The sequence below is a fragment of the Sylvia atricapilla genome, chromosome Z (assembly GCF_009819655.1).
Source record: "Sylvia atricapilla isolate bSylAtr1 chromosome Z, bSylAtr1.pri, whole genome shotgun sequence".
Classification (NCBI taxonomy): Eukaryota; Metazoa; Chordata; class Aves; order Passeriformes; family Sylviidae; genus Sylvia; species Sylvia atricapilla.
This window is the reverse complement of record NC_089174.1, coordinates 83,946,055-84,017,688: the sequence shown is the minus strand read 5'-3', so window position 1 is coordinate 84,017,688 and position 71,634 is coordinate 83,946,055. Positions and strand designations below refer to the sequence as shown.

The 71,634-nt window shown below is 42.8% G+C and overlaps 3 protein-coding genes across 3 annotated transcripts in view; all 3 read left to right on the top strand.

Moving 5' to 3' along the window:
* Window positions 1–6,921, top strand: part of FCHO2 (FCH and mu domain containing endocytic adaptor 2) — an 81,657-nt gene extending 74,736 nt beyond the window's left edge. Inside the window, exons 25-27 of the mRNA XM_066338563.1 lie at window positions 2,068–2,132; window positions 3,982–4,146; window positions 4,355–6,921. Coding sequence (XP_066194660.1) covers window positions 2,068–2,132; window positions 3,982–4,146; window positions 4,355–4,377 — 253 coding nt within the window. The 3' untranslated portion in view covers window positions 4,378–6,921. The remainder of the gene's footprint in view (window positions 1–2,067; window positions 2,133–3,981; window positions 4,147–4,354) is intronic.
* Window positions 6,922–35,593: 28,672 nt separating this feature from the next.
* TMEM171 (transmembrane protein 171) lies at window positions 35,594–44,408 on the top strand. The gene is made up of 4 exons (XM_066338715.1): window positions 35,594–35,719; window positions 36,192–36,884; window positions 37,883–38,024; window positions 44,083–44,408. Exons 2-4 carry the CDS (start codon window positions 36,254–36,256, stop codon window positions 44,309–44,311), a joined length of 1,002 nt encoding a protein of 333 aa, XP_066194812.1. The 5' UTR covers window positions 35,594–35,719; window positions 36,192–36,253; the 3' UTR covers window positions 44,312–44,408.
* Window positions 44,409–50,183: 5,775 nt separating this feature from the next.
* TMEM174 (transmembrane protein 174) lies at window positions 50,184–53,933 on the top strand. The gene is made up of 2 exons (XM_066339880.1): window positions 50,184–51,518; window positions 52,944–53,933. The coding sequence occupies exons 1-2, from the start codon at window positions 50,887–50,889 to the stop codon at window positions 53,044–53,046; spliced, it is 735 nt and encodes a 244-aa protein (XP_066195977.1). The 5' UTR covers window positions 50,184–50,886; the 3' UTR covers window positions 53,047–53,933.
* Window positions 53,934–71,634: the final 17,701 nt, after the last annotated feature.

Here is a 71,634-nt window from a genome sequence, read left to right as displayed (position 1 = left end):
TTTTTTCAGATTCATTTCATGTGTTCTTTTGTGTCATAGCCTGAAAAATTTCACAGGAAGAAGTAGAAAAATGTGTAATATCAGATGTCTAGATATTTTGTGGTCTAAAACAGATCATGTGCAGCCAATTCACATAAACTGAAAGAGTCAGTAAGTACCCTTCCCAACTTGTAATAATACAAGCCTTTATGAATTTTCCAATGTTGGCTTTCTTTTGTCCAATAGACTAGACAATTTTAATACAGTAATTTGAAATGATTAAAAAAAATTCTATGTGTGTGTAACAATGTATTCTTATAAGGAGATTATATAGGAAAAATAGCAGAAAGGCGATTTTAAAAAAGATTTCCTGATTGTTCTAACTTAAAAGTTAGCTCCTAATGGAAATAGTTTTAAAACAAACTCTGCAGCTGGGTAACTGAGGAGCTCTCCCTAAGCCAGATAGCACTATCTCTCAATTCAAGCATCATGCACATTATATTGGACTAGCAGCTACCTGCCACCACCTTCTGAGCCTGCATTTCCAGTAGCACTTCCAAATGTGACATAGACAGCAGGAAAATATGTTACAAGTTTGTGGAAACAAGCAGAGGGTAGTAGGACTAGACAGAGTAGTACAGCCCTGGAGCTAAAGGTGAGCAGAATTCGATTACTGTGTCTGTGCAGCACATACATACTTTCCCAGCTGCAACATAAATCCTGGACTGTTTATCCCAAAAATGGTCTTTTTAATGTGAAGAGTACAAAGAACACCAAGTTGAAGGGAGATAGGCTTTGTTAACCTTTTCGTGTAGATCAGTTTACCTTTCAAAGGAGGGTTTAAAAGAAAACATAATGCCTTTATTAGGCAGATTCTGATGTTTCTGGAGGCAATACAGTTACAGGTGTTTACTGGACAATGTAGTAATAATTAGTTGAAAAAAAAAATTCTTACAGGACTGAGTCCATCTTGACTTGTTATTTCAAGGAAACAGTACTTTTAACCAAATCTTAAGCTTATTCTGAACAAGAACATGTTCAGTATCCTGTCTGAACAACACAACTGCTCTGTCGTGAAGCCAGTCTCCCTGCCTGGGCTTCTTCCACAAACCCTCTGTAATAAAGCTGGAGTGAAAGCAGGAACACCCACCCAAAACACTCCATGTTAGCAGGGAAGGCTTAGGGAGAGTTGCATTCATTAATCCACCTAGGCAACTTCCAAGACCCAGAGTTTTTAGCCTGGCAAGCTGAGGAAAGGGGAAAAAAAATTCAATTATGTCCCAGGCAGGTACAGTATTTGTGATGTACTATCTGTTCCATCTAGTGGATTGGGTGGTGGGGTTTTGGTCTTTTTTTTAAGAAAAAAAATGCGTTACAGTGTGACTTCCTGTGAGTAAATGCTACCATATGTGCTACTTATGTGAGGATTTTACTCCTGCTACATCAATGCCAAGAGCAATTTCAAACCTATCAGGACTTTATGCTGCCTCATAGCTGTAAGTTGTTGACTTTCCTTTGATACAACTGCTATGAAGTCCTCCAGGAGGTAAAACGCCCTGTCAGCTTAGCCACCCTTGGTACATTTTTCTGCCCCTTTATAGTGTCTGAAGTTAGCTTGAACTGTGTCACAGATACCAATTAGTTTTATTAGAATGGAAATGGAATGAGATTTGTGCTGTCAGGACTGTCACTTGGGAGAGAACAATCAGTGTTGCTCCCCGTTCTACCATCATCATGAAGCATCAAGGTACAGCTTCCAGACTGCTTCCAGAGTAACTTACCCTTTAAGACTGCAGAGGGGTCTGAATTTTGGAGCCATAGGCGATGACACAGGAGTGTGTTAAATGTGTAAAAAATTATTGTATAGAATGTGTAACAGAGTGTGTTCTTCTTAGCTCACTGCTCTGGAATGATGCAGACACACCCTTCTCTTTTCATCTTTTCCCCTGTAGTTTTCCACAGACTTACCTTAAAATGTGCAAATATTTTTATATACTTCCATTTAGAGATGTCTGTAATATACCAGTCTAAATCCAGGTTCTAAAGTTCTAAAACCAGTGCTTGTGCTAACCTACCATTTTCTTACAGGAATGCAGACCAGATGAAAGCATGTTGGAAGATATCTAGCATTTCAGAGAAGTCTGAGAATGGAGGCAAGTGGAACCTTTTTGTTTTGCTTTCTTGTACAGAAATTTTTACCAGTAAACAGGTGATCATTTTAGCCTCTATTCCCTATTATTTCTTTTTACATGTTTTCTCATGCTGTATCCTGTTTACTAGTTCACCTTCTTCTCAATCCATTGCCTCCTGAGAGATTCCATTATGAGTTAGATGTCAAAATGTAAACTTAATTTGTTAGCTATACAAGGGAAAAAAATATTAACTATCCTGAAAACAGTTAGGAATTCTAAAACAGAGTTTGGATGAGATAGGAAATTATTGCATTCATGCTATTTGGAAGTGAGCAGCTACTCAGATGAAAATAGGTTTAGTATCTGTGTCTTTCCACACATGGATAATTTAAATACATTAGAAGGAGGTAAGTGAAAGAACTAGGATTCAAAAAAATTATTCTTGACCAACATTTGATCCTTGGTTTTGACCATAATGATTCCAGGAAAAAAATCTATGCATATCTGCTCAGAATAGTAATTTATACAATATAGCATGAGGTACCAGTAGTTGTCCTCTGCTTGGTGCCTTTCTCTGAGCTGTAGTTGATGTTACAACTCCTGCAGTCTCTGCAGGTCCAATATTTTTCTGAAAATATTGCAGCAGCCAGAGTATCTCATCCTCAAAGCCTCTGTGCAGCAATGAAGTGCTAATGTAAAGGAAAGGCCTTTAGTCTAATTAAGAATTTAGTGAAGGGGATTGGAAAATCACAGATTTGCCTGTAAGTATGACTGATTTCATACAGAAACCACAAGCATGAAAAGAGAAGACAACTTTTATTCCTGCAAAGTTGTGGTTATCACTCAAACAAAATCAGAGAGAATTTTATTGAACACAGGGCATTACAAAGTCTGGCATACTTTGTCCTTCACTAACCTCACGGTCCTTTGCTATTTGTCTTCCAACTGCAATTTTAGTTCCTGCTTTCACTTCAGCAGCATTTCAGTTACTATCCTTCCTTGTCATTTAGCAGTTATTGATAGGAATAGCAAGTTGTTTTAAAGTAAAATTATTCCATTAATTTTAATTTAAATCTCATTTTCCCAGCACACTTTGCAAGAACAAGAAAAGACCTGTTTTCAAACTAGAAATTAGTAGCAATGTGGGGATTTTGAAAATGCATTTCACTGCCTACAGAAATGTACTTAAAGTAATTTTGAACTACTATTGCTTTATAATAGTATCAAAGTAATGCCACTTCACCACTGTCTCTAAAAAAATCAGCTGAAATTCGTGAGAGGTATTTAATCAGACTTTGTCTTTATTGGAAACGTAATTTCTTTCCTCTGGATACATTACTGTAGAACTGCATTTCTTCCAGTGTTTTTGTTCACACGTTTTCATCCAAACAGATGGTGACAACTCTTAAATGTTCTGATGCAATTTCAAATTTGCTAGTGAAAAGCAGGTATCTTCTCCTATCTATCAATCAGGTACCATCTACCACAAGAGAGATAGTAGTAAGTACCTGGAAACCAGCAAGCATAAATTATTAAAAAGGTCAATCAGATAAGTAGTAAGTGATTAAAGGGACCAATCAGGTAATCAGTAAGTAGTAAGTGTGTGTAGCAGGCTGATACCCACATTTTGGATAATCTTGCAGGAATTTATATTGCTTCTTTTTAAATTAGTGAATACTAGTCATTGTCCTAAGCAGACTATTGGACAAAACAGACTGGGACTCTTACCTCTTCTGAAAGTGTATGTAGGGCTGCCACTGGGAATAGACCTCAAAGGTCACCGTATTAGTTTCACTTCTTACTACTAAAAATGTGGAGATCATTTTGTTCCTGCAAAACAATCAGCTTCTCAGTTTTGTTGTTTTTATAGGTTCTGGATCCCTCAGAGCCAAATTTGAGCTTTCAGGAGGACCCAGTAAACCAGCAACACTTGCAGTGCAATTCATCAGTGAAGGAAGCACCCTTTCAGGAGCAGATGTGGAACTTGTAGGCACTGGCTATCGGCTTTCCCTTCTGAAGAAGAGATTTGCCACTGGTAAGACACTGACACACATATTCAAAATAATTTATATATTCTCTAGTATTAAAATTATAAAATATGAAACTGTTAAATGGCTGATGTGTCTTTATTGAAACCGTTCTGATAAATCAGTTTGGTTTTCCATAGTTATTCAGACTGCTCCAAGGAAAATATTGACAAAATCTGGTATATCTACTGACTGCAAAAAACTTTTGTTTTTCAGGACGGTATATGGCAGACTGTTGATGTACCTGTGGAAGTCATTGGATCAGGAGTGCAAGAAACACACTCTGCCCTCTCTACTTTTCAAACACTATTTTAACATGCATTAATTTTTCCAAAATATTGACCTACTTTGAGGCTAAACTACAGAAAGTAAATGCACTTTTCAGAGTCATTTTGAAAACTTTTTATTACTTTACAATAGCACTGAAGTTAACTTCAACACTGTCTGTAAATAATCAACTACAATACTAGGGAAAACTTGTTGAAAAATTTTTAGTAACTTTATATAGAAGTCAAAATAGGAATCCACAGTTGTAATGGAAGTATGAGACTTTTATGTTGTACTGTAAACATTAAACCTAAAATGTAGGAGAACTAATAAGAAATATTTGAGCTTTTCATAAGTAATACTCATTTTTCAGATTCTTTAATTGCCAGCCTTTAATTGACAGTTTCTATAAAGATAGCAGAGGCTAAGTCTCATGTAGTTCTTCTTTCCATTCATACCACAAGATCAGTCGAGTTAGAGCTGTATAAAAGTAACGTGATGCCCATGGATCATTATTAAAATAAGTTTATATTGAGGCTTTTTTTTTTTACTAAGTGCAATGTCTTAAAAATTACAAAACACAGCAGAGATTTACTTCTGCAGTTAGAAAAAATTTTTGGGCCTTGTAATTGAATTAATGCAGTAGATTTAATTTATTTTTATATTAATTGCGTAACATTTGTGCCTTTCAAAAAAGCCTGTGCCTATCCAATTTGATACTCACGTGCCTCACTTCCTTTTTCAAAGTTTGGCTCTTTATCAAGAAAGCATGGTATTTGTATTATATACACAACTTCATGAAAATTCTTTTAACTACAATTTATTTAGAAGACAGGTTTGCGAAAACAGTTTGCTTTAAAAGAAATTTAAAACACCGAATTACTTCAAGGAATAATTGCAATTAAATGTGGCTTTAATAAAGGGAGCTGCATCATGCAGGACTTATTAACTTTTTCATTAAGTAATTTTTGTGTCACCAAAGAGGAGAATCTGAAAAATCAGTGAAGATAGGAAAAACAAACTTCTAAAAGCAAACAGCATTACTCTTTGCTTTGGCTATAAGTCTTCAGACTTCGAGTGCTTTTGGGGATGTGTGATGTGAATGTACACAAAGTACTTCAGGATATTTAATGGCTGCAGGATGACAAATCCTGTCTTTTTTTTTTTTTTTTTTTTTTATAACTACCAATGTTAATATTTGTATTGTAATCTAATCTGCTTGCTACAGCCTAAGCATGGGGATGTGAACTTCAGTAACAATTTTTTAAGCTAGTCACTAATTTAGAAAATTTTCTATATATTTGTATTACCAAGTTGGTTTTTTGTAATGTTGAAATCATAAGCATTGGGGCAAAGTAATTCAATAACCTGCATGTGGAAATTTCAAATGAACATTTAGCATACCAGCATCTATTTCAAATTCTCTTTTAAAACAGTAAAATATGCTTGAGTTAATTCATGCAAAGCCAGTAATGAATTTGGCTGCTGAAGCTTTAGAAGAAATTATGCCTTTGTAGAAGCTGCGTAAATTGTTGTGTACACTAGACACTTTTGCCAGTGAGAGTTTCATTGTTAGTACTAAGAACATAGTGTACTGTAGAATTGATTGGAAGAGTATATTTGGCCCCTGTATTTTGCTGACTTATTGATGATAAATTTACAACTCATAAAATGGTAGTCTTTTGATTGGAATTTTAATTGTAACCTGCCTTACAATCAAACTGATTGACACAACAATATTTTATTAATGGAAACCCAAACCTATTATTGCTATTTTTGATCAACTATTACATTAATTTCTAAGTTAAATGAAGTAATTAATGTTTCAGCACTTTTAAACTAGCTTTCATTCAGATGTTTTTCATACATTTGCATTGGGTGCAGGTTACAATTTTGAAGCCATACAAATTTATATAGACATTTTGTAAAGACTCAAAAACAATGTAAAAAGTATGTGTAGCTATCTGATTTAAAATAAAAAAGTATGTAGCAAGCTGGTTCTTGCTTGTGTATACAGCAATATCCTTTTTAGCTGCCTCCTAAGAAAATTAATTTGTAAACACAACTCTAAAGGATCTGAATTTTTATGAATTGTTACTACGTTAGACTGTAAATTAGAGCATACAAGTTTATCTTTCAAAAATTGTAAATACTCTGAATTTTCATAAAATGTAAATTTAAAAAATTTGCACCCATAATAAACATGTAATATATAATTTAAATACTGATTTATATTTATATTGCCTGTACTTTTGAGTTAAGTTCCACAGATCTCCGAAGCAATAAGGTAATAGAGCAAATCATGCCTGTATTGAACATTTGAAAAGGTTGATTTTTAAGTGATAAAGGGTAGACATCATTATGAACTCTTTTTTATACCTAAAATCATCAGAGAGAAGCTGGATGGAAATACGACTTCTCCAAAACATTTCAACTTTACTGAACTGGAATGTCTGAGATGTCTGTAGTACCCTATGTCTTTACTAAATTGATTCACTTCACGAATGAATTACATTAGCAAAACTGTGGATATGTTTATGAGAAAAATCTTGACTTGTGGACACAAGCTGCTGTCTGTAAACAGTGCTATCAAATGCTGCACATTATCTCTTCATTAATAAGCCTATATCTTGTGGCATGTGCAAGAGAAGAATTAGTGACAAGATTAAAGCAGTTCTTTCTGATTTCTAATGTTCCACCAGTGAAAGAGAATGGACAATTTAGTACTTCAGCAGTCTGTATGGTTTAGTCCTTCTAAGCTTTGAGCACAGAACAGTTGAAACTGAACAAATGTTTTTGAATCTGTTAGTTTCCTACTAACCCCAAGGCCTGTAGAAGCTTAGTAAGTAATGACTTATTAAATTCACTTTCTCAGCTGGTTGGATACCAGTGCAGTAGAGGTACCATTCTTGTCATGCAGGAAAGCAACAGTTCAAGGGCTTGATTCTCATCTTCTGCTGGCAGGCAGGAATGAAGGACACAAGTGCTTAGTGGTCAGACCGAACCGTCCATCTAACACAGTAGTCTGGTCTTTAACACTGGCCAAAACAGGCTAGAGCCTTGGAGAGCTAGTGTGTCATTTGCTTTCTGCTCACCCAGCACCTCTTTTATTGGTTGGGGATGTAAAAAGGTGCTATTAACTTCTACTATTCGTTGAACCTGAAGTGTAACAGATCTGACAGAGGCTGCTCTGGCACGTCTTTTAACACTTGACTTGTACCCACATACTGCTCATAACTGCTGCAAACTGGATCACTACTGTCCAAGCAGGTTTGTGATTATCTAAGTACACAATCAGGTAATTTTTCAGGGAAACCTATCTCTACCACTGCCAGTAACATTTATGCCAGGTGTTTGAAAGAGCTAAGGTATTTGATTATGAACTGGAACAGCATGTGAGTTGTAACTCTGGCGAGTTTTGCTATCTAAATAAAAAGCAAGGTCTTGCATCATGGCAACTGGGATTACATTTCAAGTCTTGTATGTATGCAAAGCTTAAGATACACAGAGGTTAAGATGCCTATCTTTAGTTTTTGCAATTGCTAGGTAATTAGTTTCCATTTCACTTGTTATGAGAGGGAAATAATACTTAAGAGCATGCAAGAAAAAAAGTCAGGAATTCCTCCACGCATAGCGAAAGCTAAAAACAGTTCAAAGTACTAAAGCATCAGATAGCATATCTACTGTTGAGGTACCCTTGATTGGACTGATTAGAAAGTCTCCCAACTGAAAACCTAATTTTTGTCTTTAATTCTATGTATTATTACACCAATAAGTATTTATCCTCGGCTCACTTTGACCTCCTTGTTTACTAACATGTTGATTTTTGCGTTCTCTGTTAGTTCATTCAATAACCAATATAATGCATAAAGTCTTAAAAGAATAAAGTAATCTTGAAGCATGAGAGGCCTCTTCTGGATTACTTATCTAATTCTACATTTTCTGTAACTGCTTTCTCTTCCTTTGGAATCAATTGTTTTTGTTTTTACATCTGGGATGACTATTTTAATTACTGTAACCTAAAATATTGGTTCTGTTTGCCATTGTCCCAGCTGAGTTTATTTTTAAAAATCTTGTTATGCAACTTCGTTATTACTCTGGAGGTTTTTTTAAAGTTAATAGTAAGCTATAAATCATGCCAATTTCATAGTCTGATTATTTAACTTTTCCTTTTATCATGTCCCAACCTGTCTTCTACAAGTTCTCAGTTCTCAAGTCATGTTTTCTTCTCCAGAAAGTTACCAGTGGTCATGTGTTCAGCAGTGATTCCAATCTTTCTCCATCTGGTAAAGAAAGCAGCCCATTTTTATAATAGTTTCTGATTCTCCCCTCCAGATATCCCCTCCTGCTTTGCAATTTGATAGGTTCCTGATATAATACCACAGCCTTCCGTTCTGTTTCCCTGTCACTGGTAGGTTTAAGAGCAGTCATCAGTAATACATTTCACAGTCCCTGTGTCCCCGGCTCGGCCAGCCACGGCACCGCGATGGCACTGGGGGTTCTTGGCTCACCAAGAGCAGGGACACGGCCAAGGCAAGACAGAAAAGGCAGGACTCTTCGGAGACACGGCTACAGAGTTTATTGGATCAGGGGGATCCTCACCCCAGGGCTCTGTGTCAGAAGAGACCCCGAGAATGTGAGGGGAGCAACTTATAAAGGGGGGTGGGCTCAGGGATGGGGTACAGCGACAAGCCAGTAACAGAAAAGTGAGGAGTGACTCTGAACAGGACATACGGGTGCAACATCAAATCATAACCAAATGGGAGGGGACCCTCTTGATTCTGCCCCATCACTCGACGCCTCTCTTGGAATTTTCTGGATGCAGGGAGGAGGCCCCAGAGTGACTGACAGGACCAGAGGGTTATGTAACTAATGATTGACACTGAACAAATATCTGACAAACAACTTGAGGATGAGCCAAGGGAAAGGAACAGGAGGGGGGTACAAAGAACAAACCATTTTACATTGAACTTTCTGGAAGTAACTCACAGAAGCAGCAAAGTAAATTCCAAAACATGCACCACCACATCTCCCCCTTTTGTTTTTAATAGCTGATGATTTCAAATAAAGTAAATTGCATTTGGAGAGCCAAATACTCCAAATTAGGGGATAGATCCCCAAAACCACTGCTGATTTGTAGGCCATTCTTCCAATGGCAACTGCCCTTCTTCATCCCAAACCAGGATATATTCTTCAGCCTCTTCATCCTCCAGAGAGATGATTTCTGGCAACTCAGTCTCTTCCAGGGCAGAAGGAACAACAGCGTTGTTGACACTTGGGGAGACGGTGGAGCTAATGGTAAGTCTATAAAGAAATCTTTTGATAAGTCCAAAATCAATAGATACTATAATAATAAACAAAATCAGGAGTCCAGTCTTGACCACAGATCCTGCCCAGCCCGACAGTCCCCAGTCTCCAAACAACTGGTCAAACCAATCTTTGGTTTCCCTTTTTATGGTTCCAACCATGTCCCAGATCTTGGTGATGGCATGGCAAACGTCTGTAGCCCGTGATCTTTGGGCTTAGAGACGATCCAAGGACTGGTCGTGTGTTGGAGACAAAGGAGTGTTGCTGCTTGCAGTAGGAATGCTGCAGCAGGGACAAGCATTTTGAGCTGGATGAGGGTCAGAGATCTGCAAAAACCTCTAAAAACAAAAAATCAGGAAAGAACCACGAGAGAAGGGAAACAGAAGCGAGTTCTCCTCATTAGGACCTGGGCTGGTCTCCTTTCTCCTCCAAGATGCCACTGCCACTTAAGGTGTTTTGCCTGCAGAGGCCTTGGGGATGTAGGGTCTTACCCATTTGGACGGGATCCACCACAAATCAGTGGGAGTGGACACACTGGTGTACCCATGCCCCCAGGTGATTAAATTGTGAGGTTCCTCCGTCCTCCAGGATTCTGGATCTTTGATGAGGACCTGCAGCTTCTCATGCAGAGCTAATTGCTTGCCCCAAAATGCTTAATTATAGGGGGGTTGAGGGATTCAAACAAACAATTTAGAAAATCTAGGGTGAACAGGGCCCTGGCAAGCCTCACTGAAGGGGGTTCAGTCTTGAGAACTTGTTGCTGCTGGCAGAGGACCCTTTTTAGATTTTGGTGGGTCCTTTCCACCATCACCTGACCCGGTGGAGAGTGGGGGATGCCTTTTTTATGTTCCACTCCCCATTGCTGCAGGAAGCTGCAGAACTCCTAGGAGCAGTACGTAGGGCCATTATCAGTCTCGATAAACCTTGGGATGCCCATAGAAGAGAAAGCCCGGAGCAGGTGTTTTATGGCATCTCCAGACTTCTCCCCTAAGTGGGCTGCACCTGAAAAGGTGTCCACTGAGACGTGCACATACATGAGTCCCCCGAATTGGGGGACACACGTGACATCTGCCAGCCACACCTCACAGCTGTTGAGGCCTCTGGGGTTCACTCCTGTGTGCATGGTGGGAAGGGCATGCTTCTGGCAACTGGGACAGGTGTCCACAACCGCCTTGGCTTGCTCCCAGGTGATATGAAACCAACAGACCAGACCTGGCGTTTTTGATGAAAAAGTTCATGGCTAATTTTGGCCTGTTCAAAGATGTTTGGCAGTGGGGCCATCTCCGCAGGGGCAGCAAGAGCATCAGCTCTCCTGTTCCCCTCCACGATGAACCCCGGCAGATCCGTGTGCGATCTTGTGTGCATCACATCAAAGGGCTGCACTCGGTGGGAGATCAGTTTCACTAATTTTGAGAGCAGCTCGAACAAGGCTGTGTTGGACACCTCTTGTAAGATGGAACGTTCTGCCCTAGACACTACTCCAGTAACATAGGCCCAATCTCTAGGTAGGCTGAATGGTTCAGAGAACCTCTGGAATGCTCTGACGACTGCAGCCAACTCAGCAACTTGAGGTGATCTTTCTACCTCAGCAATATCTGACTCCCACTGCTGAGTCTGAGGGTCTTTCCAAGTCATTACTGACTTGTGAGATCCTCCAGATGCGTCTGTGAAAGTGCTCAAAGCATCAAGAAGCCTTTTGCTCTGAGCACTTTCCAATGCCAATTTAAACTGAGCATCCAAATTGAAAATTTTGTGGGCAGGCCGATGAATTGAAATTTGGCCTGAGTAGCTATCCAGAGCAAATTGCAATGCTTCATTCTCCTGAAGCAGGTGTTCCAGCATTGCCTTAGTAATTTGGCACAAATTGAGTCTAATTGGCATGTAGATGCACTCGAAATCACAGCCAGCCAGCTCTCTAATCTGGACTCAGGCCCTCCAGATCAGAGCCGCCATCAACTCTTGTGGCCGTGTCATTCTTTCGGACCTTTGATGGCTAAGAATGATCAAGAAGAGGATCTCTCCCACCGCGGTCCTTCCTGGGGATGGTGACAACTCCCTTGTCCCATTGGAAGATTATCCCATGAAGGTGTGGCAGATTCCCCAAGATGATAAATCTGAAAGGCAAGTCAGGGTCACATCGACTCGTCTGCCTTGTGGACATGATTTGAACCCTCTCTAATGCCTTCTGTGCCTCTGGGGCAAGTGACCTAGGGGAACTCAGCCCCTCTCCCCCTTTCAATAAATTGAAAAGGGGGGCCAGCTCTTCTGTGGTCAGACCCAGCCAAGGCCTCATCCAATTCAAAGCCCCAGACAGCTGATGGACATCTGCAAGAGTCTCAATTTTGATTTTAATTGCCAAATTTTGCGGAACAATGGTCCGCTCACTGATTTCCAGCCCTAGGTACTTCCAAGGCGGCATCCTTTGAATTTTGGACTCCTGCAGCTCGAACCCTGCAGCAACCAGTGCAGTCACTGTCAGGTCAAGTGCGTGGGCCAACAGGTCGTAGTTTGGGGCACACACTAGTACACCATCCATATAATGATGGATGATGGCCTGGTATGTGGCTGCATGGACTGCAGACAGCAAGGAAGAGACATACCACTGGCAGGTCACAGGGCTGTTTTTAATGCCCTGGGGAAGGACCTTCCAGTGATACCTCTTCCTAGGGGCTTCTCGGTTGATGGTGGGAACTGAGAAAGCAAAGCGAGGGACATTGCCAGGGTGTAGGGGAATTTGGAAAAAAACATCTTTTATATCAATGACTGCCAAATCCCAATCTTTGGGTAGTATGGTTGGGGAAGGCATCCCTGGCTGAAGAGACCACGTATCTTCAACTACATCATTGATTTATCTGACGTCATGAAGGAGCTGCCACCTACGTGGTCCTACCGGATTTCTGAATGACAAACACCAGGGAATTCCACAGGGAAGTGGCTTCCTTGATGGTGCCTTTTTGAGCTGCTCCTCAACGAGCTTGTTGAGTACCTTCAATTTTTGCTTTGAAAGCAGCCACTGTTCCACCCAGACTGTGTATTTGCATGCCTATTCAGTTTTTGGATGGGGCACTTCTCAGTGGTCACTGCCCAGAAAGTTTTGGGAGGGTCTGGCATGTAAATTGCGACCCCCCCCCCCACTGGGCCATCCCATTCCCCACAGAGGGTCTCATAATCTAAAATGAAAGGACGAGGAGTCACTAACTGTTCTTTCAGCCACTCAGTTTGTACCACGCTTTTTGACTGACGTGCCAATTGTAAACCCCCCACCCCTCTGACATGTCCCGCTACACTTTGCAGAGCCCAATGTGATGGCCATAACTTTTCAGGTGTAATACTGATGTCCACCCCCGTGTCCAGGAGACCCTCAATGACTTGGGTCTCCCCACCCACCATGATTTTACATGTTCCCTTGTGTTTCTCCTCCCCAATGACCCTGACTGCATTTGCACTTGGGGTTTCAAAATCAGCTGCATCTGGGGCAGGGATCACTCCAGTGATAATTCGCCCCTCAGGGAGAAAAACTGGTGGGCTAATGCAGTGCAGCCATAAAACAGATCTCTCAGGGTTGGATGTTAATTTCCCTGAAGCAATCTCAATTTCTTTTGGGGTGTATTTAGAAGCCCCAACGACAACACATTTGCCCTCGATGCAGCGCCAGGTACCTCTGTCTTCGGCAATGATCACCCTGTGCCAATCGCAATCCCTCAGGAGCACCGGCTCAACTAAGCTCAAGCAGAATGGCTCGTTAACAACAGGTCATCATCAAAGACACTTCTGGGGAGACAGAACAAGATTAGGTGTCATATCAAGTGGTGGATTCTCCAAAGGAGGATCCAGCGTCACATCCAGTGAAGATTCATTACATGGAGTATTCTGAGGGGAATCCTGTTTCAGCATTGGAAGAGAAGTAAAAGTCACTGGAGAAGTGATATTAGACCTCTCCCTAATAACATTCCCTTTTCCTTTCCCTCCCCCCTTGGCTTGGGCCCCCTGATTTGTGTCTTTGCGCAGGGTAGTCTCCCACTCGCCTTTCAGTTTTTAGAAAGTTCCTTTTGTGGGTTTTTCCCACCATTGCCCTCTCTCCCACTACCCCCCTCCTTCCTGTTCCTAAACCAGTCAAATTCTCGCTTGAGGGGACACTGCTGGCACCGGTGTCCTTTCTTCCCACACAACGCACAAGGCCTGTCAGCAGACCCCCAAAAGGACCATCTCATTTGGCCTGGTGTGTGTGGAGTGGGTGGCACTTTGGCTACGGCAGCTATCCCATGGTCAGCCTTTCTCCCTTGGCGTGGTGGGATCATCATCGGGACCATGTCTCCCACCACCTGCACCATATCCTGGAGTGTGGGATGAGGCTTCCTTGGCAGTGTCATTATTGCTGCTCAGCATCTCTCATTCGCATGAGAGAATGCCATGTGTTCAAGGACTTCCTTTTCAGCATGAGCTTTCTTCACTTGCTGCTCTATAGCTGCGGTGAGTCTTTCAATGAATTGCAGGTAGGGTTCTGCCGGGCCCTGAAAGATATCTAAATCGTTTTGAAGGGGACCAAGGGGCCGCATTTCCAGAAATGCCTCCTCTGCCTTGGAGGTGACCAGTTCTAGAACAGGCTTGGGGATGCCCACTGCCTCGTCTGAGGCTGCCGCCCATTCACCCTCACCCGTAAGGTCTTCAAGGGTGATTTCATTTCCATTGGCGTCCTCAGCTGTGTCAGGATCTTTTAAAAGGCTCGGGAGGGCGTCCTTCAGGAGATCTCTCCAGGTAGCCTCCCAGAGCTTGTACTCTGTTTTATTATTAAGGCACCTGAAAAGACGTTTTAAATCAAAAGGGACAGCCGCTACCCCAGCAAGCTGTGCATTTAACAATCCCTGGAAGTACAGACTATCTCTTCCGTACTCCTTCAGAGCTTTCACTAGATCCTCTATCACATACTGGGACATCCAGGTAATGTCAGTCGAATTCCCTCCTTTTGTCCTCCTGTAAGGGACAGGGGCAAGGCATGGGGTCTGGGTGGGGACTGGGCTTCTAATTTTCAGATCCTCCCCACCCCAGTCCCCACCGTGGGAACCGGAATGGGGAGCGTGGGAACCAGAAGAGAGGCGGGGCTTGGGGCATCCTGGGGGCGTGGTCTGGGAACCAGATGATGTCACACGGGGGGGCGTGTCTCAGGGCATAGTGTGAGGGAGGAGTTTGGGGAAGGGGCGGAGACCAGATGCCTCGGGAAAGGGGAGGAGTAGAGGGAGGGGTTTGGGAAAGGGGAGGGTTGGTCAGGGAACGAGAAGGATCACGGGAAGGAGAAGGAGAAAGGGCGGGAAAAGCAGACAAAGGAGACGACTGAGCCATGCGGCAGCCGCCATTATCTAAACCACGGCTGGAGGGACTATTTTGTGGCAGCTCCTCTCCAGCCCGACTAAAGCGGACTCGGGGTTTGGAACCGGGAAAAGAACAGGGAAGGGAAAAATCCCGAGCAGCCTGGCCAGGGCTACTGCGGAAGCCCGAGCAGTCTGGCCGAGACTGCTCGGGCGGGGGGACTTCGGCATCCTAAGGGAGCCAGGGCTGGCAGACACAGCTTTTCCTGCTGTGTCCTTAAGGATGCCTGCCTGAGGACGAGGGGACTGGTAACAAGGTGAAGGGGAATCAACACACGAACTGGGGAAGGCAAGCTGTTCTCCATAAGGCTGCTTTTTCTCCACACCCTTTACTGTCAGAAGTGCAGATCGAATCTGCAGTGGCCAAAACAAGAATCTTGCAGCTTTTGCATCCCCTGATTTAGCCAAATCAGAAAATTCTGACATCACTGTGTCCCAAAAATGGATTTCAGTGATTGAATCAGGGGTAGTTTAGGGGAAGTGGAGGAAAAGCTTTCTAACCTTTTCAGATCTCCCATGGAGAACTTAACTTCAGAAATCGTTAATAAACCATTAACATTATAAAATACATCCTTTTGGACAGTTGAAAGCCTAGCACCCATTGTGCCTCGATGTTAAAACACTGTCCTTACAGCACAACCGTAAACTTAAATTCGAAATAAAAAGCGAGGCGAACGGCAGCACTCTTAAAAAGCCGAAGTCAGGTAACAAAACCCACGCCCTCGGGGTGCTCCACACAGACAGAACAAGGATCAGCAATTCAATTCACAGCCTGACCATGTGCCAGGGGAGAGCCGACCCGCCAAACCGAAATACAAATCAGAAAAAAACCGAAAAAAAATCAGAAAATCAGGCAGGGAGCGAGAACTACCCGGGCAGGTAAAGGAACTCCCTCAGGGACCGTGCGGTCTGAACTCCTCAGATCGGTGTCACTGAGCGAGCTCCTTTGTTGAGGCTTTTAGAGCCTCAAGGCTGTTATCACAGCCTCCTGAAAACAACAGGAGAAAGTGTCCGCCCTTACGGAAGCCTCCACACTTATTCCAGATGCCGATGCCCCGATGCTGGCAGAAAAGGGATGGCTGTGCTGGATCTCCTGCTGAAGAGGCTCCGGGTGCTGGAGTTGTCCTCTTCACCCCTCAGGAGCGCACCCTCACCAGGGCTGCTGCGACTGGAGGTGTGCGGCGTGCAGATGGTTCTGCGGCTCCGAGGAATAAATCCAGTGGGAGGCAGGAACTTCGTCGCGGGGTCCAGCAGGCAAGGACCAAGCCGGCCGGCCAGTTGTTGCTTTTTGGCCACCCCACGTTTGGGCGCCACTCTTTCGCAGTCCCTGTGTCCCCGGCTCGGCCAGCCCCGGCACCGTGATGGCACTGGGGGTTCTTGGCTCACCAAGAGCAGGGACACGGCCAAGGCAAGAGAGAAAAGGCAGGACTCTTCGGAGACACGGCTACAGAGTTTATTGGATCAGGGGGATCCTCACCCCAGGGCTCTGTGTCAGAAGAGACCCCGAGAATGTGAGGGGGGGCAACTTATAAAGGGGGGTGGGCTCAGGGATGGGGTACAGCGACAAGCCAGTAACAGAAAAGTGAGGAGTGACTCTGAACATGACATACGGGTGCAACATCAAATCATAACCAAATGGGAGGGGACCCTCTTGATTCTGCCCCATCACTCAACGCCTCTCTTGGAATTTTCTGGACGCAGGGAGAGGCCCCAGAGTGACTGACAGGACCAGAGGGTTATGTAACTAATGATTGACACTGAACGAATATCTGACAAACAACTTGGGGATGAGCCAAGGGAAAGGAACAGGAGGGGGGTACAAGGAACAAACCATTTTACATTAAGTTTTCTGGAAATAACTCATAGAACAGCACAAACAAAGTAAAATCCAAAACATGCACCACCACAAATACAGAAATGTTAAGGCCTCCCCAGTGTTAGTACTGATGACATTGCATTCAGTAAGATGCACCAATGCTACTTGGCTCCGAAGAAAACCAAAACCCAACAGCAAAAGCTCAAAAGCTGTTGTTTACCCTCCACCTGTGTTGAACTCTCTCCTCTCATACAGGATCATGGATTTAGACAGAGAACGGACAGAACTTTCAGCCCCTAAGCACCTGACCTCATTCTTCAATGCAAGGTTCTCCTTCACAGGTGAGAATGCCTTGGCCTGTGTCCCTTCTCACTTCTGGGCAGTTCCTAGGTTGACAGCACACTCTAAGTGCTCGAGTACGTGAGTACAGGAGAAGTCTTGTAGTCTGTGATCTGCCCTCTCTGCAGCTGACACCCCTGTGAAGTCCCACCAACCCATTCCTGTGGGTGCCCATTCCAAGTGCTGCCACACCTCTTCCCCTGCTGAAATCACAGTTCCATGCTCTGAGTCCTTTGACAAGGAACAGCGGACTGGATGTCTGCTTCTGGTGAGATTACAGAATAAATTAAGTTTTATTTCAGGGCTGAAATGCAGAAGATGTCACAATGTAAAAACTGCATCTTGTACATCTAGCACAAGAAACTCAGTCCTCAGATGACTGCTGTTAGTCTGGAATAATTTCTTAAGACAGCATAGAGGTAGCATAACACTACACTCACCGGAAAAAGAATAAGGAAATTACAGGGAAAATTAATGTGGGCTCAAGTGTTCCCTACAGTTTAAGAGGAAGAATATGTACATGAATACAACTTTTCCATAGAGGAGTTGAAAATTTAAAAAAAAAATCAGGATGATGGGCTATTAGACCTACTTTCTTGACATTTTGCAAGATACTTTAAAAGACCATCAAACTTCTCAAAATAGTAGTTGTACCTTTTATATGATGGGAGAACATGTAGGTTGTCTTCTCTGTCCACCTACCTATGAGCTAGAACTTATCACCACTGCACTCACCTAAGTACCAGCCTTGGCTTACGGGAAACAATGAGTTTCCCACTGAGAGCAACATGGAACCTGCACCCCCATTTTCCTCAGCTGTGACCTTTCCAAGGGATGCCATGAAAACGTGCATTAGAATTCAAGAGGTTTTTGGCAAACAGCATTTTTTAATTATTTCTCCAAGTGATTCTCCGGCTCAAAACAGTCCTACAGTAACATGGTTTTGATAAAGAAGTGTGAAACTGTAATCTGTGTTTCAGGAAGGAGTTTATCCCTGGTATAGGCAACAACAGTGCAGTCTTTGGCTTTTCATGCTACTGAGGGTTAGGAAAAACCAGCTGTTGCCACAAGCTGTAAAAGAAGCTTTCAAAAAAGTGTTACACTGTTCTTGAAGTGCTAACTGTTACCTCAACATCAGTTTACAAGCTAAAAATGTTCGGAGTTTTAGCTGTTAAAAGTCCTTCTGGGCCCAGGAACATAGACTCACCTATAACAGCTGTCCCTCAGGTCATCAGTAAAGGTGTTTGCACCAACACATAGCAGTGGTATCCAGAAGATATGTTCACTATTTCAACTACTGAAAACAGTCTGCTGTTAACATTATTTTAGTTTTTGGAGCAAAAAGACCTTATTTGTATGAGAAGCAGCACCAGTGTCCTGCTATGTACTCTTCACAGAAGCTGTATTCACAGTGTATGGTGCCATACACAACAGTGTCTGAACAGAAGACAGGTTTGTGCATCAAATTCTACATTTTACCTGTAAAAGCTAAGTAGTAACTTGAAATCTCCTGCTACTCCATTCAGGGATGTTTTCCGTTGTTTTTTTCTGGAATTGTAAAAACAATAGAATATTGTTAAGACCTTGGCTGGTGTTCGTAAGGAACAGTATCTTACTCATCTGTTCAGTCAAAGATTGGTTATACAGTTGTTTTAAAATTCTTGTTAAGTCTCTTTAGGATGCTTGCCTTTAGTTAAAGGATCCTCTATTCTCTTCAACATTTAAAAGTGTTCCATACTTGTAAACTTGTTCCATCTCCATTAGAATTTAGGAAGCCCTTCTTTTTCTCTCTCCCAGCAAGGTAGGTGTTTTAATGGTTATTGCTGCCACCACCTATATTTAAAGACATGTGAATTGTATGTTTACAACAGATACACAATCAGATCTAACCAGACATTTGCAAGTAGTGATTCAAATGAGTATTAGATCACATCAGGTATGTCTTTCATTGTTCTCCATAGATGTTATTGGCTCTACAGAGAATACTGTTGGCACATACTCCACTGCCACCTCTTTAACCCAACTATGGTAGTAGTAGCAATCAGGTCAAGGTGAGGAACCTGTTAAAAATAGTGTGGGATTATATCTATAGTGAAGAAACTGAACTTTGAAACATCTAAAAGATCTTGACGGACTGGTCAACAACAGAGTAAAAAAGAAGGAAAATTATTTATGATGAACAAAACAAGCATAAGGCTGAGATTTTACCCAAGATACAACTCTAATTAGTTAAATAATATCATGATAGTCATACTCTCTCTTAATCCTAGTATTCAAGAAGGGAAAGATATGGATCTGAAGGGTGCCTAATCCATGCAACACAATAAGGGTTTGCCTAACCCTGATACAGTACCAACCAGAGAGAGCTGTGAACTGAACTATCTGCTAATACACTCATCACAGCTGCTCCTCAATGTTCCAGCTGTGAAAAAACCCAAACATCAACTAAAACCAAACAAACCAACCAAAACAGCCAACTCATTTTCGCTTTATAAGCAGCCAGCAAACAGGCCAGCATGTGTAGGACCCTGCAGTCCTGCTGCTGACAACCCTGGCAGCATGAACCTTGCTTCAGAGGCCCATTTCCTCCACATCAGCAACATCCCCAATTCAACCAGCCCCTGCATCCACATAATTTCAACTGCTTTCCTCCTTGCTTCATTAAGGATGATTTTCCACCTCACCATCCCTTTGAAAGGCCTCCTTATCCTCCTTTTTTTGCTTAGGGGGACTTTCCCCAAGATAAAGTATGTACCGGGCCAGGTTTTCTTAAGCTGTAATGCTGATTGCCATTACAAAATTATCTGATGATTTGGCATGACAGTTTATCCTTGGTGCACTGTTGTCATTTTCCTAATAAATGTTTCATTTGGGAGTCTGGGAAGCTACTGCTAAGAACTCAGTAGGAAACACATGCAGAGTTGGATGCTTCCTTGCTATTTAAGTCTTCTCTAATGGATAAGAAATTGTGGTCCAAATTCAAGTCAGCATCTCTACAGGCACCTCTTTTGCTTTAAAAGTAGTACGTTAAAGGTGAGAATCAGCATTTTCTTGTAAATTTTACCACCTGCACATCGGCCTGTGGATGAGGTCTAATGAGAGCTGTGAATATGGAGGAAGTTAAGAGGAAGGCCCTAAAAGGATTTGTTCCTGTGCATGCACTCATTCATTCTTTCTTTTTATTTTGACTGCCAAGCTCTTTAATGTTCTGCCTTTAATGTTAAAAAACCAAAAATGTTTAACTTCACTGTGTTACAGGATCTGTACTAGCTGTAAATGCCAGAATTGGTAAAAACAAAAAGAGTGAGAAAGAAAAGTTTTCAGTAAATATTTTGCCACATCTCTTAAAGGCTGTCTAGATCATGTAGTCACATGGTGAAAATACCTTGCAATCCAAGAGTATCTAAACAGAGATATTAATATATCATCTACTAAAGCTAAATATTTTTAAACCAGCATATCAGATAAACAACTTCCAAGAATTTAGGAAGCTCAATAAGTTATACTATGGATCATTAATTTTTATTTCAGTGATTCTCAAACACTGGAAAGGATTAGAAGATTAAAAGAAAGATAACATTACAGGAAAAAAAAAAAAGAAAAAGAAAAAAAAAAGGTGTCAATCTAAATAACTGTAATATAGAACTTAGTGAGAAAGTTAAACATTTAAGATAATTAGTGTCAATCATAGATGTACCAAATAAAGGTCTTAAACTAATTTGGGATTAGGTTGAAAATCTGGATCATAAGAATAATAGGGTCAAAGGAAAAAAGGATTTATGTAATATGCCTGATTTAGAAATACACAACATTGGGTTTATAACTAGAGCAATGCAAGAACATAATTAAAAAATTAGTCTTGAGATGTAACTGAAGAGGGAATCAACTTTAAACACCATTCTCGTGGTCTCCTGCAGACTTCATAATATCTAATATTTTTCCAATTACTGATGTTAAAAAACCTGAAGCTTTGCAGATGACAAAAGGCTAGGGGACAAAAAATAAGCTAGTTTTTTAACCACTTCACAAAACTGCACTTACCTGCAGTTTTTAACCACTTCACTATCATCCAAAATGGCAGGAGGATGCTATAGTATCAAATAAGCAGGGACAAAATAACATCCCTTTGGGACAACCAAGGATTTTCTTAAACTATTCTTAAAAGGTCATCCAGCACTAGATCTTGTGAAAAGTCTGCAGATCTCCATGGGATCACAGAGGATCTGAGGCTAGAGGAAACTCTGAGCATCATCTAGCCAGTTCCCAATCTCAAAGCAGGGGCAAAGACCTGAAGTTTCACCAAACTTCCTGCAACCTCCACCCATGTTTTCCTACATCCATGATAGATCATATGAGACCCTTAAACATAATTAAGATGTGTGATATGATTCAGGCACATATTATGGACCAAGCCAAGTGTTCTTATCCCTTCAATAAGACCTCTACCAGACAGCTGAACTCTATATACTACAATATAGTAATGTACTGTGGAGAGAAGACACAAACCTTGGTGGAGCAGTCTCCTAGGCACCTTCCTCTTATGTTTCTCAAATTTTTCCTCGAATAATCCAAGATGTATCAGTGATTCCCTGTTTGGAGTATAGTATAGAAAGGAAAATGGACTATTTGTCAGAAAAAAGGTATGATCAATATTCAGAGATTCTTCATGGCACATAGACCAATCCTTTCCCTTTCTCTCTGTCTCGAGGCATTCAGAAATTACTTCTGGCTACATGTTTCCTGAATAAGTAAGAGAAATCTGAGTTTGAGAGAATTCAACAATCTGTAGCACCACACAGACATTCAATGTCTTTTAATGTTGGGAAGCAAGTAGTTTAGATGTATGGTAGTAGCATCCCATAGGTACTGTTCGTTAAAGAAAGGCTTTCAGCTCCAGTGCCTGGAGAAAACAAGCTTTGAGAAATTAATTATCATCCTCCATAACAGTAAAATAAATAAAGTAAAATACCACCACAAAAATCAGCTTAGACAAAATGCTCCTACAAAAACAAACAAACAAAACCCCCACAAACAAACAAACAAAACCCACCGAAACAACCCAACCAAAATAGCTTATACTTATAGATTATACATTTATAATCATGTGTGAAAGTACTGGTCATGTATAAGATAAAAATTCTTGTTTCTTTTTTCAGTTTTTAAACAAGATGCACTAACATGTTAAATGCAGAGCTAGACAGGTTAATATTATTCGTTTACCTTCCTTTAAAATCAATATGGAGGCTACTAAAAAAAAAAAAAAAAATCTGTGAGACTTTCAAAACAAATGGAATAGAGCACCAGTGATTTGAGTCTATTTTTACTGTCAAAGGAGTTACTAATGAGTTACTTCGTCTCAGCTGTTATGAACCTAGGTAGAAAAATAGTATTCCATGTATTCTGACTATTTCAGACTATTGTCAGAAAATGAAGTTTTCAGAAGCTTTCCCCATGTCCTGTAGAACCAATGCCAGCCAGCTCTGAGATGGACCTGCTACTGGACAAAGCCAAGACCATCAGTAACTCCGGCAGAACCTCTAGGGTAACATACTTAAGAAGAAAAAGAATGGTTTTGTACAGATACAGTTGCAGGCATAGAGGAATGGAGGATCTTGAGGTCTATAGTCCTGGAAGGACTTGTGACGCTGTGAAGAACCCACACTGGAGAAGCCTGTCCTTGAAGAACTGTGGAAGAGGGGCCCGTGTTGCACCAGTCCCAGAGAGTTGTTGCCTGTGGGACGGACTCACACTGGATAAATTCATGGAAAACTGTCTTCTGTGGGAGGGACCCCATGCTGGAGCAGGAGAAGGACTCCTCTGCCTGAGGAGCAGGAATAGAGTGACTGTAATCTTCCCCAAGATTTCCCCAAGTGTGTTTTGCCCATGACAATAATTAATCAATGATCTCTCCCTGCCCACATCTCAATCCATGAGACTGTTATATCCTCTCTTTCCTGTCCATTTGAGGAGAGGAATTACAGAGCAGTTTGGTGGGTGCATGGCTTCCGGCCAGGAAGTGAACAGAGTATTTATCAAGCCAATAATGTTTGGCATACCACCTCGTAAAGTTATGCTCTATACTTTGATAGAGATATTATTTTCTCTTCAGTGTGTCAGTCCACAGCATCCTTAGTTCTGATATAACACACTGATGGTAGAGGGTGACTATGTCCCCAGTATAAACATTGATCCTTTCACTAAGATAAATGTAAACAAGCACATTTTGGCCACTCAATCATTTACAGTAGTGCAAAGATCAAAATTACAGATCTCATTGTATACTTCCAAACAAATCTTCACCTCCCAGATGGGACATGTTCTTCGTCTGAGAATTCAAGGTCTCACTTTTATTTAAACTGTGCTTTAATTTGGGCTAACACAAAAACAGCATCTACAGCTCTGTCAAACAGATTTGGGTGGGAGCACAAAAACATCTGGATGCAAATCTCTAGCAAAGCAAAATACAAATTTCCCAGGACACGCAAACTAAGCAGTCTACCTTGTAGCCTAGAAATGAACAATCAGGCCCTGGTGCCACAGAATCAGAGAATTGTTTATTGGAAAAGACTGAAGGTCGAGTCCAACCATTAACCCAGCACTGGCCACCATTAATCCGTGTTTCAAATGCCATGTCTGTGTATCTTTAAATCTCCTTCAGGGATGGTTTCTCCACCATTTCCCTGAGCAGAAAATTCCAATGCTTGGCAACCATTTCGCTGAAGAAATATTTCTTGATATCTAATCTAAATTTCCCCTGTAACAATTCAAGGCTTTTTCCTCTTGTTCTATTGCTTATCACTTGAGAGAAGAGACCAACCCCCATCTCCTCACTTCTTTTAGGCAGCTGTAGAGAGTCATAAGGTCTCCTCTGGCCCTCCTAAGCTCCAGGCTAAAAAACCCCAGCTCCCTCAGCTGCTTCTCATAGGACTTATGCTCCAGACCCTTAATCAGATTTGTTGTCCTTCTTTGCACATGCTCCAGCACCTCAATGTCTTTTTTATACTTTCTCCTGAGCTGTTGCCACTTCCTCATTTACATTGAAAAGCTAAGGGGACTCAATGTCACACAATCAGTGTGCATTCTTTTCCTGGTTAAGTGTATATCCAACCTACTGGTCTTGTATTCCTTTTAAATAAGGGAACCTATGATAAAATCTTGAACAGAAAATTACATGTGGTTTAGGATCTCAAAAATGCCCTTCTAACAAGTGGAAAGATTTCCTCAAGTCCGGCCTGGGTCTCTACATGCACTGGATGAGAAGTAATAGAAGACTTTTGCATTCCTCTTTGCTTCCCTCCTCTGCATGACCAAGATGCCCTTCTGCAGGATTCAATTCCTGACTGTGAGAAGCAGCACAGGTGAGGTTGTCTACCACAGACTCCTGTTCTGATGGGTGCAGCATGTTGTCTTAGGCTCACTTCCTCATCCCAGTGTCATCACAGCACAGTGCAAGAGCTTATGGGTTTTCAGTGCCACCAATGGAAATAGCTGTCATGCTTTTCTCTTCAAAATCAAATGCAAGCAGAATAAGCAAATGCAACAAATTAAGATACAGATCTGAGATAGGGATCTACCTCTCCTGGCCAAAACAAAGCTATTTGATTTTTATGAGAGTTAATGCATAACCTCTTTGAAATTCATTAATTTTTAATCACTTGTCTCTCCCTTCCTTTCAATACTTACAGGGGGCTTATAAGAAAAATTGGTATAGATCTTTCAGCAGGGCCTGTTGCAATAGGATGAAGGGTAATGGTTTTAAACTGAAGGGTAGATGTAGAGTGGGTATAAGAAAGAGATATTTTATGGTGATGCAGCGCTGGAACAGGTTGCCCAGAGCAGTGGCAGCTGCCCCATACCTGGAACTATTCCCAGTCAGATGTGACAGGGCTCTCTGAACCTGATTTAGTTGAAGACACCCCTGCCCATCTAGGGAGGCTTGGATAGATGACCTTCACAGGTCCCTTCCAACCCAAACCATTCTGATTCTGTGATTTTATGATTTACTAACAGAAATACCAAATTACTCTGTTGCATTTACAGGTGCAACCTCTAACCCTTTAGATGGGTGGAGCAGAAAGGCTGGGAAAGATGATTTATCAAGAGGAGATGGTGACTGTCAGCCAGGTCTAGGAGACACTCCTGGCATGCCCAGGCTCTGAAGAGAGCAGTCAGCTTGGTCTTCTCGTTGTGTCCTTCTGTGTTGCTCCTGAGAAGGGACCACCACAAATCACTAGGATGCACTGCATGAGTGTACAAATGCCACAGACTCAGGCGGCTGCTGCTTTGTGGGGAGGGTGTCAGTCCCCCATTTATCCTCCCTAACAGTACAGCCAGCAACACACTCTTTCCTGTGGTTCTTTTGTAGCTATCTGCTGAACAACACAGAATTTCAGGATTAATTAAGTTTGGTTCCAAAGCTGACTGAACATTGGCAGCAATGCTTTTGTCATTTCTAAGCCTATAAATTTACAATTTTAATAAACTTAACATTTTATAGACTTGTATTTCTCAGTATAGAGCTTCTGAGTCTACCAGAACCTAAATAAACCAACACACAGAGTTCTTCACTCTTCAGTCTATCTTTGCACTTTCTGTGCACACCAACTTCTCAATGTGACCTGGCTGAACAGAACTTGGTGGGAGAGCTGGGTGACACCTGACTTCTGCATCATCATCTCCTTTGTACCATATCATCACAGCAAGTAGCAATTAAAATGTGAATTTACCATGCATTTCCTCCATGCACTCTTCAGCAGCTCCTGCTTCAAAGCATACTAACAAAAGGCCAGCTGTCATTGAAGCAAAGAGAGTAGCATCAGTCTTGATCTAAGGATTTTCTACAAAGCTTCAAGGTGTGCTGTGAGTTATAAACACTGCAAATTTCTATGATGGTCACATTTTCACCAGCACAGTTTAGGACAGTCTGGATTCCCACTAGGTTTTCAAACATCTGAAAACGTTCTGCAGACCACACTTAATGTTTTGAGCTGAGGCAACGTCTCAGCACATCCAGTATTTCATGTCTAATTGCAACAGCTGTGGTTTTATTGACCCATCTTATGTTGCACACAACATATTAACATCTCTTCCACACTGTAGAATTTTAATCCAGGAGTGACCAGCATTTAGTATTACTTACTGCATTTGTGCCCTTGTTTCTAGAGACCATTATCTTTAGGCAACCCATTCAAACCAACTGTCCTTGATGTTTATAAAAATGTGTGCTAGATTTAAAAAAAAATAAAAGGAATGCAAAGTTAGTAGTTTTCATTTATATTTCATCAGATTATTGCTATAAGTAGTGGCTTCCATCAGCCTCAACTAATTCCCAATCAATAAATCATGAGCAATTGTATTTCTCTGCTCACCATCCCAAATGGTAATCTTCTTGTCAGTGTCTTCATGAGTGCTACTGACAGTAACACAGGACATAATTTCAAAAGCAGTGATTTTCTGGTAGCTCTGGGATCCCTGTCGTACTCCAGCTGTGAATGCACTGCATTTTTTTATAGCTCTAGCATTGCTTTCCATGACAATCAAAAATACTTTATTTTCCCTGCTAGCACTAGAAACTACTGTCATATAACTATGTCCTGTCTTAAATTAAAAGCTCTCTCAGTATCTTCCTGTATATTAAAAACCAATATGGCTCCATTTTTGCCAAATACTCCCACTTACAGTGTGGACTTAAAATATGCATTACTAGTAGTTCAATAGTTACTGTTTTAAAAGTTCTAAAAAAATACAGTTAAAAATAATCCTTATCTTAAATCACATGGCTCAAGATTACAGTTTTATGACTGCAGTGCCATGGCAGGAATCAACAGCCACTTAATGCATTGAAAATTCACACTAGGCTGAGTCAGAATCTCAAGAATTGCATAATTATATTCTTTCAATCCTTTCTTTCATCATGGAGGTCAAGCCCTTAAGCCCAAAACTGCAAGAAACCCAAGTGGTGGATGGAGGGGGAAAAGCTGATGACAGGCTTTGTAGACAGAAATCATTTTTAGGTAGATGCTAGCCAACAAGCTCATGAACTGTTATGACTGACTTTGTTTTTTTTTTAAGTGAAATTCTTGGCATGTTGGGTTTGGTAGAAGAAGTGTTTACATAAAATAAAAAACTATTTATGTAACAGGAAAAGAGAGCATATATCACAGCAGTGGTCCAATAATTAACTAGTATCAGAGAACCGAAGAAAGCTTAGCCTGACAGTGTACCTCATGCAGAAATGTGCACTACAGAAGTGTTTTTATTAATTATTTAAGCTCTACATTGAAAAAAAACACAATGAAACCAGAATCAGGCATTAGAAATCTGACATATAAACATTATTAAATCTCCTTGTTGTCTGTCACTGTCATCAGACTTTGTAAAATAGTCTGATTTTACCTTTATTACTTTCTTACCCTTGGCAAGGACAAATTAATCTTCAGCTCATGGTTTTAAACAAGCATAGCTCACGTTCTTTTATTGTCTTCAGACTTTTTAAAAATTCCTCACTGGAATATTTCCCTCATCATAGAATATAGGAGGTGTTAACTTCCCAGTCTCCTTATCATGAGACCCTTTGCAGCAGTATTGTGAGTGTTATACAACCTGGAGCCCTTCCAGGCAATGGTAGCTGAGTTGGGACTTAAAAGAGTTGAGACAGCAAAGGGTCATAAACACTCAGGAACCCACAGTTCTGGAAACCTTGTAGCCTTCTACCCCATGAGAAGCTCCTTCCTACACTTCCTACATATATTTTCATACACTCTTTGCTTATCAATTCAGTTCCAAATTTCCCTTGCTCTCTACCCAAATGCAGATTGCCTATGAAAAGCTACACAGAATTTTCACCCACTTGTACTGTCTAACCAAAGTATCTCTTGTCAAGCAAGACTTTAATCATTCTCTTTTCCTCCTGCCATCTGTTTTTGAAGCATCACTCCATCCCTGTTCCGGCTCATCTTGCTTTCACTCACATAAACCCAAATGGATTCTCCCACACCTCACTGGCTAGCGGGGTGCTGCTAACCAGATGGGCAAACTTCAGTCACATTGTCTTGGTCTTGCCACTGCTACAGCACATACAAATGGCCCAGCTTGCTCTTCCTTCTCTGCTCCTTGTCTGCTCACACAGCAGCTTCTAGCATATCTCAGCTCTCTCCCCTCAGCCACCAAAGCCAGCTAGCTTCTTCTGCTTTCAGTGCCTGTGCCTGCAAGAAGGCATCTTCCATTTCAGCTAAAGTGGCTCTCCACTGCAGGAGATCTGTCACATCTAGGCTCAGCCTGTCTTTGGGTTGCCTAACAAGTTCCCAAGCGTGTGCAGTCAGGCAAGTGTTGTTAACACGAAGGGCTCCTGAAATAGAGCCTGGTTCTAGTAATGCCAATGATGTGGGTTCAACTCGTGTATGGCAGAGGCGCACCCGATGGTTGTTACGGGTTCCTTTCAATTCAGAACATTCTGAAACTCTGTGAAACAGGAGAATGCGGCACCGTCACCATGAGGGGAGGCCGCCCGCCCGCCTCACCTCGAAACCCGCGGGTATTTCAGGGCCACATACACCCGACCGCAGAGCTGCGTGCCACAGCCGCGCCCTGCCAGGAGCACCGGCACCGGGCCGGGAGACCGCCGAGCCAGCAGCGATCCCCCCGGGCAGCGATCCCCCCGGGCAGAGATCCCCCCGGGCAGAGATCCTCCCGGGGCAGTGATCCCCGGGCAGTGATCCCCGGGCAGTGATCCCCTCGGGCAGCGATCCCCGGGCAGCGATCCCCCCGGGCAGAGATCCTCCCGGGGCAGTGATCCCCGGGCAGTGATCCCCCCGGGCAGAGATCCTCCCGGGGCAGTGATCCCCGGGCAGTGATCCTCTCGGGCAGCGATCCCCTCGGGCAGTGATCCCAGGACAGAGATCCCCCCGGGCAGTGATCCCCTCGGGCAGCGATCCCAGGACAGAGATCCCCCCGGCAGCGATCCCAGGACAGAGATCCCCTCGGGCAGTGATCCCCTCGGGCAGTGATCCCCTCGGGCAGTGATCCCCGGGCAGTGATCCCTGGGCAGTGATCCCTGGGCAGTGATCCCTGGGCAGTGATCCCCGGGCAGTGATCCCCTCGGGCAGCGATCCCCCCGGGCAGCGATCCCCCCGGGCAGCGATCCCCTCGGGCAGTGATCCCCTCGGGCAGTGATCCCAGGACAGAGATCCCCCCGGGCAGTGATCCCCTCGGGCAGCGATCCCAGGACAGAGATTCCCCCGGACAGAGATCCCCTCGGGCAGCGATCCCAGGACAGAGATCCCCCCGGGCAGAGATCCCCCCGGCAGCGATCCCCGAGCAGCGATCCCCGGGCAGCGATCCCCTCGGGCAGCGATCCCCGGGCAGCGATCCCCGGGCAGTGATCCCCCCCGGCAGCGATCCCCGGGCAGTGATCCCCTCGGGCAGCGATCCCAGGACAGATATCTCCCCGGGCAGTGATCCCCTCGGGCAGCGATCCCCGGGCAGTGATCCCCCCCGGCAGCGATCCCCGGGCAGCGACCCCCGAGCAGCGATCCCCGGGCAGTGATCCCCCCCGGCAGCGATCCCCGGGCAGCGATCCCCGAGCAGCGATCCCGGGCAGAGATCCCCCCCGGGCAGTGATCCCCGGGCAGCGATCCCGGGCCGGCGGCAGCCGCGGGCAGTGATCCCCTCGGGCAGCGATCCCCGGGCAGCGATCCCCGGGCAGCGATCCCCGGGCAGCGATCCCGGGCCGGCGGCAGCCGCGGGCAGTGATCCCCTCGGGCAGCGATCCCCGGGCAGCGATCCCCGGGCAGCGATCCCCGGGCAGCGATCCCGGGCCGGCGGCAGCCGCGGGCAGGCCGGGCCGTGCGGGGCCTGGGCCGGGCGGGGCGCCGGGCTCCTGAGGGCGGTGCCCGCGCTCCCCGGGGCGGCTCGGCTGGGCCTGGCCCGGCCCTGGCCCTCGCCGCCCGCCGCCGGTGCTTAAATAGCGGCGCCTGCCGAGCTGCTCCGTCCTTCGGCCGCTGCCAGGTAAGGGCGGGCGCCCCTCGCCCGCCGCGCGTTCTCGCCCGGGCGGCCGCGGGGCCCTGCGGCTGTGGGGCCGCGGCGGGCGGGCGGGAGGCTGAGGGAGCGAGAGCGAGCCGCGGCCGGGCCCGTGGGGGTCGGGGGCGGCCCGGGAGTGAGGGGCGGGCGGCTCGTCCTCCGGCTGCACCCGCGAGGGGCCGGCGGGGTCCCCGCGTCTCCCCGCAGCCGCCGCCATTCCCGTGTTTTGTCTCCTCTCCGGTGTGTGTGAGCATCACCCGGGGTGTCAGTGTCCTGCCTTCTCCCTGCAGAGCGCCCCGCTCCCCGCACCGCTACCCACTGCAGCCCCCACGCCGTCCCCGAAGGGGTTTCTGCAGTAATTCTGGTGGAGTTGTAATTCTGTACTAATATTAATGCTGTAATTCTGCAGTAGTTCTGGTGGCTGATGCTGGAGTTCAGGGCACCGGGGAGGAGGTTCAGGTGCTGCTCTGGGAGAGGGGCTGGAGAGATTTCCCGCTCCTTGATCCGGCGTGGTGCACGGCAGCTTCTGGGGCATGGTCCATTTTCCTGAAGGTCTTATTGCGACTTGGAAGACTAAGTGATTTGGAATAGACGGTGTGTGCCTGATGGGCTGGTGCGTTAGGAGGAGTGTGCTATGGAGTGATGCTTTTCCTGGATGGAAGTAGAGCTTAATTGCTTGTCCATTAAATTGTCTGGCTTAATGCCCCAGGCCAGCATCAGGAAACTGGGACAGGATGGCTTCAGGTAGATTTTGGAATCCCACATCTCCCTGTTGGTCACCGTGGTCTGTCCTGTGGTCAAAGATCTGTAAGTCTTTTTGCCTTGTGCTTTTTGCTGCTTTGAGATACATCAGCCCTCTGGGACAGGCTATCCTGTAAATTTCAGGAAACTGGTCTGTCATGCGTTACCTGTTACAAAAACATCAGCTCTGGTGTTAACTGTATGTTAACATACAGTTGACACCAGATTAACTACAGGTTGGGCAGAATTTAGGAGCTGCTTTGCCACTGGTGTGTCATGTCTCGTGTGCCACTAGTGTGTCATGTAAAAAGCATCCCACCCACAAGCATGGGACCCTTCAGGGCTTGTTTTTGAATCTCAGTGTTGTCCTAGTCGCCTGCATGGCATCCAGGCAATGGGTTTCCAAGCTTTGCTTTGCAAGCTCCTTGCCGTTCAGACACACTTTTTGGGTCCTCCTGTCCAGCTGTGGTGTCAGTATTCTTCCTGGTGAAGTGTGTGAGGAGTTTCTGTGGACCAGGTTTTATTGTAGCTGCTTTTCTCTTGTAGCCTGCAGGGACGGGAATTGGCAGCTTTGCAGAGTGCAGTTGTGTCTGGCACAGTCAGAATCCCTGACAGTGCTGGTTTGTGGTAAGATCCCTATGTACCTATCTATGGAGAGTGGCAGGATCCATCCCACTCTCTGGAATTTCCTTCTGCAGCTGCTTTCCCGTACTTCTCCACGTGGTTTCTGGCCCACCTGCAATGATCATAATTACCAGTACAGCATAATTCTTCCTATACTGTAAGCTGAAATAATAATTTTGTCGACCCATGTGGGCAGAGTTCTTGTGGCATCCACTCCTAGCTTAGGAAACCTTATACACTGTCTAAATCTTGTAATATTTTACAATATTTGAGTCCTATGTTCATATTTTACAATATTTGAGTCCTATGTTCTGTGAGATAAGAGCACTGTCAAGTACTAAATAGTGACCTACATACATAAGAGACCAAATTGCATGTATTTGGCATCTTAGAATTTGTTACTGCTTATAGCTTTGTTTTTTAGAAGTAGAAAACTGAAAGTACATCCTGTTGGGTATTTCCCACTAGCTCTTCAAATAAGTGGTTAAAAACACCATGGGGAGGGAAGGATGTTGGAATTAAGGTTGCACATTACAATTTAGTTTAACCAGCTGTACTCATGAGTGTCTCTGAATGCCAGGTTAAGAACCCAGTCCAGGGGGAAACTGGGATTTAATAAAGAAAAGAAAATGCTGTGGGCACAGAAGCAGATATGAACAAAGAAGGGAATCCAGACATAGGGAACCATTCATGTTTTGATATGGAAGTTAAACTGAGTGAAGTTGAGAGCATTTTCCTTACAAGTAGCTTGATCAATAAGGAGTCATGGTTTGATTTGAAACCTGGGGGAAAATAAAAAAAATCACAAAAATAATCGTACAATGGAGTAGCAACTTCGCAGTAGTAGTTCAAAACTTGGAAACATAGGTGAAAAAATGTTGAGATTAAAGTCCTTGAAAAGGACGGCTTATAAATTCTAGTGAGATTTCCATTGTGGACTACAACTGACAGAATATTATAGTTTTTGATATAACATAGACTAGACCTAAAACTTTTGCATGAAATTATTTGTGTGCTTTTGCAAGCAAAAAGAGGGGGAATGGGACCTACTCTGGGAAGGAGAAAACAGAAGGACAGCAGTGTTTTAGTTCTTCCAATGCTTTTCTTTTAATTCTGTTCCTGAATTCATAATGTCTGCATGAAGCTATCAAATTTCATATTAGTAAGGGCAAGTAAATTCATAGTCCTAGTGTTTGCAGTGGAAGTCTTGGAAAATATGAACTCTGAAGGTTCAAGAAGTATTGTAGGTGAAGTATTTTAAAATTCTTGGAGTTGTCCATAGTATGAAAGTTGTAATACAAGTGTTACATGGAAAAATGACAAGAAATTGTAAAGTTATTTCCTGTTTTATATAACTGGCATGGGTCTGACTTACAAAAGGGTAAAGCACTATATCATTTAGGTTGAGCTTAAAACCAGACTTCCTTTATAAGCTGTGTTTCCAGTTCCCTCTTCCCATCATACTCAATGACCTCTACACTACTGGATGATGTTGTGATGATTTCTGACCTGTTATTTCCATGTCTGCTTTCAGACTTGAGTTTAGTATGAAGGGAAAATTCCTTTACATCAATATGCCTATGGAGATATGAGATGTAATGGAAGTATTTCAAGCACATAGACAATAAAATACTTGCCTCTTTATTAAAATACATTTTCTTGAAACAAATTTAGTCTTGCTTTGGGTTTTCTGTTAAAATTTCATGGTAGTGTAAGTGGAAATTAGTCCTCTCTTGGATTTTCCAGCATAAAATCTATGGCTTTAATCTTCAAAGCCACAACAGACTTTTCTAAATGTTCCTTCTTTTGTGACCTGAAAGAATGAAGAAAATATGTACATGCCTAATTTCCAATGTGTGTTTTAGCTTAATCTTGTAAGAACAAGATTGGTGGAAGAGAAGCAGGCACTCTGTTGGAGAAAGGAGGACAGATCTCTAGACTTTATTTGTAATGGATTTATATTTGAATTTATGGTGCTTTTGCCTTTACATTATTTCATTTTGTTCTTTTTTTTGCTTGTATATAAGTCCATGTTTTCTTTGCTAGAGGGAACTGCAAAGAAAGGATTCAGAGTTCTCTCTAGAGTGTTGGTGTTATAATGGTTAATGCGGCTCAGCAGAAAAGAATCTCAAAACAGTTGTGTCTGAAACTGGGCTTTGCTGGGATTTATTTATTTATGTGTGTGTTTCAGAGGCCTTTTACTCAGCTTTGTGTATTTGGTGAGTCAGGAAACATGAGCCAGCTCAGATAATTTATGAGAATGGGGCATATGCAGTTATCAGAAAGAATTTTATTAACTTAACAAAGATGACTGAAATCAAAGAAGTGACCATCCCAGTCTGTCTTTTTCTGCCCAGAAGTAGAGCCTTCAGACTGACTTCAGCTCATGCACATATTGGAAGTGTGCTGAGCTTAAGGTCTTCAGTTTGAAATCCATCAAGAGACTTTTTAAATTTTTTTTCCTTGACATGCTGTCCTATTTTTAGTGCTCTTTATAACTTTTTTTTCCCCAGAGTGAATCTGACTCTTCTGCCAAGGGACCCTCAGTTAGCAGTTTTTCAAACCAATCTTAGTACAGGGCTCTCACCAGGCTGAATTCAAAACACTGAAGAAACACTTAGCAGTCATAGCTTACAAGTTAACTGCTCGCAGTGATGGAATGCATTAAGGGGCAGTCCCTCAGTTTTGCTGTGAGGAGACTTGGTTGCTTCCTGCAGTGGCCTTCCTTGCCTCCCAGATCTTGTGCTTATTGTGCCTTTTACTTGCCTAATGTGCTCTTTCTCCTGTGCTTTTGAGGGGCCTGGCTTGATGTTCAGCAGTAAAACATGTAATAACTTCACCATTCATGTCTCTGCTTAGCCTGTTCTTTACTGGGTTCTACTCTTAAAAGTGGCTGAGTAGTGACTCAATAGATTGCCTGGCACTGCAGATAAATAATTGTGTTTGAGTCACTAGTGGGTTCTGTGGTTGTGTTTTGTTTTCATCCCAGTGGGGCACTGCAGTTACTGGGGAGTGACACAAGTCTTCTTGTGGCTGACACAAGTTCAACAGTTTGCTTCCAGAAATCACATAATACCTTGTTTTTCTTGTAGAATAAGTGTACCAGAGGCATATGTAAAGAGGATCCAATCTAACTTGATGTTTTATCTTCCAGTCATCTGAATTAGTAGCAGGACAGTAGAAGCTGGTAGAGAAAAGACTGAAGGTTAACTAACAAATGGCAGTAACTGAGCTGATTCCCTGCTATCCATAACCATCTCCACCAGTCCCTATATATCAGTCCTTATATACCCAAAACATAGGTGAAATTGTCTGTCATGGGAGACTGCTGAGGAGGGGAAGAGAGCAGTGTCAAAACACTGCAGCACAAGCATGCTGAAGTACTTCCTACACTTGGTAGGGAGCAGCTTTGATGTGGTCTGTCCATGAGACTTGTTATTTTCCATAGTCTGGACTTCCTCTGCATTTCCAGTTGGCTTTTGATGGATGTTAGCCAAGATCTCTGTGGTTGCTAATCACCATCTGGTGGCTGGTGTCCATCTGGCCCTGTAGGCCAGAATATCAGAATAGGAGAAACTTCCTTGTAGGTAACAACAGAGTTTATTTTTCCTTTTGTGTTAGAGCTCGCTGACTGGAATTCTGTCCTAACTTTCAGTCAGGCTTCCCTTGCCCCAGTAAATCCACATCCAGTTGATTTGTTATCCATACTACCATGTGGGCTGTTATTGGCCTCAAAACTATTTTACTATTTTCTATTCTGAATCTAGATTTTTGTGGACTCAGAATCCTTCTGGGAGCTACTTTCATTGATTTCTTTTTAAAGATCTTTTGAGCAAAGACGAAGTATTCACTAGTAGGGGGAGTTGAAGGAAAGTGTAGGAACATTATGCTTACCAACTCTAACTGTGAAATTGGTGAGACTTGAACTGGTCTTTAGAATGTTGTTTTTAATTTTATTTTTTTGTTTTGTCATTTCAGAACAGAACCAAAAATCATCTCAGTGCTTGGTTTTGCAGCAGCATAGGACAGGAAGCTCATTTAAAGAGAGAAACAGAAAGTTCTTTACTGCCCGTGGAAAGAGAAGCAACATATATATGCTTTGAGAAGGTATGTAATAGAAGATTTACTTGGTTCAAAAGTCCAATAGTCATTGCTCATTTACATGAAGGTACTATCTCTCACAAGCTGTCACTTCCGGCTGTTCAGCACAGAAATTTCCTGTAGCTTTCTCTTTTCAAGGGGAAAGCTAAGCTGTCCTCGTTCCAAATATTAAACGTTTCAAAATAATGTCCCTGTAATCATAAGATTATTTCTCTAAAGAAACAACTAATTTAGCTGTGCAACAGCAATTACAGTTGGCTTAAGTTAAACTGTAAAGCAAGTTCTATCTTTTCATAAGCATTTAACATCAGCAAATTTGGGTAGGCCCTGTAATTCATAGTGGAGGTACTGCAAAACAGACAATACAGGAGCATATAAAATAAAGGCCGAGCAACAAATTTGAAAGTAAGGAATAAAATGTAGCTATTCTTGCTGGGACTTATTTCTCCTTTTAGTCTGTGTATTTTCATGTTCACAGATCTGCTGTGGTTTGCTGCCATTCAATCCTAACAGCTCATCTGCTGCGTGGAGATTGTTGTGATGTATCCAGTGGCTGTTCCTGCTCCGGGAGGTGAAGGAAGTAATGGACAACATGGGAAACTTATTTTTTTACTTTTTGTTTTTGGAGCTGTGTTGCTCTGTGCTGGATTCCTTCTTTCAGTGTTTATTCTGCAGTCGTGTCCATCTGGAAGCTTCAGTGACTGTAACGAGGTCCTTAAGGCTGCAGGGCCAGTGCTGGCTGCGACTGGGCTGGTTTGTGTTTTACTGGCACGGTCGAGGGCCAGGATGTACATAAGACAAAGACAGCTGCAGAATGAGCAGGTGTACAGCCTTGTTTTCTGTCGTGGTAACTGTCAGTTTGCCCAGTTTCTCATATTTGGATTCCTGTTTTTAACCAGTGGGATGTTAATTAGCATCCTGGGCATTTGGGTTCCTGGTTGCAGCCCTGGCTGGCAGACAGTGCAGCTCAACCACACTGGCACTTCTGACGTGGACCTCCAGGGCTGTGGATTCCTGTCACTCCAGATCATGGGACCTTTGATTGTGCTCACTGGGTTGTGTTTCTTCGTGATAGCTCATGTTAAGAAGAAGCAAAACTTAAATCTCAACCAAGAATCCTGTGAAAGTGAAGAACATCCTCAGAGCCCTGAATCTTTTCAGGTTACAGTAGGTGAGTAAAAAAAGTTGGAACTTAACACTGGGAATTAGTGGGGTTTTTTCCACTAATAATTTATGCCTGGATATTACTTATTTGCGCTCTAAGCATGTCAGTTCTGCCATGTCAAGACAGCCAAAATAGAATAATATTACTTTGTCTTGTATGCTTTCTGTATGTTCAGTTAACTTTCTCAAAAAGGCAGACTCTCTTCACCATAAAAAGAAAAGTCTGACTGTGTAAAGCAACATAACCTCACAGAAATGAGTCTAACCCAAATTCTGTTCTCAAATGGTGTAATAGACACTGCAGATCACAGATTCCTATGACTATATTTAAGACTTATTTAGCCTTGAGCTCTGACCCATTAAAGGTTCTGATTCATACCCAATGTACTGTATTTTTTAAATTGTGACATCCTTCAATCAGTCAGAAATATAATTCCAAATGTTAAACTCTTCAATTACAGGGTGGAAATTGGTAGATTTCTTTTGCTGCACAATATATTGAAATAGTGACCGATGTATCAATAGTCATGGTTAGTGTGCCTTACACTGAAAGTAACTTAGTGGGAAAACTGTCATGGCACACAAAATCAGTCCTCAGAGCCCTTAATGACTTCTATTATAGCACTGCAGTACTTATGGAGAAACTTAGAATGACCTATTTTATATTTGGGAGAGAAACTAAATACTTTCCTATCCTTAAAACTGTGTGCCTTGCGCTTCCACTTCTTCTAGATGGCCAACCATATTTGTCTCTTTGCTAGATAAATGCTTGTCAGCCATGTTGTCTAAATTAAATCCTACATTTATAAATATGCTGCATCTTTATTTTGAGATGATTTAGGTTTGGGGTGTACCTCCAATCTAGTCCAATAGCCCCGAATGTATCAATTCTCTGTGTAGGATCATATATCTTAAAAGCTAGGCAAGTAAAAATTATGGGATGCTAATAGTATAACCAGAGGTGCTCAGTTCTTCAGATGTATTAATTGATGTTCTTTCCCCTAGGTGATGCTGTGATGTTATTCCCACCCCCACCACCTCCTTATTTTGCTGACCCTATGTCACCAACTGTGACACATTGTCTTATGTCAGGTGTTTTGCCTACAAATGAAAATCCTCCACCATACCACTCTATCTTCAGTGATGGGTAAGACTGTGTTCATCTTTGACTTTAGAAATCTGAACTGTTTATTTAGGTGTCCAAGACTTTGTTCTTATATAATCACAGTGAATTAACTACTGGGCATGACAAAGTTTTCTAGTGCATAACTCAACTTACTCAGATACTTTACTTGAATTGGCATTAAAATAAAATAAAATTGGCATTGTAGTATACTAGGGAAGCTACAAACTTCAGAGTGTCCTGTCCTTTACAAGGATTAAATTATTATTGTGACTGGGAAGAACTTCTGAAGTTTTTAAATCACTGGCCCTTAGTAGATTTCTTCCATAGGTTGTCCAAGAGAAGGTGCCACTGACAGCAGTGCAGTAGTGACAATATTCATATTGCCAGATTTTTGGAGCCTCTGTAGAAACAGAGCAGACGTATTTTATGACGCCTGCCCAAAGACCCTGGGAATGTTACTTTATCTGCCAGTGTGGTCAGTTCTCCCTTATCTCTGCCTTGAGAAAGTGACGCCTGCTGAGCTCATTTGCCTTGTTCCTGCTGTGGGGATGTGTCAACATTAAAGGATTCCTTGATATCACAGAAGGCTCCAGCATGCTGATAAGGGAGGCTGCAAAGCCAATTCCATTTCAAGATGTACCTTTCCATTGCAGCCATTCCTTACATAAATGGATTATAACAGAACTGCCTGATATTTACACCACCAAGCTCAGAGAGGAGCAGCTGGCAGCTTACGAAAGACTTGTGCCACAAGAGCTTGCAGGCACTTATTTATCCCCTGTGGGTTGCCCCTGTAGACTGCTAACTTGAGACAAAAAGAGGTCATTGCAAGGGCCACATACTAGAACTCAGAGCTAGATCTGGCCAGAAGAGCTAGGTGTCACATGTCTGGAGTTCCTAACTTACTTTCAGGCCTTTAATGAGTCAGAAATGTCTTGATTTATTATCTTTAGAATGATCCTACCTCAGCCTTCGTTTGAGCTATGAGTCAGTAAGTTAGGTGGGGCTATCCTGTAATTTGCAAGACTGTGCATGCAACATTGTGTCACTGAAAGTTGGAGATAAACTCTCCAACCAATTTGTTAGGTTACAAAGCCAACATTAGTTCATTAGCAGCGGTGGAGGCACGAGGAGTTCTCCACAAAGCATGTATGCTCTGTCTGTTATCTAACCTGTTTATATTCCTGAAACTAATACATATTTGTCACATTTCCTGAATACATGTATATTTGCTAATTATTTCCATGGACTTGTTTGGATATGGTTCCAGATCTTCTGATGAGTCTTTTCTCTTTGAGAGTATCTCAAATCAGTCATCAGGTCATAATGTACTACTCTTACTATTCTTTGCTCTGACACACAACCCTTGTTCTCAAAACTAAGATATCAGCTACTATGTATTAATCTCTGATATAAGGAAGCATTAACTGGAACAAGATTTATTAGTCACAGATGTAGAGGAATTAACACAAGACCACAATAGTCTCTGGTATTTGTACTAAGGCCTATATGGGACAAAACTAAGCATTTACCGTGGCTATAGGGATAATACACTTACTGCACTAAAGTTAAAAGAATTTTCCAACCTCTTCCCTTACTGCTGTGTAGACCTCTTACGGAAATACAACCTCTTTGGTGACAGCTGGAAGCAGCACCACTGCTGTTGGTGATGGGTGTCTGCAAAGTTGTCTGGCAGGAAAGGATCTGGGAATGGTGGTCAGCAACACCTGAACAATTTGCAGTGTGCCCAGGTGGCCAAAGTAGCCAGTTGCATTCAGGCTTATATCAACAATAGTGTGGCCAGTGGGACCACTGAAGATCAGAAGGTGCTTGCAGGGGTCCTCTGCTTCTGAATCCAGAGTGTGCTGGCCACACTGTAACACCCTTGCAGTCTTACATTGTTGAGCCAAGGGCTTCTAAGGTAACAGAAGCCAGGAGGAAACACTGGAGAGCTATCTCAAAGGCACTAAGGGCTGTTCCTTTAGCAAAGCAGCATGGCCACCATCTCAGCTGAGGCACCTGTGCATCAATGCACACAGCATAGGTAACAAACTGGAGCAATTGGAAGCCACTGTGTTGCTGGAAAGCTATGACCTTGTTGCCATTCCTGAAACTGTGGGATGAATCCTGTTTCTGGAGTGTGGCTTTTAATAGCTACAGGCTGTTCAGAAGAGACAGGGAAAGAAGTAGAGACAGAAGGATTGCTCTTTACAGCAAGAGGTGGATTGAATGTGAAGCTGTCCCTGAGGAATACCTGTGAGCAGGTGGGAAGCCTGTGGGTAGGAGTCAGAGACTGGGCCAGCAAACCCTGTGTCTGCTACAGCTGCCTGCCCAAGGGGAGCCCATGGACAAACCTTCCTGCTCCAGCCACAGGAGGATCTGTGCTTGCAGGGAGAACTTAACCACCCCAGCAGCTTTGGGAAAGTGGCTTGGAGGGCTGTAAGCATCCAGCAGACTCCTGGAATGTGTGGAAGAAAACTTCCTGACCCAGGTGAAAGACAGCCCTGCCAGAGGGAAGGTCTTACAGGATCTGCTGGTCACAGGGCAAGTGAGCTAACAGGGACTCCAAGACTGGAGGCAGCCTGGGCTGCAGGGATCGTGCAGTCCTAAGGGATGGTGGTAGGGAAGGAGTAAAAGTCTGGCTCTTGACCTTTAGGAAAGCAGACTTACAGTCCTTTGGCAACCCAGTCAGTGGTATCTCCTGACAGACTGCCCTGGGACAAGTGAGTAGAAGAGGGCTGGCAGATCTTTAAGGAGCTCTTCCATAGAGTGCAAGAGCTGGCAATCCCCAGGAGCAAGAAATCAGACAAGGAGGGCAAGAGACCAGCAAAGCTGAGCAGAAACTTGCTGGTCAAAATGAAGGGAAAGAAGTAAATGCACATGCAGTGGAAGCCAGGACAGGTAACCTAGGAAGAGTTTAGAGATGAAGCACAGTTGTGTAGGGAAGTGGTGAGGAAGGCCAAGGCAAAACTGGAACTGAACCTGGCAAGGGACACAAAGAATAACAGGAAGGGCTTCTACAGATATAGTACATTAACCAGAAATGGAAGGTCAAAGAAAGGATACCCCATGATAAACAATGCTGGAAAAGTGGTAACAGTAGCTACCAACATAGTAAATGTGTATCCCCTGCCATATTTGGGATCTTCAACCTTGCACTCTAACAAGGGATGAAGCCATTGCTTCTCTTCCATGGAAGTGCTCAGGAAGCAATTTGCACTAGTCAAGATGCCCTGACAGTCACATCCAGAAGGTAGTGGTCAATGGCCCAGAATCCTAATGGCCCTTATTGATGAGTGATGTCCCTCAGGGGTCCATAATGGGACCAGTGTTATTTAAGATCTTCTTTAATGACATATACAATTGTATTTGCAGATGACACCAAGCTGAGTGGTGTAGTTGTCAGACTTGAAGTATGGGATGCTATCTAGAGGGATCTGGACATACAGAGAAGTGGGTCTGTGATAATCTTATGTGATTTAACAGGGCCAGGTGCCTAGGTGCTGCAGCTGGATAAGGGCAGCCCCTGGTACCAGCACAGGCTGGGGATGAACAGATCAGAGCAGCCCTGCCCAGAAGGACCTGGGGCACTGACAGCCCAGAGAGCCAAATGTGTCCTGGGCTGCATCCAGAGCAGTGTGGGCAGCAGGGCCAGGGAGGGGATTGTGCCCCTCTGCTCTGCTCTGCTGAGAGCCCACCTGCAGGGCTGCAGCAGCTCTGGGGCCCAGCACAGGAAGGACATGGAGATGTTGGGAGTCCAGAAGAGGCCACCAAGATGACAGAGGTCTGGAATACCTCTCCTGTAAGAAAAGACTGGGAGAATTGGGCTTGTTCAGCCTGTAAAAAAAGGCTTTCAGGGTGAACTAATTGCAGCCTTCCAATACCTGGAGGGAGAAAGATGGAAAGGGACTTCTTACAAGAGCATGTAGTGACAGGACAAGGGGGATTGGTTTCAAACTGAAAGAAATTTTAGAGTAGATACTAGGAAGAATTTTGTTACTGTAAGAGTAGTGAGGCACTGGAGCAGGCTGCCCAGAGAAGTTGTGGATGCCCCATCTGTAGAAGTGTTTAATGCCAGATTGGATGGGGCTCTGAGCAACCTGATCTAGTGAAAGATGTCCCTGTCCCAGGCATAGGAGGTTAGAAATAGATGAACTTCAACATCTCTTCCAACCCAGGAAGGGATGGATGCTATTCTGTGATTCTGTGGTTCAGTTTTGGGCCCTTCTTTGTGAGAAAGACACTGTGGTTCTGGAGTGTGGCAAAAGAAGATCTGCACAGCTGGTGAAGCACAAGTCATATCAGGAGTTGCTGGGAGAGCTGGAGTCTTCCAGTCTGGAGAATAGGAGACTTGACCTTATTGCTCTCTTCAGTTGCTGGAAAGGAGATCATGGCGAGATGAGGATTGGCCTCTTTTGCTAGATAACAAATGACTGGACAAGAGGAAATGGCCATCAGCAGTGCCAGGAAAAGTTTATCTTAGTTTTTAGGAAGGATTTTTTTATGAGAAGGTTTGTAAAGCACTGGAACAGGCTGCTCAGGAAAGTGGTGGAGTTGCCATCCCTGGAAGTGTCTGAAAATCATGTGGGTATGATTTTAATACCTGTGGATTTTTCTGTCTTGTGAACATATGTACACAAAGAGGCAGTTGGTTGGAATAGTATCTAGTGGAGTGGAAAAAACACCTCAGGCTTGGACACAACCTAGAATGCCTGACCTCAGCCTGTGGTGTTTTCTGAGGGGGATGCTCTAGCTGTTGCCCTTCCATGTTTCCCAGTGTCCTCACAGGGACCCACTGAGCTGACACGGCCTCTGGGTGTTTCACTCAATCCTGCTTTCCCATGGCTCAGCACTTGCTGGCAGTCAGGGCATCTTGACTGGTGCAAATTGCTTCCTAAGCACTTCCATGGAGGAGAAGCAATGGGTTCTTTGTTCCATGGTGTCATGGTTGAAGATCCCAAATATGCCAGGAGACACACATTTCCTTAAGTTGGTGGCTACTGGACAAAGGTGATTTGCCTCTTTGATCCACTGCTTAGTGTTCTGTCAGCAAGCACTGTGCTGCAGCCTGTGCTGGATAAGAGAGGTATTAATAAGCTGAGTCATGGTCTCATCCCAGAATTTCTTGCATTTTTCCTGCAATTTGTTATGTAGCACCTCAGCATTTGTCTTGTAGTATTTCTCTCTCCTTTGAGAAGCCTCACAGACCAGTAACAGCGTTGAAGATGAGATGACTGTGCTTTGTATTTGTGCTCCTCACTCAGTATTGATATGGATACACATGTATGTACAAAAGCAGGAGTCATCTCTGGGAGTGAATCCTGAGGAGCAAGGAGTTCTTCCCTTTCCTTGGGAAGCAGCTGAACAATATGCTGAGAGCCAGCTCCAGGGTGAGAAGAGCAAAGTACCAGAAGAATTTACTGGCTTCAGTAAATTTTGATCCAGCTATGATGGTTAGAGGAGGGCAGGGCATCCTTGGCTACTCAGCCTGAATGTCACTAGGAAATTTGCAGTCTAGAAATGTCACTGGAAATGTCCAGTTGCTTCTGTTTCTCCAGCTCTGAGTGGGAATATGACTCCTTATGTCTGTCATGGATTGCTGGAATGCCTAATAAAAGTTTGGTTTCCTTTCATGTAAGATCTCAAAAGGTTAGAGATTGTGATTTTTTTTTTTGGTGCAGTTCTACATCCAGTCTAGTAACTGTCTTTCATAAAGGAAGGGGACTGTGTATGTGATACACTACAAAAGGAAGTTACATTAGGAGCTAAGGATCAGAAGAAGATTTAGTAAGATTGTGAAACAGCACAGCCAGAAGCAGCTAATACCCATAAGCCAGGCTGTGACTGGTGATCTGAAAGGTTAGAAAGGAGATTGTTTTGCTCTTTCCCTCTGAAATTACAGAATTTTCATGTGAGTCATAATGTAGCCCATAGAATGAAATCCTAATGCTTATGCAAGTTCTTTGCTTCAGGGATTTTTAGGAAGTGTGTGCATACATGTATGTTTATGTAAATCAAGTCAAATTTCACTCACTGTAGATAAATGAATTATGCTAATACAGAGTTTTGTGTTTTATAGAGCACAGCTTGCTGATGATGAAAGAACAGTTGCTGTTAGAGACTATGAATCCATATATACAATTTCTGGAAGCAGCTCACCTTCAGATATTTTACCAATGCTATGCCTTTCTTCTGAATCACCACCAAAATATGAAGAAAAACCATCAATAACAAGTAATGAATATTCACCATCTTCTTCCTCCTCTTTTTCATCTATTTCCTTAGCTACATCTGACACCAGCTCGTAAAGGACTGACAGTTCACTTAATTTTTAATTGAAATGTACACATAGAGTTTTACAATTTTTGAATTTATTTACATTTTATAATAAAAGCAATAATGTTGGCTGTGTCTAATTTTTCATCAGGAAGAATAAACAATGAACTTGGATTTCAAGAAATATTAAAGAAGGCTGGGCCTCTAAAGTAAAGTAGGCTGAAGGGAGTTCAGTGCAAGAACATTAAACACCCATCTTGTTCTGTTACAGCTTCAGTTTCTATTTATAGCTGTTCTTTTTATAATGAAGCCACTAAGTAGAAACCAACTTTTTTGATTATTTTAATTAAATCTGTTTGGAGTTTCAGAGAAAGAAACAATTAGGATGTGTTTTTATTTCTATTTTTGCATTGCTTTTGTGGAAAATGCCTGTTTGCAAAGTTATGGCCTTTACAATTACTCGGGGAGCGTTCACATGTAGGGATGTTAAGGTTGGTACCAAAGATGCTATGAGGAGCTTCAATGGTTACCTTTTTTCTGCCCGGTAACAAATACTCCATATTTAGACTATCTCTGGTCCTTATGTAAGTATAATCCCTATGAAAATCAGTTTTAGCTGCAGTTAAGAGCCCCAAGGCAGCCCTGAGGACAGTTAATAGGCTAACAGTTTAACTGTGGTAATGACTGGTTTCAGGGGGATTATTCTGCTGTTTTATATCATCATTCATGGATTATACATGGAGTGCTGATTGTGGGAGGGTGGGCACCACAAAGCAGTGGTACCTTCGAGGTGCAGACATTGCTTAGCACCAGATGCAGGAGAGGCAGTTTTGTGGAAACCCATGCAACACAAGTTTTTAAATGACACAGCACTTGACAGACCCTTCAGAAGTACAGCCCTCTCAGCTCTTCCATCCTGCTGCAACCCTAGGGCAGTGGGAGTGGCCTGCCTTCAAGATGGAGATTCTAATTCTATTTTGTGTTTGTTTGCACCTGTTCCCAAACTGAAGCATTAGCTTGCAATAGGTAAAGATAATTAGGAGGAACTGGGTTGCTGCTGATCTTTGACATTTTACAACTTGCTCTGGATGCTGTTTGAGAAAAACAGACTGAATTCTGTGTCCAGAAAAGTGGCAGGGATACACTTTGGACTAGGTTCAGCCTGATGAGTTTGCCAGCATTAAGACTTTTTGCAAGAGTGATCTCTGAATTGTTCAGCTCTGTCTCTGAATACCTGTGTGCTTTGGGACCTCAGTTACACCTCCGCTTCTCATCTACTGTGCTGAATTTGAGAGAACTTGGCTGTAACAGAGTGCCAAACTATAAATTAAGAACCTTAATTCCCTCCTGTGCCTAGGGAAAGGTGATTGCCTTGCCTTCATCTTTCTATTGACCTGCCTCTCACCTGCTGACTGCTTTGAAGAGATGTTCAGGAGCTCCTGCATTTGCCATTTGTTTCCAATGCTGTGTTGTTCCCTCAGTGATGCTAGGACAGCTCTTTGTGCAGCCACACAAAAACAAACCAGTGAGGGAGATATATTTAGCCAGCCATGGAGCTGAGGGGCTTATGCACGCAGAGTAATGAGCAAATACAGCACAGAGGGGGATTTAGTAGGTAGGAGCTGATTAAACTGGCATGACTCAGCCATGAGAAATGTCTGTATGAAGAAAGGGAATCCACAAAAACCAGTAGGCATTTTGTCTTCTTTTCTCTCAAATGTTTTTTACCTAGGGAGTTTTTCAAGGATGTTTCTCCTTATATGCAATCTGCAATACAAGCTGTAGTTTGCCATCTTGTGATTATTTTTAAGCCTTTCCTTCTACTGTTTAAACAGTGGAGCCCACTGCTGTGCATGATTCGTGCATACAAAGCTTTGCACATGTCTAAGGAGCCGTTTTTCTCTCAATTTATTCATTATATAGCAAAAACTGAAGGGTATTTTACTGGAAAGATCCCCTGTTAGCTTTATGCTGTCATTCTGAACACTCATTTTCTGAAAAGGCTAAATATCAGAACACATTTAAACAACTCTGGAAATATTTCATCCTCTTAAAAAAAAAAAAAAAAAAAGCAATTGCATTTGGTGGTGAACTGAAAAAGTATCAACCTTTTCTGCTGCCTTCAGTTTTCTGTGTAAGTTGTTCCCAAGATGTACCCAAGACGAATCAAGCAGAATATGTTGACTCATGTGAATTCTCTGTAACAGAGTTATAATCTTGTTTTCCTTCAAGGTTATTGTATTTTGACCATCTACTGCAGACTCTTCAGTGTGTGATCCACTTCAGTGTGGATCACTTTATTTCTAAAAAAATCAGTCTTTGCAGAAACCATGGTTCAGAAACCTGCTGACCTGACTTCAAACTCAGCATCTGAGTTTCCTGGGAAGGATAGGAATTACCACTGAAAACAAGGATTGAACATGGAATTTGTCTCTGTGTAATTTTGAGAAGATGCTTAGGAAATAGAACGGTTTACAGCTCTATTAGCATCTTCTATTTTTTTACTTAGAAAACCATTACTTGAAAACTCAGTGGATGTGCTGGGTGCACCTCCATAAACTGCTCAGCACTGAAGTAGTTAACATAGACAGTGCAGCAGTATTTGCTTACTGTGTTGTTGAAACCAGTTGCAGCAAGGTCAGAAAATGTGAGTAAGGGGCTAGCAGGTCTGCCCTCACCACTGAAAGCTACCACTGAGTGAATAGCATTAGAGAGAGGAATTTTTGATGTGGGGAGTAGGAGTGAAATGTCTGTATTAGAAAGGAAGCAACACCTTGTAAAGCTATAAAAGTAACTTAAAATAATACGGAATAGCATTTTTATTGAGGAAGTGAGATACTTTACTGTCCCACTAATGGTGCTATAACCCACTTTCTGCCCTAAGGTTAGCTTAAGTGTTTGACATACAAATGCTAGGGAGCAAATCACGTTGGTTACTGATTCACACTTACTTAAACAGGCGAAGTGGGAGGTAAGGGCAGCTTGCCCTCTCTAAGTGAAGGTCTGCTTTGCTGCCTGTGCTGACATTGCTCTGCTTCTAACTCCAACACTGCAATCCTTTGCATATGAGAGGAATTCACAAAAATATAAATTCATGCCTTTTCTCTAGGAAAAGTCTTTCTTCCTCCATCAACAACAGCTAGAAAAATGAACAGTTAACTTATCTGAAAAACCGAGATTGCACAGGTCTTTGCAATGTTGAGATGTTTTTGTGGTGGCTGTGCTTGCTGGATTGCACCCACGTCATCTTTGTCCTTTGTGGTTTGTGTTGCTGTGTCCATTTATCCCTTTTCCATCTTATCTCTTCATGGTCATGACTTGTAGTGCCAATACCTCCACATTTCTGCAGTGAACATGCCAAACGTCATCTGGAGGATTAGTCCTCCTTCTATCATAAATGCATGCATCTCAACAATTATCCATGGAAAAATCATCATTTTGGTGTGCTTTCCCACAAAAAAACATTCTCCAGAGCATATAAAGCCATCTTGCTGGAAAATGCAGTTGTGGGCAGCTGGCTGAACATGCTCCTCACAATTTATTTATGCTTTGAGGCTGGCAGTGTGGTAGTTTAAGGGTGAAAGGCCCGCTCACAACAGTTCTTCGTGTACTGCTCTTATACGTGCAATTCATGTTCTCCACTAAAGATGCCATGTGCAGTTACCTTTCTCTAGGGAAAGGTCCCACTAGCTCAAATCACTGGCTCCTTAGTCTCCATACATTATGGAGTGATAATTTGTACTTACTCATTTTAAAGCTGATCAGTGTGCAATACCATGTGTTTTGCTGCTTCTTTTGGGTGACTTTAACTAAGTCCCTGCTGTATAACCTGGCAGGTGAGAAAACAAAACCTTCCTACGTCAGGCTTGTAATGTGATGAACAACTGTGGAAAAATAGGTAACATAAGGAGAAGAAAAAAGGGTTAAGTGATGGCCTGCCAGTGTTCACTAGGATGACTCTTCAAACAGGTTAGAGAGGGTACAGAGCACCTGCTTCCAGCAGCAAGCACTGCAGGGGAAGTCTGCACTGGTAATAGAAAATTAGGTGGAGGAACAGAAAGCAAAGCAGTGCTTGTGTTCAAGGGCAAGGTCTGAAGCAGATGAGGACAAAACTGTGTTGAGATATGAAAAGAACTCATTCTGAAAAACCTCACTCTAACCAATTTTCCTTGATTTCACAAAACTTTTGCTTAGGAGTCATGCCAGGTAAAAGGGATGTATTTAGTAAATCAACATTTTCAAGTCAGTCCTCAGAACACACACATACTGGCAAAGAAAAGCAGTGGTCTTAAAAAAATCAGTGAGATCCAGTAATCTCTTAAGACCTTGACAGCTGCCTGACTGCAGCATTACCACTCTCTGGGCCAATAATTGGAGATATATGACGAGGCATAGAGGAAACTGTCTTACAGAGAGAGGACAGTTTACAGGAAAAGGACTGATTTCAATGTAGATCTTAGTGCAGCAAATGGAGAGTGTCTTCCATCCTGTTTTAAAAGTTCAAGTGGCATGTACTTTGGAAAGAAAAAAAAAAAGCCTGTGGTCTCCAGCCCTACTGTGCACTTGCTCAGCAATCATGAAGTCATGTCCTAGACCAAAGAGACAGCTGTGGGACGACATAACACCCAACTTGGAAAATTCTGATTTCAGACGGGATCTGAGGAAGTACTCCAGCATGATCCCATTGCAAATAGCAGTTGCAGAGTTCTTGAATGAATGAAAGGAGCAAGGTGACACTGCATCTGTATAAACTATTAGCTAGATAGCTGTTATAATATAGTGCTGCTTTTAAAAGGATGTTGGAAAGCCTGAAAAATTCAGCAGTGGCAAGGATGATTCATGGTATAGAAAAACCTGACTTGCAAAGAGCAATAACAGTTCATTCCACTAAGTTTAACGAATGTAAGGTTAAAGGTGACTTAGACTTTGACTATAATTACCAATGCAAAGACAGTTTATCTAGTATTTCAGCACTTTCTAGTTTAGCTGTCATCATACAAAACCACTGCACTGCAAGACTGATCTCTTTGCTCAAGAGGTTCAGAGAATTCTGACCAGACTTAGTGTTGTGGGATAGGCTTGAGTGTATTTGTCAGAAAATTTGTTGCCACCCTGGGTAACAGGGATGACTTAATAGTGTTGAGTTTGGAAGCTTCACAGCTGTTTTTTTAAGGATTCCAGCACTAGTATTCCTCAAGGTCTATGTGCTAAAAAATGAGAAAGACATCTGCAATTGCATTCAGCACCAGTTCTGAAGGTGCCAAATTTGGTGAATAGCCCTTTCCAGGAGAGAGCTGTTGTCACACAGTGTGATGTGAATGCACAGTAGACTAAAGGCACTTTTACTGACTTTGAAGAAGCAGTCTGAAAGGTAAATTTTCTAGTTCTATAGCTATTTTAAATCTTAACAATCTCAGGATAAGCTTGCTTCCCCAGAGCTGCTGGTAGCAGGATATAGCATTATGTTTTCCACAGCCTGAGCAGTAATCAATGTCCTGTGTATAGCACCCTGCCATGCTAGTCAAGACAGAGTGGCTGGAGATTTTTCCTCCTTAAGGAATTATGCAAAAACATTTTGCCAGAACCCTCCAACAGCAATTATTTTAGTCTGAAACTGTTAGGAAACAGGAAATTTCAGAAGTCAGTGATCTGTCGTTAATATATGAGACGTGAGTTCAGCAGAATAATTCATTGTGATATGAAGAAGTATCCTAGATACCTGTGAGTACAGGATAAGTTTCCTCATTTTGTCAAGTTCAGCATTACAGGAGATGCTTTCTCATTCCTGCAGTGCTATTCAGGAAATTTGGGCATTATTCTCTGTAAACCTTAAAACCCAGAATAAAAAATGTACAGAATTAAGGGGGAAATATAAAGTAATCATGCTGCCTTCAACTAGGAGAGCTTTGGCTGTCTGGAAATAGCATTTCTCCCACAGCCATCAGCTCTCCCAGGCTTTTCAGCACTTTCCATCCTGTTGCCACTTACCATCCTGCTCAGCTAGTCGTTGCCCGGGAAAAATATCAGCCTATTTTGATTTTTTTTTTTAAACCATGAACTGCAAAATGAGCTGCAGCAGAGGTCCAGGCATGACAGTAAATGCCACACTTCAGAGCATGGAAAAGCATTCCTAGCAATGGCCATGTGGAATTTTCCTGCGGAAAATGGAGCAGGAAGTGGAGAGCAAGGATCTCCCCACTGCTGTTGTCTAAACATATGCTGTCCATATGTTGGATGCATCAGCTAGCTGGGGCCAAGGAAAAGCTGCAATAGCTCCAGCTTGCTTTTTCTGCTATCCAGAATATGCACAGTATCATGGGTGCCAAATTAAAGAAGCAGAAACACAAAGAGAAAGGCAGTCATGTGGGGGTGAATCCATTTCAGAAGTGATGGTGGTAATACCAGAAGTCTTCAGTGGTGGATTCAGGCTTCACTTCCCAGACCTTTGTTCGTCCAAGCAAAGTTTATTCTTTCAAATCATGGACTCTGTTAACCATACACACACAAAGTTCTTGAGTAACTAACCTGAACCTTCGACTTTAAATGCTCTGCCAAGTCCTTTACAAGCCCCCTTTGTCTTGAAGGAGAAGATACATTACACTCAGTAATGGAGCAAAACAACAACAATGTAGAAGATTTCTCCTTAAATGTCTTTTCTGTCACTCCGTGTCAGCCAAACAGATCTGATGCCGTGGTGTCAGATGGGGATAAGGCTGGCACCACTCTGCTCTTTTCAGGTGTGTTTTTGGGACTGGTGGGGATCACTTTCACCGTGATGGGATGGATAAAATACGATGGCATTACTCACCTGGAGTGGACTCAGTTGCTGGGGCCTATCCTGCTGTCTGTCGGGGTCACTTTCATCCTGATCGCCGTTTGTAAGTTCAACATGCTCACCTGCAAGCCCTGTAAAGAGAGAGAGGAAAACGTGTCAGAACCTGACCAGACTGCGAGCGGACAGTCCTTTGTCTTCACGGGCATTAACCAGCCCATAACCTTCCACGGTGCCACGGTGGTGCAGTACATCCCTCCTCCGTACCCATCCCAGGACAGCGCTGCGGTGGGCGCCGGCTGCCTTCACCCGGTGCTCGGCTTCTGCAGCGCTGCTGCCCCCGGCACCCCGCCCGTCCTCGCCGCGGCTTCCCATCACTGCTGCCCTGCCTACGCCCTGGATAACCTGGCTTTCACTGGAGACGACAGCTACGCTCCTTATCCTGCGGAGAGTTCCAGGAGTCAGAGGTACGCCTCCTGAAAGTGTGTTCTGGATGTTTTAAGTGCTGTGTGTGGTTTTGTAAGAAGCTACAGCTAGGCCAGGGTGTTATCCTTCTCAGACTACTTTTTTGTCTTTGTTAGGAATTCTTCTTTAGCGAGGAAACATGGTTTTCCTGGGGAGTCTATACAATTTAAATTCTCTTATAAATGCCCTTCAATTTTCAGTCAGCCAAATCTCTTGTTGCTTTTTAACATATATGTGCTCCTGTTTGGGGACGTTTTGTTATGTTTATCTTACCACCTTTAGATTATTATGTGTATGACTCCAAGATGAGATTTTGCCTTTTGTTCTATATACCTTTTATATAACTTTTATGTATCTTCGGTACTCCTAGCGTGCATACTTGTGATTCCTTAGGTCTGATAACTTAGCACAGCCCTGGTATTCTGTTAGACCAGGAGATCCAGCATCCTAAAGGCTTTGTAGTAAGGAGGCTGGAAAACCCTACACAATCTCGGGAAACCAAGGTCCTCTCTAGAACATGTCCTGTAAACTGGAGATTTGGCCCATCCAAGGGCAAATTCCTCAGAGGGGGGAATATCACACCATTCCTCCAGGCCTCCCACTGGGGCATCCTTATGAGATATGCTGATTTGTAAGGTCTGTAAATTGTATATGTGACCCACAGTGTGTGTGCATTGTGGCTCATCCCACCTTGGCCAAACAGTGCACTGTATAGATCCTTATTAAATACTGAGATAAAACCCCTGACCCCTTAACCCTGTCTGGCTCTCATCTTTTTAAGACCAGGAAAAGGCATCATGTAGAGCCAGAGGCTTCCACTCAAACATGATCACAACACAAGAGTCAGCACACAAACAGCATTTCTGCAACAATGCAGGAATCAGTCTGGTACCAGATGCTCTCCCTCCTGAATATGCCTGGTCACAACATGCTGCTCTCCCACTGTAACAACCTTCCAGCTCTTCCTCTTTTCCTGGTTCTGAGGCATAAAGAATATTGCTCGTGTTGCACAGCAGTATGGAGCTGCTTGAATTGCACACGAAATAATTTTATATAGTTCTTTCCTCTAAGGAAAAATATTCTAATTATAGTAATTACTCATAATTATATCCATTCTATGACACAAGTCACTGTTAGTTCATTTATCAAGGTCTTTTTGAGAAGCTGCTGACTGACCCATCGTCCTCAGCAATATGAGTGACACACATAAGCAGGGTGAAGAAAAAGGTCACTTCCTGGCACTTCTAAACTTCATGAAAAAACACAGCAAGCAGCTGAATCTCAGTAAAACTTCACCTCATTGCATTTTCTCAAGAAGCCAGGGAGTACTTTTTCCAGATAAGGCTGGGAGGATGAAACACTGAAATTACTTGCATGCTCTGTGTTTGGCAAATTCTTTTTGCATCTGCTCCCCTTCCTCTTTTCAGGTCAGAAGACAGTTCTGATGAACCAGAAGGACTACTGGAAGACTATGCCTGTAATAACTTGTCACCTCCTCCTTATGAGGAAATATACCCTTTGTCTTCATAAAATCATCATGGACAAGAGACAACAATGCTAGAGATGCCAGCAAGAATCCCAAAAAATCTTTTCTTTAAGCACTTGTGTAATAAGACAGTGTGAGCAAGATCTTGGTATTTATACACAGTTCAGTATCTCTGAAGATATTGAACTTTTCTTTTTCTCTGTCAAAATTTGTTAGCCCTTTGCAGTGCAGCTTAATAGCAAAGCTATTAATTATTTAATAGTAAAACTATTAATAGCAAAGCTATTAAACTCAAAGATCTAAATCCATATTAGGGTTCTCCAACAAGAAGTTTGATTTTCAGACTGGCTGAAACCAGTGTGAACTGAGAATGCACAAGATGTTTGTGGAAGGTCATGATTGCTCCTGGACTTTCAGTATCTTTAGAAAATACTTGATTTTTTTCTTGATGTGGTTTTCATTCTTGATTGCTTGGGAAACTTCAAAAGTGCTTAAGTGTCTGATCCATGAAAGTGCATTTTATGACTTAATTTTGTCTGATTCTTTAGAAGAGCTTACTCATTAATAAGTCTATTCTACAGATTAGATCCTCCTTAGCTTGCTTTACCTGGACAACCCAGTCCTGTTGCATAATCCAGTCCTGCAGGCATTTTTTTTGGAGCATCCTGCTTGAACCACAACATCTCAGAATAGAGAAAACAAATAGTGGCTTCTGCCCACTTTTACACAGATCTCTAAGGCATCCTTCATGTATCAAATTTAACTTCTTGCCTTGCCTGATGGGAGGCAAAGCACAGTCTCCCACCAGAAGTCCTAATAACTATGAGGTTAATGTCCCTAAAGAAAATGGCATCTTTGTGAAGCCTCAGCAGAGATGTGTGACCCTACCACTGTTAAGGACTTCAACAATCACAGCTGCTGCAACCCCACTGTGTGGTGAAACACCTCTGGGGTCCCTTCTTATTTGAGTGTGGGTCTTAGGCACACAACCCAGGCTGCAGATTGCCCCCAGAGTATCTAAACAACTGTGGGCTGTGGTAAACTTTCTTGCTCAAGTTCAGCTTAGTTCCATGCTTTGAATTCACAACAATTTGAGATTAGTTCGTTTGATTAGAGAATGGTGTTGCTGAGCACCAAGACTGTGGGTTTGACCCCTGTATGGGCCATTCACTTAAGATTTGGACTTGATGACCCTTGTGAGTCCCTTCCAATTAACAATATTCTGTGATTCTGTGATATGTATTTACAGCTATATTTAACAAAAGGTAAAGTGTATTAGCTCCGAAATTTTGCAATCCAGAATGAAGATCCAAAAAACTTTGCTCAGGAGCTTTTTAAACCCCAGAGCAGTGACAATGCCATGTGCCCCTTCATTTTTGTTTTGTTTTCCCACATCTGTTTCAGGTTCTGCTTTTCAATGTGCCTGGAAGTGTGACAGAGCTGGACAAGCCAGTATTTCCCTATGATGGTCCCATTAGGTTTGCTTATCTGCCTGAGAGGGCTCAAACCAAAATCTGATCTCAGGTCTCCCTGCTGGAGTGGGCACCACACAAAATGCCCTAAGGGGGCAATAGTCAGCACCTGCAGTCACCAAGCAGGTGCTGGTTACTTCAGACACTGACTGGTGTGCCTGGGGTCAGCCTGGCACAGCACAGCTAAAAGCAGGTGTCCATTATGGGATGCATCAGCTTTCTCTGACTTAGTGCCACTGTCTGGGCTCTTGCCAGATTTCATCCACCTGTGACTGGTCTCATTCCTGGGGGCTGGAGAAGGTTGGCATTTGAGCACAGGCAGTTGCACTTGATGTCCCTGACAGGTGGAAGTCTTGGAGTTTCCATGCAGCTCCTCTAGGAATCAGGAGACATGGCTCTGGGTGGAGATGTGCATTCAGAACACTGTCCAGCTGCATGGACAATGCAGCTTTCTTCCTTCTCTTCCTTCTCTTCACAACTCCCTGTCCTGTATGTTTAAAGGTTGCCAAGAAATAAAGAATTGGGGGGGGGGGGGGGGGGGGGGAGGGGGCACAAAACAACCACTGTGCTCTGCAGTGATGGACAATACACTGACAGAAGTCATATTTGTGACACAACATTTAAACAGACTCAAAGCTGGATTAGCAACTGCAGCAGCAGCTACTGAACAGTGACTGCAAACTTTGTGTGAGGTTTTTCTCATTAGAGAAATATGGGACAGACTGTTTTTCAGCAGTGATGGCCTGGTGTTAGCAGGTAGTTGGAGAAGGGGAGGCACGCTGTGTTCAGCATGATCTCTGTGGGATTGAGTGAGAGAACAGAGGATCTAAAAATAAGTGCTAGTTTCTCTTATAGAAGTGTCTTGCTCCTTTTCTGGAATTTACACAGAGGTGAACTCATCCTCCCTCCACAGCAGGAAACTGGATGGTCCCAAATCCCCAGTTAGTTCCACATGGACAGAGCCCTGCACTTAGCACATAGTTCTGCTGACTCCAGCAAGCACTGCAGTAGCACAGAGGTCAGGCCTGATGGATCCAATTGCAGGACTAGGGTCAAAATTTCTGCCCAGTCACCCTCCCCCACAACAAGAAAATTCCTTCAGTCAAACACCACAGATTTTTCCTGCTGCTCTTCCCTCCCCCCACCCCTCTGGCATAAGTTTCATGTGGTAATAATATCTTTTTTTTTATTACATCAAATAATATTGACAGAGTAAATGAAGAAAACTCAGAAGGTTGCACTGTGGACTCCATACTGATTTTAAAGTTTACTTCTAGCAACACTATATTCATTGCAAAGAATTGAAGAGAAGAAAGAATTTAAAGAGAAGATTAAATATTAAGTTTAGATAGCTACATATTGAATTTATCTTGACCCATCAGATGAATTCTGGCTGAATTCTTGTGGGAGTCTTCTCACACTCAACAGATATTTGAGAAACTCCAGGGTGGTGACATTTCCTTGCTGTACTGAGTGCTGATTATCAATTTTAAGAACAGAGACAAGTTTCATAAAGGCTTTTTCTTCCTTCTCTTTCTTCTCTTCCTTCCACCTTCTACTTTCATCCTTATTTTTCTGTTTCAACAGTCTTTTTAATTTCAGGGTTTGGGGGGGTTGTTGGGGGTGTATATGTTTTGTTTGTATTTGGGAATTTTTGTTTGTTCGTGTGTTTGTTTTTACTGTGATATAACCATAACATGAATTCACGTCTTAGCATTAAGAATTCTTTCTGCCCTATGATGAGTTAAAGAACAAACCTTTTGGGCCAAGTCTTCAACCAAGGTGAACTGTCAGCCCTTCAAGATTATACCGATGTAACTTCACAAAGCACCTGGAATTGTGTATTTGAAGACTGTATTTGAGATTTTGCTCAATCCATTTTTAATTTAAGATGGTGCTCTTTAGGTGAAATTGCATTCTCCCACATTGCCTTCAATGCTAATGCAGACATGCAGAATATTGGGGATTTAATAGTTTATGAGGTGTCTTGCATTCTAGTTGTAGTGATAGAATGTTGTATGTATTTTCAGCTATGTAACCCTGCATGGGTTCTTGGGATTTATCCTAATATAACTCTATTTATAAGATTTTGATCATACACTGGTTAACATATGGAATCAGTAAAGACATGTTCATTGATATGAAACCTAGCATGATCTATTCATTTCAGTAAAAACTCTGCACAGAGCTTCTCCAAGAGCAAGGAGCTATTTGCAGGCACTGAACGCCACATGGTGCAGCGTGCGACTTTCTCCTCAGATTTAATCCAAACCTGCTTTTTAACGCGGGCGCTGCCGTGTCTGCCATCAGTACGGGAGTACCCCGGGCACGGTTCGGTTCGCTGTGCTCCAGCAGCACTTTCTTTCCCTCCAGCAGCCGAATTTCACCAGCTGCTGCCGCTCCTGACGCCGCTGCTCCCGCGCCAGGGATGCTCCCAGCGCAGAGCAGGCACGGACGGGGGCGCTGGAATCCTTCTAAGAGCTATTTTTAAATTGAACCGGGATTTAGGAAATCTGGGTCTCGGGAAATAATAATAATAATAAACCTCTAAGTAGGGCTCGTTCCTCTTCGGAGAGCCCTAGTGACGCACACGGCGGGCCCTCGGCACGGCAGGCTCTCCCCACGGGGAGGATGCTGCCGCCTCCATCCCGAGCCCCGCTCCCTCGGGGCTGTGTCCGGCCGAGGGGCTCCCCCCGGGTGTTTGTCCGGCTGTCCCGCCGTGCCCGCAGCGCCAGAGGGCGCCGAGGCCGCCCGGAGATGATGCTGATGGTGGTGGGGATGCTGTGCCGGGGCAGCCCGGAGATGCTGCTGTGCCGGGGCGGTGGTGGGGATGCTGTGCCGGGAGGGTGGTGGGGATGCTGTGCCGGGGCAGCCCGGAGATGCTGTGCCGGAGCGGCAGCTCTGCAGGCGCCCCGATCCCCTCCTCTGCTCACTCGCACAAGTTAAAGCAGTGCAAGTTTAAGATCTCTTCCCCCACTGACCCAAGAAGCTTGTCAGCGGCCCCTCGTTCCCCGAAAGCCCGGGGAGCCGAAGCTTTTGTTCTTTGTTACGAGTACTAAAGATGCCGTTGGAAAGTGTCCTGTGCTCTCTCACAACCGAGAGCTGGCTTATTAAAAACAAACAAACAAACAAACAAACAAACAAACAAACAAAGAACCCAAAAAACCAAAACAAAAAACCAAAACAAAAAAAACCTCGTGGTGAAAGCACCAGGGAACGCATCCCCGCTCCCACAGCAGGAGTGGGGACGTCTGGGAGGACTGCGGCTCGGGGGTAGACAGTGCTGCACTCACATGCACCCCGTCTCCTCCTCACCACCGTGACCTAGTGGGACAGGCTTCTGTCTGCATGAAGGAGCAGAGAGGGAGAGTCCAAGGGTCATTAGCAAAGAACTAGGGCATGCTGTTTGTATACAGCACCTACGATAATCTGTGCCTGCTGCAAGTATCATTATTGGCTCCACTTTAGCTGTCAGGGTGAATAGACATCAACAGGACGTGCTGAACGTCGCTGTTACTGCCCCATCCCCGGCGTGGATCAGTGCTGTCTGTCAGAGGAGCACGCAGCAGAGCCAGGTGTGTCCCATGGGCTGTGCCCGCATTAGCTGAGCAGCGCTGCCCAGCGGGAGAGGGTCTGAAAGGGAAGCAGCAGGTGCAGAGAACCCGGTGACCATCTACACTGCGTTTACATCAGGCTTTCTCCCGTGGAATTGATGCTGATTAGCAGTTGAAACACACATTGTTCTCCTGTGGTATGTTTTCTGGTTACAGCTTCATCCAATAGCAATTATTCATCTCACTCTTGTGGTGTGATGTGGCCTCACAAAGCAGGTGAGGCATGTAGGGAGTCTCTTCAACAGCACCTGGTTAGAGACACTTGTTGCCCTGCAGACATGGGATGACTTGCAGCAGCTGCAGGAGTTGCACGTTGTAGAGCAGAGAGGCTTCTCTGAGTTTCCTGAGAGCAGTGAGCTCCTGGGAGACCCTTTCCCAGTAACTGAGAGAGGTTACTTTGAGAGATTTCACAGTGTAGTCTCAACACCTCCAAGGGCACATGTAGACTAATTCTGAGATGTAGCAGGCTTGTGCCTTCCTGAACAATAACTGCAAAGTGATGAAGAATTTTTTCCATGGGGAACAGGAGATATTATTCCTCAGCTCTTGTGGTCTTGTACCTCATTCCTTATGTGATAACAGCAGAGGGTCAAGGGTAAATCAGTAATGGCATGATTGTTTGTATCTGTGTCGTGTGTGGCATCTCTAATGAGCAATTGATTATATCTACACACGCTATTTAGCAAACACCAAGGGACATGTTCTGGCAGAGAATGTGTTCTGCTGTACTTATAAAATCGTGGGATGAGACTATTGCTTTCCTGTTTGGGTTATATCATGCCAGATTTGCTTTTGTTTGTTTATTTTTGCAGATGAATCGTCACTCTGTCCGTAAGATGTTGTCCTTGCTTCTTAGGGAACAGGGCATGCTATTTACTAGCCCTGGGTAGATGACCTGATAATTTCATGTTTTGCATAGCTGCAGCGTCCTCTTTACTTACAGTTCATTGAGCCTGCTCAAGAGCTTAGCTCTGAGGTGAAGCTTCATGCTCTGCCAGCCAAAGACATACCTAAAGAAATACAGAACAATAATGCAGTCCAAGGCCATGATTTCCAAAACAAACTGACAAACAAACAACCAAATCCAAAAGAAAGAGGGTTTAAAACACACATTTTAAACCTCTAACTGTGAAACTGGAGGTAGCTTCTGTGTTAATGGGCACTGCTTGGGGTACTCTTCTTGTTTTTCTGCTGCTCTGCAACCCAAACCCAGCCAGAAACATTCAACACTGGCATTCAAGGCAGCATTGACTTGTCACATTGCCTTTTGTCCCCAGGCACCTGCCACACATCCCCGAGGTCAGCTAACAGAGCTTTGCCTCACACAGGGGCCTGGCAGAAGCTGACAGTTTGAGAAGGCTCTGATTTGCACCTCTTTGCTATTTTTGTTTGCCACCATTTGTTTTTCACCATTCAACATGCCACCTTCTGGATTTGTGTAGAGCAGGACCACAGTTGCCGCAGAACTTGCATCATGAAAACGCTTTCATTATCTTTTTCAAAAAACACATGCATTAGATAACCATTTGGCCTTGATCTGCTTAAACCCTCTTAAGGGAGGGAAGAAAATGAACTAAGACTTCAGTAAAAATTAATCTCTTCTGAACTCTAGAGGTGCTGTAGGATCCTTTTTTTTTTTTTTTTTTTTTCCCCACAAAGTAGCAGCTTGCTGCAAAATCTTTCATGAAAATGTAGAGAAAGGGACAAATTATTGTAAATATACATATATAATCCATCAATTTTGTTTGTCAGACTGGTGGTCTGACTTACTTTGATAAAATATTAAGAGAAGACAAATATTATTTTTCCCGCATTAGTTCAAATAAGGCATTATTCTTATTCTTATTCTTATTCTTATTCTTATTCTTATTCTTATTCTTATTCTTATTCTATTCCACTTCCCCAGACTTTGCTCTCAAATCGGAGGTACTTGAGTGTTTTGCAAGGTGCCAACACTTCACTCTTGTAGGCCTTTCTATGCTGTTTTTGTGTTTTGCAGACTGACAGGTGTTTTGTCCTCCTGCTTTCCCCACTGACTGGACAGGGACTGATCAGGACACCTACAGACTGCACTGTGCTGCCAAAGGAGCAAACACAGATGCACGTGAACCCGGCACACACAGGCAAAGGGTAGAATGACTTGTTTAAAATCAACTTCTGCAAGGCTGTGTCAGTGGGAACTGGACTAATGCGCTGGTTGATGAGAGAGTGCAGCACTGGGAGCATCAAAGTGGAAAAGATTTGCACGACTCCTGCTGTGGTAGGCAACTGCACAAGCCCTTTCATAAATTGTTCAAGCTCCATGTTAGAATTAGTTAGGATTTGGCCTTGCTTTTAAGGGAAGGTAGGAAAAAGTCAAGAAGAGAAAGAAACACTCAACAACATGGCAGAAAAGTGAAATCCAGGTAATGGTTAGGGGGGAAATATAAACTCCTTTTATGTATTTCAATACCTGTTTTAATGCCTTTACCTTCTCAGTCCATGCTCTGTGTGTTGCTCTTGACAGTTAATCAAAATCAAGCAACAAATGTGTTAATCTTTTATGTTTACTTAGCCATACAGACCAAGGTGGTGACCCAGAGGGTAGCACTACTGAGATGGGTTTTTACATTACATGTTCAAGTATTTTATGTTACCTTCCTGTTATTTTCAGAAATAACAGCCTCTCCTCCATCTGTTTAGGAAAAAAAATATCCAAATGAGCTGCAAAACTATGTCCCTATTTCCAAACAAGTAGTGAAACCTTAATGTGAATAAACATGCCATCATAATCAAAGCCGTGCTTGTGATCTAACTGGATAATAATTCACTTGTAATATCATCAGCTCAGAATGAACATCATCATAAGTATTGTTGGTGCAGGTGTAACTTAATGAATTCAGGCTCATTTTATCTGGCACTTAGTTGCTTATATTGGTGTTGGGAGCATTAGGTCCCCCAATTTTTCATAACGAGCAACACCATTAAACTGTCACAGAGCAGCATAAATCAGAGATTTTCCTTGGACCCCATAAAACAACTAACAAAAATGTTATGGTTGCCGGGTTCACCACGTGCTTTATACATCCAGCAAACAGAATTGACTATAACTCTTTTTCTCTGGCTCCTACTGTTGCTACAGTTTCAACAGTGTATGAAAATCCATGTGAAAATATAAGATAAGTAGGCTGGCCTGAAGAGATCACTGTCAAAGGCATAGAGGTGAGAGCAGGTTCCTGAACATAGCACACGGGCTCTGCTTGTATTCATCTCTGCTGCACTGGGCACATATTTTAGTCCAGTTAAACACACAAGCAATGAGGTCAGAAGAAAGTGTGTGATTGCAGAGTCGTGTCACGAGCCCATTTAGAACATCTTGGGCTGTGTGATTGCATGTAATTGATAATCACATGTGGGCATGCCTAAAATGCTCACATCTTGATTTAACCTATTGACACAGGCCTGTATTAAGTCACTGAAGACTGGAAAGCAACAGCAGAAATACTCAGAAAAAGTATCAATTTTATCAAAAATATTTTTCAGAAGGTGATGTTATTGTTCACTGTTTGTTGTCAGAGGATAAATTATTTTTATGGTTCATTTCATTGGCATCACAATACATCTTATAAAAATAATATATATAAAAAATTCATAACTTGTATCTTGCAGTTGAATTTTCCATCTTTCACTTACTAAAGAACCACCTAGTCCTAATTTGACACCCTTCAACAACAGAATATTATGTTACCCAGCTCTTTTCTCTCACCATCGTGCTGACCGCACTTTGCCTGACCTGCTGCAGAAAACTGAGAGAAACCCATCTGTTTCAAAAGTGACAAATTACACACTGTTTTTCATGCTTCATGCACAAATATGTTTTTTCAGCCCTCTGTAGAAACTGCTAAGATGCTCATTATAGGCAAAATTTGAATAAATTCAGCCATGATTCCATTGGATCAACCAATTAAAATAATGTTATTTGTCCACATTTACACCAGGTTGATGCAATATATCTGAAAAATAATTATCTTCATAACAGGTACTTGTTGTCATTTGCCAGACACCTATAGGACCTGAAGAATAGGATGAATTCTTCAAGCCAGTTTTAATCAAATAGCTGCCAGAAAATGCCCAAAACAGAATTCTTCACTGCTTTTATAAACACTTTTTAATTAACATATGAATAAACTGCATATTTGAATTTTCACCAACACAACTGTTTCCCCCAGGAAATCACAGTTAAAAGCTGAAGTGAATGTTCCTTTAGAAAGTGCTCTTTGTTTATAGAAATAGTCTTAGCAGCTAATGGCTGGCAAGGCTTCAAACTTGGAATTACATTACATTGGTAATTTTAACTTTGTCATCTTAAATAGATCCAGTTTGGATGTATGAATACAAGCAATGTAGGACGGCCCTCAAAGAACTGCCTTTAAGCAGGCTTTATTCTATCCCATGAAGCTTTGTAATTCCTTCTGTTATTATTAATAGCTGTTAAGTGCTGACAGCATGCTTGGCACTGAATGAAACGCAGGAGCAGACATGGTTCTTGTTAAGGGTGGCCCTCGGGAGGTCATTTACTGTGTGTAACAACAACAACAACTTTATTGGAGCAGTAACCCACTGACACAGCTGCAGCCCGGGTATCAGGAGGTGTCGCTGTTTAGACGAAGTACTGTTGTGTATCTACATGCAGATATGGCTCCTTTTGCAAGTTAATTATTTCTTTTTTCCACAGCTCACAAAGATACCAGCTGAGGAGATGAGTTTTGGAGGTAGCCAAAGAAAAGCTGTGGCCCAGAATGCCATTTTTGCAGGGTTTCCTGCCTGCAGCCAGGGGGTGTGCAAACTATAGGGACAGGCCAAGCAGTTAGGAGCATGAGAGGTTCTGGATGCACTGGGATGGAAAGACTATCCTCTGGTGCTAGATTTTTTGACAGGTTCGGAAACAGGATTAAAGGATATGGTAGATAAGGACAGGGGAGAATTTCAGGCAGAGGGACCTTGAAGGTACCTTGCACAGATGGCTTTCTTCTGAGCTAGGAACTGTTGGGAAAATAGTGTTGAGGGAATGGTGTGGACAACAGCTGCAGACCCTGATTCCTAGACAGAGGAATTCTGAATCCCTGCATCCTCCTAGAGGGAGCTGAAGCGTCATAACAGAAACCAATTTCTGCTCTTGTGCTGCAGGTAAATTTGGCATGCCCAGCAGACACCACCTGCCTGCAGTCACAGAGACAATGCCCAGCTCCTGACCTTCAGGATCCTGCCAGATGCTATCAGCCAGTTTTAGCTAAGCCAAGAGGAGATGCTACTGCATCATCACCTGTGGGGGGTGGAGGAGAGGGAGGAGAGGCAGTGGCACCAAACCTCACCAGGTTCCCACTCCAAGGTGTATTTGAGCCAGGAGCTTTGCCAGTGGCCTGGTCACGTGCCTGGCAGTGCTCAGAGCAGAGGAAAAGGTGACTTATTCCTCTCCAGAGATAACTGACTCCCCAGCAGTGTCATTGCCAAGTCTTCCCACTCAATGTGATCAGTGCTCACGTGCACCAGTGTGTCTGACCTGACACAGAAATGCCACAAAGGCACATTTGTCTGTCGTCTGCTGCCCCTCCTTTGGATCTGCACCAATACTTCATACCAGCGTTAAGGCAGTACTCTTGATGTTTGCAGCTTCAGGTTTGTATCTTCTTCCCCAGGGCTCTGCTCTGCTACTCCAGCCACAGCCACAAACAACCTCACAGCAAGTAAGGCTGGCTGGGATTTCTGACCTGTAAGCAGGAGGGATAAAGCTCCACATAAAAGGATTCTGCACCATGCAGAAGGTAAGTTACAGCTAGGTGTACAGATGGTGGTCAGTGATAATGGCAGGAGAAAGTACGTCCAAGCAGGCCAAATAGTTCTCTCAAAACTGTTTATCTTAGTTTCATTTTAATTGCCTAGCTGTCTTGTTTCCTGCTACACAAAGCCTTCCTGTCTGCTTCAACATCACCTGCTCTTGAAAAAATATGAACAAACTTCTTCTTCTCTTTGCTGTCTGCCTCCTGACACTAATTTTAAATGCATCTGCTTTTCGAGTACGTCTGTTACAAGCAGCAAAAGTTCCAGAAAGTGCCCAATAACACTCTGAAAATACCTAGTTTTAAGGTCTTATAGCTGAGTACTCCGAAAATACTAATTTAAGAGTCATTAGTCACTTGTGGCCATTTGAGCTATATAATATATTAATTAAATGGATACTTTTAACCTCCTAAGGAACAGCCTTCTCAATGTTGTTTAAAATCTGCTTTTCTATAAACCCACTGATTCTGTTATATTAGCACTTCAGTTTGCAAATGCAGTTGCCTGCACAGGGTTTAGAGGAGTTACACCCATCTGACTTTGTTACACTTTTAAAAGGAGCATTGGAAGGGGTGGCAAAGGGGCAATGTCTGCGGAACTGCAGAGTGACTGTGCAGAATGAGCTGGATTCTTTAACCTTCCTCTGCTGGAAATGTGCTCTCAAACACAAGAGTTCTGACAGGGTGACTTGCAGACAGGCACCTCGAGGTAGGCATTTTCCAATGCATCAGGGGGATCTGAGATCATAAGTATTCTGTCTAGATTTCTAGTCTCTGGGACTGCATCACAAGAGGGAGAAGTTCCAGCAAGGCTAGAGCCAGTTGCCTCAGGTACTGGAAATCACGTGGAGGGAGCAGCATGGAGGGATGAACAAATTGTTTGAAAAGCTAGATAAATATCCAAACATTTCACTCATGATGCTGCAGCTGGACTACGAAGAGTGTCACAGAATGTTTTGGCTGTGCTGCATCATGTTGCAGTGGCTATTAAATAGATCTCCCCCCAGCTTTTTTTGCACCAATATGGTGCAAATATAATCTTAGTCTACAAAAAAGACACAAGACAGAAAATGCTGGTCAATCCAAAAGTGTCTCATTTTCCAGAAGATTGTGATTGTGGCAGCAGAAATAATATATCTGTAACAAGGTAGTGAATAGCAAGCACTTAACAGAAGAGATTGTTCTCTACATTAAAATCAGTATTTACATACCCTTGATTTCTCCTTTACTTTCAAATAAAAGTCTAAACTAAAAAGCTTGTGAATGCAGAAGGTGTCTTCCACCCCTTCACTGTTTACTACTGTTTACTGTGTGTCACATACTACTGTTCTTTAGGCCCAAGGCCATTCCCTGTCCCCCTCCTCGACCACACATCCACTTGACATGTCACCTCTCACTGCTCCTTGTTTCCTTCTGAACTTCAGCACGGAGCATGCTTGGTTCAACTACTTTTTAAACATTAACTCCTCCACAGTCACACAGAAAAGAGCAACTTTGTGTATCTACCATAATAGTAGTCTCTTTATTTTCCCACTGTGTTAGTAAATCAACCAGCATTTCACTTTTCCAATGCCATTGCAGATAAGACAGTCATAAAGGCATTTTCAAGAAGGCTTTGAGAAGAATTAAATATAGAGTTGCAAAGCATCCTAATTAAGGCATAAAATAGGCCTGGCAATCTTCATAGTACTTAATATGTCATCTTCTTCCTATCTCTTAAACCCAGTAATCTGCAAACCACCACTATATTGGAGCATTATATCTGCTATAACTTATGTCAACTTGGATCACACACCCCCTCTTTCTTAAACAATGTTTGGCAGCCAACTGAGTGTGGAAACTAGACTGTTTTACATTAGCCAGAAGTACATTTAAATCATTCTTACTAAATGATTTACTGTGGATTACAAATTCTTATACGGCATATTAAGTTAATGATTAGGCAAAGTAATATATCACTAAAATGATTGGGTGCATATGTATTTAGATTCTATGATTCTAAATTTCTCTTTGGTTTGGAAGACTTCTTTGCATTTATTTTCCCCAGCTGAAGGGGAGGTGGGGGGGAAGGAGGAAAGAGTAGAAGACTCTAACATTTCTGCCTGTCTTCTTTAACTATTGATTGATTCAGAAGGATTTTTGTCCCTGCAGAGGGGTCAGGTTGTGAGGAAGCACTGGTAAGTTGATTAGTGCTCTTCAGACAGATATTGGCAGGTGTCAGTATTGCACAGCATTTCCTTGCCCTACTCTGTCCCAGGGAGAGGAGGAAAAGCTGGACAGAGAACCATTAAGACTTTACATCAAATGAAAAAGTGAATGAACCATCTATAAAGACAAGATAGTGTGGCAGAATATGTAAACTGTCTCACAGGAAAAACAGAACAAGAGAAAAAGCAAACAACACCACCGACAACAAAACAAGCAAACAAACAAAATTGTTTTTCCATGCACAGGCACGTCTGTGGAGTTCTAAAAATTGTAGGGATCCTATGACAGTGGATAAAAAGAGATTTTCTGACTCCGTCTAGCAAGTGGACTTTGAAACCCAAGCAAAAGAAAGGTAGAACACACTAATAAAACATGGACTGTTACACCGTATGCTCACAGGTGACTGGAATTCTTAAAAAGAAACAGTGACTTACAATAAATTATTTGTTTAATTTATTGCTGGGGACCAGGATCCTGCCAGTGCTGAAAGATAACAAGCAACTTCGCATTTACAACATACGTGAAATAAGGAAGACAATTTTCTCTGTTGCAGAGGTAATAAAAGTAAAGGAAACCATTCACCAGTGCAAAGTTACGTGTGTGTAACTGTGTCCAAATCAGGACTCCTGTCCCTCACGCTCTGGTCTGTTGCCTGTAAACAGCTGCCCTGTTGTTTTCACTGGGGCTGTGTGTGGTTGCAGGGATCCATTCATATGAGTCTTGTTCTTGGCATAGCAAAACCAGGCCAAATATGCATTGCATACTCATTTTGGCATTCCTCATATCTTTCATGTGCAGTTTCAGATTGCTGACAAATAACAGACAGAAGTACTGTATTTACTTAATTTATTAATGCCCTTAGGTCTTAAAAGCATACAAGGAATAAAAAAAGACTAAGTGCCAGGTATGAAAGAGTGATCTGATATTCATCAGCAACCTCTTCTTGGATTTCCCCAGCCACTCCTCAGGTTTCCAGCACATTCTGTAACATCATACACTTTACATTCTGTAACTCCATGCACTTCTCAGGGAAGTCTACCATGGGGCACACTACAAGGGCAATTTCTGCCATCATGATTCTTCACTAAAAGTTTTTTAAAAAACGTAACCTCTATTTCCTTGCACAAAACCCAAAGATGTTGGGTCTTTTTCCTCAGCCAATGCCAACACTCAAGAGGTGACATGAGGAGAGAAGCTGGGACAAGATTTCAAGTCATCAAACAAGGCCAATGCTATGTTTGGCCCCGGGACAAAACTGAGAACCACTGCCAATCGTAGGCACGAAGTTTTTTGGTGGAGAACTAGATTGAAATGTGTGATGTTCACTACAAGTGTCCAGAAACAGGATTCAAGAGAAATCTAATCCTGAAGTGAACAATGCAGGATATATAGCAATGTGCAGCCTACTTGGGGGAAATAAAAATCACAGACTCTCACCCCATGAAATCATGAGATTGCAACACAATAAAGAGCAAAAGCTGATAGAAATGAGTCTGTCTGGACTGAAAACCAAATTCAGCCTGAATTGTCCAGGTTTCCTCCATAGTGCGTGTACACCTAATAAGAGAATAAGAAGAGGGCCTAAGCAGTTACAAGATGGGAGCACTGAAGGGGCTCACAAAGAATGCTAGGGACAAGAGAGCACCTGAAATCCTGTCCAGCCTTTTGCTGTTTAAGCACCAGATGGAGGTATCTGTAGGAAATTGTCTTCACCTCTGTAGGCAATATGGCCTAATACCTAATTTGGATCATATTTGTACATGCACAGAGTGTATATACATTTAATCTATTAAATGAGGTTACCTCAGGTGAAGAAAATCATTAGCTATATAGTAACACAAAAAAAATTGAAAGAATAGGATTACAGCATTTTCTCTGGAAGTAGGAAGGATGGCTTCTTCCCTCAACACAGTGACTAGTGGCTTAAACCTGCATCTTCCTTATCCATAAAAGCTCCAACATTCCATGCTGTAACTATGTGGAGTGAAGAGTGTAGGTTAACACAGTGAGCTAGCGCTGCTCAACCCTCATGAATAGCATCACCTGGAAGGAATGGGAGTTCTGGGATTTTCAGACCTCTTCTGAGATTTTAAAGCAAAAATCATTAAATTAGGAGTATTAGCAGAACAGGAGGCAGGTACCCGAAGCATAAGTGAATGCTTGAAAATAAAGGATCCAGAGCTCTGCTCCCCTTGCACTGGCAGTGGAGGTCACATTAAGAAGGGCAATGGCTTAGACATTCTCATGACAAATGGCAAACATAGATTTAATTAAAAATTTCTCAACCTCTGAGACTGAGGGGGACACTGAACTCAGGTGTCCCACTTCTGTCACGCTGTTACATGTATAATGGGCTCCATCATTAAGTCCTGTATTTCAAGCTGGCATCTGGCCAACCATACTTCCTCCAAGACAGATTACGTCCAAAGTCAGATCTTCCTGGTGTCTCCCAGATGAGCTTAGAATTCTCCTGTTCACATAGGTCACATAGAAAAGTGCTGGTTAGGAACAAAACTGACAAGAATTTAGATTAATATTTCAGTGTTAAACTGAAGACTAAGGATTGCATATATCAGCCCTTGGAGAAGGAAAGAGGAAAGAGAAAGACTGGGTAGTAACCTTCATCACAAGTATGTAGTGGCCCCCTTAAAGCTGGCAAGTCCTCTTGCACATCCAGTGAAGCCTGGTATTGACCTGGGCACTTGGGTTTCTGGATTTTCAACAGATCTATGTAAGAGTGATAGTCTTAGGGCTCAGAGTAAAATGACTTGCAGTAGGTATGTAAATTTCTAGAGATGTAACACAGCAGCCTAGTCTGGCTTTCGTGAGACCCAGTGGACATCCAGTTCTTTCTCAGCCCTCTCTAATACTATTGTAAACTACCCCAAGAGATTGCATAAATTGCCCAATGTTACAACAGGATGGTAAGGCAATTCTAAGCATTAGTATGTGTTGCTTCTTCTTTCAAAAAGGTGAATGCTGGGATATAAGAGTTTTGCATGTACTATTTCTGAGCCAGAAGCAAAGCAATCTATGCTAAACAGTCTCCTTATAAAGACCCAAGATACAATCATCATGGAATTTATTTTTTTCTTCCAGCTAAGACAGCAGGATTGAGCCTTAAAGTATCTTTGTTAAACTAGTTAATAGATTATTGTCCAAAATAAACATATTTCAGTAAGTGGAAGACTGTTTTTTCCTCCCCCTTTCTGCCTTTTGTTCAACTTCAGCTCAGCTATTTATGATTCATTTCATGAGCCACTAGGTTTTCTCTGAAGGCACTAAAAAGGGCCACAGCTATCAAACAGTTTTAGTGACTAGTGCCAACAAGGAACTGTTTTCCTCCATGCTATAAAGCAGGCACTGTCAATAGACTACAACCGGCAATAAACTATTAAAAAAGGAATTTATGATGGCTACTTATTATCCTCCTGAAATAATGTTGTTACAAGGCTGCCCTTTCCAGTCCTCCACAAGGATCACATGGCAAGTACCTAACAAAGGGAAAGACCCAGGGATCTGCAGGGACTGTCTGCAAAGAGCCCAGGAATTGCCCCATGTTATGTGGGCAAACACACCACACTAGTGTTTCAAAGCAGCAGAGACATTGTCCCACACTGGACTTGGGCTTGTTACACACAAGCATTTGATTTAAGGTGGGGCCTTAATTAACTTATATCTAGAACATGTTGAATTGTTTTAAGAGCTAAATATCAAATTATGAAGGAATGCCTATTATTGTTTAGCGAGGAATTGGTAAACCACAAGGATAAAATAAGAAATGGCAAAACCTCAAATGCAATCAGATCTGCCTCTTATTTTAGATTTCTAAAAACCACCTAATTCTAGCTCTTTTTCCTTCCCCTCCAACCCTATAACAGGCTTTCTTCTTTACTGAAATGTCTGCCTCTGTTAAGTTGACATTTGACTACGACACTGATCTGTACTTGCTATAAATTGTGGTGTACCACTTGCATTAATAGAGATATCCCATCTTACTCCAATTAATGAAATGTTGCCTTCGATAAATATGTTAGAAAGAAGGAAATTACACAGTTCGAACTTCAGTGTCATTTGGATTGACTCCTGCTGGTCTGGACCTTCATACAGAGTGCCCCTTGAATCCTCAGTATGTCAGACTGGAGACACACAGACTACAGTCAAGGCTGAAGGCACAGCCCTGAAAGGATGTCTCTTAACAGCAAGCAGCTCTCAGGAATCACAGAGAGGGTCCTAAAGGTGTGCAGGAAGAAGAAAGGTGTGGTTTGAAGAGTTTAAGAGAAAAGATGCATCTTCATCTGGAGAAAGGAGGGTTAGGTTGAGCTGAGAAATAGAACGAAAACTGAGGTGTGGCAAAATGGGATGCAAGGACACTGTTACTGAGACTTGGATTAAAAAACAAAACAAGCAAACAGACAAAAAACCCAAACAAACAAACAAACAAAAACAAACACAAAAAAACCCCACCAAAAACACAACAAAACCAAAACCACCCAGCCAACTACAAGAATATATTTGAGGCATTAAGATTTCTCAACATCCTGATCCCTTGCAGTAGAGTTATTGGGAAGAGGGGATTTTTCCTCTGGCCAATGTTGCTGCAGAAGAGTAGTTGCCTTATATTCTGTTTCTGTACAGTGCATCTTGAGGAGAGAAGACGTTATTTAATAGTGGATTTCATTTTGAGAACACAACACATTATCAGCAAGGGACCATTTTTAAATCCACTTTTGTTAATTTTACGGACTCCAAACAAAGAATGTACACAGCAGAAAATCATGAAATAGTATATATAGAGACTTCAGATGAAAAATAACCATTTTACTAAGAGAAATTTCTACAAATAGTATCTGTATGGTAAAAGCAGAGGTGAGCAAGAGTTAAACTGCTCCTGAGAGTATAACACTGGTTTTGCAATGTTTTCCTTTACTATTTCTCAACGAAAGAGACAGTCCTGCCTGTGATTGTCTCTCACTGGCTTCTCGACTTCAGTTGTAATTACATCTCTACAGTCAGAGGAGGAACAGTTAAAATACCGAGTCCATGGGAAGTCATAAATCCTGCAAAACCGCTGAAGTTGCTCACTTCAATCTCTGAATGCCTGTTTGCATAGAAGAGGAAGAAGAAGAATGAGAAGAAGGAGAAGGAAGAGAAGAAGAAGAAGAAGAAGAAGAAGAAGAAGAAGAAGAAGAAGAAGAAGAAGAAGAAGAAGAAGAAGAAGAAGAAGAAGAAGAAGAAGAAGAAGAAGAAGAAGAAGAAGAAGAAGAAGAAGAAGAAGAAGAAGAAGAATTCACATTCTGTTTCCACAATGCCTTCCTGCCCCTTGCAACACTAAATGGTCTACAAGCACCCACCCAGAGAGCCAAGGAGCGGAGGGGGAACACAGCCTGTGGCTGGCCACACAGAATATTCTCCCCTTCCCTGTGAATCCCCTGCAGTGAAATACGATCATTAATCATTATTTGGCTCTTTTTTTATCAACGTATGAATGGGCCGAAGTGAAACCATCACCTTTCAGTGAG

Coding starts and splice junctions, on each gene's coding strand:
- TMEM174 (XM_066339880.1), top strand. CDS start 50,887: ATGGAGCAAAACAACAACAATGTAGAAGATTTCTCCTTAAATGTCTTT. Junction 51,519..52,943: donor GAGAGTTCCAGGAGTCAGAG/GTACGCCTCCTG, acceptor TCCTCTTTTCAG/GTCAGAAGACAGTTCTGATG.
- TMEM171 (XM_066338715.1), top strand. CDS start 36,254: ATGTATCCAGTGGCTGTTCCTGCTCCGGGAGGTGAAGGAAGTAATGGA. Junction 36,885..37,882: donor ATCTTTTCAGGTTACAGTAG/GTGAGTAAAAAA, acceptor TCTTTCCCCTAG/GTGATGCTGTGATGTTATTC. Junction 38,025..44,082: donor CACTCTATCTTCAGTGATGG/GTAAGACTGTGT, acceptor TGTGTTTTATAG/AGCACAGCTTGCTGATGATG.